General features: G+C 37.4%; 3 protein-coding genes across 3 annotated transcripts; all 3 read left to right on the top strand.

The window, feature by feature from the left end:
• Nucleotides 1-21647: 21647 nt before the first annotated feature.
• LOC308689556 (podocan-like protein 1) lies at nt 21648-24868 on the top strand (the record flags this gene model as incomplete). Its single annotated transcript, XM_081363341.1, has 3 exons — nt 21648-21714; nt 22066-23059; nt 23161-24868. The coding sequence occupies 3 exons, from the start codon at nt 21648-21650 to the stop codon at nt 24260-24262; spliced, it is 2163 nt and encodes a 720-aa protein (XP_081219467.1). The 3' UTR covers nt 24263-24868.
• A 17179-nt stretch (nt 24869-42047) lies between these two features.
• On the top strand, nt 42048-58196 carry dcn (decorin). The gene is made up of 8 exons (XM_081363955.1): nt 42048-42483; nt 49624-49876; nt 53608-53720; nt 54806-55019; nt 55299-55412; nt 55505-55598; nt 56686-56824; nt 57044-58196. Exons 2-8 carry the CDS (start codon nt 49639-49641, stop codon nt 57242-57244), a joined length of 1113 nt encoding a protein of 370 aa, XP_081220081.1. The 5' UTR covers nt 42048-42483; nt 49624-49638; the 3' UTR covers nt 57245-58196.
• An 8273-nt stretch (nt 58197-66469) lies between these two features.
• lum (lumican) lies at nt 66470-69501 on the top strand. Its single transcript, XM_081363715.1, has 3 exons — nt 66470-66614; nt 67539-68444; nt 68517-69501. The coding sequence occupies exons 2-3, from the start codon at nt 67565-67567 to the stop codon at nt 68669-68671; spliced, it is 1035 nt and encodes a 344-aa protein (XP_081219841.1). The 5' UTR covers nt 66470-66614; nt 67539-67564; the 3' UTR covers nt 68672-69501.
• The last annotated feature ends 2588 nt before the right edge of the window (nt 69502-72089 follow it).

Genomic DNA, 72089 nt, shown 5'->3' with positions numbered 1-72089 from the left:
TTCAGTGACAGTCACATTGTGTTTTCTTTGTTTGTACAGTACATACTTCTCTTTAAGCTTGGGTGGAGCAGCTGATTAGTATACTTGGAAGAGCCTTTATTAACGAGAAGAATCTATAGACAAAAATAACAATGTTTGTACATAGTATGTGCACATGGATGAGTTGGGTACATTTGTCTGCTTGCCTTGTGTATGTATGTGTGTATGTTTTGTGCCTATTTGTGATTAAAGTGATAGTGTGTGTTAATAATTCAAAACTCCATTACTTTCTCCCCAGTGGACGAGCACTCAATGTGAAAACCACCTTTGTTATCTTGAAAATGCTAATGCTAATGCTAATCTGATGTTCTTGATCTTTACTGAGAGGACTAAGTAATTAAGGTTTCAATATGGTTACATGATTGGTCGAAAGTGTTGAAAAGGCCAGGGTGAGAGAAATGGAGTGAGAAAATTATTGTTTTACTTAAACAGCAATGCGATTAAAGGGAAAGCAAATACTTCAATTTTGTTGTCAATGAGCATGATTTGATAATTTCTGCTAGCTTATGTCAGGTATTGTGGGTGGGGCATTTGATTTGCAGAAAGCATTTAACTGTACAACAATCTGTAGTTCAGGATGTGTCATCAATTGTACTGTTGCATTGGAGTGTAGATTTTAAATGCGAATTTAATTTTGTCAGCTTGTAGGAGTATGCTAATATAGACTTTAAAGCTAAATAGAAATGGACTTAAAGTCACAAAACTCCTATTTATATTTTGTAGGGTCTTTAAAATGTCAATTTGGTGAACAGTAGCTGTCAGGTAGACGCAGTCTTTGGAAAGTACACATACCAGAAAACACTCTTTTGGCCTTTAAGGCGTTCTTTTTCAAACATTCTTTTTCAAATGGAAAAATAGCTGCGCTTGATTCGCAGTCGGTGTATGGTTAGTTTAACAGCAAGAATGTGGGGAATGGAGTATTAGTAGGTGAAGATCTGTAGAGATCATAGAAACTGTACGAAGATTATTCTAAGTAGCAGGAACTGGTTTATAAATGGAACTGGTTTATATTTATATATAAACCAGTTCCTGCTACTTAGAATAATCTCCGTACAGTTTCTATGATCTCTACAGATCTTCATCTACTAATACTCCATATATATATAGTTTATATAATAATTAAATCAATACATTCATCTTTTTCAATTAAAACAATTGAAAACCTATACAATTCACAAATTTTAGTTTTTTTGACATTTAAAAAAGATTTTAACATCTAGTCCTATTTGCTTTAAAAATTTTAATTGAAATCTAAATAGCTGAAAATCCTATGCTATTTAATGACAGGTTCCCATGATTGTGAAAACATTCCCCATATAGTGACATTTGGATAAAAGCATTTGTAAAATGCATAAATGACATCATGCCCCATTCAATTTTTTTTAATGAAGTGTATTTTTTAGGTGTATTTTGTTTTTTCATAGCAAAGACTTTAAGTTTTGTGCCTATGCAGAAACCTACTCTAGGAAATATTTTCTGGTCTAAAAAGTGTGACAACTAGCCCCAGTAGTAAATCCATGGTGTAGAGCATAAAGTATTTCACTATATCCTCATACTATTTCATGGTGTGTGTTTCTCTGGAAATGTCTGACAGCAATCTTTTGTGACTGTGTCTTATACAAAACAAGCTAAGGTGGAGTAGAAATCTGTAGTCACAAAGGGCCCAAGGGGAAATCAGTGTAATTTGAGATCAGAACTATTGAGCAATAAGTCACGTTTTTTTTTTTCTTTCTTTTTTTTTCTTCAGAGCTGTAGTTCCTTATTTGGAACAGGAAGGAGAGAGATGCTTATATTACAAGATGATATCTTTGTTTTGCAATCCTAACTATAGTGCAATCTGTACTGGGGAGGAATTAGTGTCCACGGATTAGATGAAGTTTTCTGACAGCTGTAAATAATCATTTCACACCACCCCACCATCCACTTTTTAACACACACACACATAAAGGGGATTTACAAGCCAAAAATGCCTTAAGAGCAGATAATCTTATCTAAAGATCTAGGGCAAGGTAGATGCACTTTCTCAAACATGTTGCAGGGTCACATCATTGTGCCAAACAGGTTTGACCTGAAGGAAAAATAGCCGAAGCTATTCCCTTTATCCATTTGCACTGTTCTGCTTGTCAAAAACAATGTATCACATGCCCATGGTTAAGATTAGATTTTATCCTGATTGACAATTCATAGTTAAGGAAGTTTTGAGATGATGATGGTGTCCATTTATTAATCTGTCCGTTAAATGGAAAACATTATATCAGTTGACCTCTTTTTACAGGACCTGGATTGGCTGGGAGTAGCAACACCTGTACCAAGGTCAGAACATGGTGAGTTATTTTAGACAGGGAAGCGTTAGTGATATGGGCTCAAGCTGACCTCGTCTTATCTCACAAGGCTGTAGGACCCTCCTTATTTCACAAGACTCTGAGGATCTGTTTTAGAATGTAGAATGTAGATTTTGGATGGTTCTTAAAAAAAAAAAAAATATATATATATACTGTATATATATATATATATATATATATATATATAATTATTATTATTATTATTTTTACTGCAAATACTGTTCCAAAACAGTAGGCAACAGTGTTATTTTAATATTATTTAAATTAAGAAAATTGAATTAGCCTTTATTTTTATATCATCAGTTTTGAATTTTTTAAAGTTTTATTAATTTTATGTGATTTTGTTATTTTTATATATTTTTTAAAGTTTTATTCAAGTAGTTATTCAACATTTATAATTTTAGTAATACGTTTTAATATATATATATATATATATATATATATATATATATATATATATATATATATATATATATATATATATATATATATACTTTTATTTCAGCTTGATTTAAATACAATTTAAGGATGCATTGCAACACGTTCAGTGACAAACCAAATTTAAGATAGTTGTCAAAGTGAGAGAACTGTTCATTATAAATACTTATTTCATATCTATCAGTACTGAAAATTATCTGTTTATAGTTCCATATAGTTAAATATGGACTATTTTACCCAATCACTGCTGAAAAAAACGTACTCGTTGCTGTTGTTTAGTTCTTTGCTGGTCTAAGTTGATCTCAGTTGGTTTAAAGTGGTCTCCCAGCCTGACCAAAATGGTGTTTATCTGGTTTATCTGGAAAACAGTTGTTCTCCCAGCTTGACAAGCTGAAAATTGCCCAAAAAACACTCAGCCTAAAAGACCATTCAGGTTAGGAGACCAGCAAACCAGCATGCATGCATTATTTATTTTCAGCAAGAATATTTGTGTGCTGTGTATTTTTTTATGCATATTGTGTTGGGTTATACTTTATTTTGATGGTCCACTTTAGACATTCTACTAAGTAACTTTGCATCTGCATGTCAACTACAAGTCATTAGAGTATTAGTAGACTGTTAGGTTAGGGTTTGGGTTAGTAGAACAAGTTGACATGTACTTGCAAAGTTACTTGTAGTCAGTGGAATGTCTGTTGCGGGAGCATCAAAATAAAGTGTTCGCAGATATTAAGCAGACAGTCTATTAATACACTAATGAGAGTTAATTGACATGTTGCAAAGTTACTTATAGTTAGTAGAATGTCTAATGTGGACTATAAAAATAAAGTGTTACCGTGTGTAAAACATGCTAACGTCATCCTTCAATGGAATCAATTGTAAGGGAAATACAGAGTTGCTGGCATGTAAAGCGATTAAAATCAGTCACTTATGAAGTTCCATGATGATCAGGTATAGACAGTTAGGCAGTGAAGCAGATCAATAGGGTTTGGAACAGTCGCCTTGTTTATTCCAGTTAAAACTGGTTTAAAGTGTTGAACTAATTACAATATTTTGGCACATTTAATCTAGAATAGGATTCAGATTGAGAAACTGTTGTGGGTTATGTAAGGATTAATCGGAATAGAAATGACGTAATACTTTTTCCTTTGTTAACCACAGGACAAAATATAAATAAATAATAGCCAGAATTGTGTAAAAACAAGGGAAAGTAGATGTGGTGTTCTTTTGCTCTCTCTAAGAAACAGTCCTTTTCTGATTTTGACCTTAATAGCCCTGGTTCTAGTCATGAGGAACTGATCACAGAAATCCTTCTTAGCTGGATGCTTGGCCTTTGGTTACACAATAGTCCAAAGTGACTATTCAACAAAGGAGAATTAAACATCTAAAGCCACATTAGCCCTGTTGTCCATCAAGTAAGTAGCGGTTAAATAATCAGGTTTAATACTAATGCACAATCATATTGACCTTGGTCATAATATTGAAATTCTCTGACTTTAATGTCTTGACCTGAAAAAAACCTGTGTTGATTATAGGACCGAACTGAATCAGCGTTTATTATATTCACACAGCAGTTTTTATTATTATTCCCTATAGTAGTTTACACATTTCCCTTAAAGTCTGTTTAAAATCAAGCTTTTATTGTTGTTTATGTCTAGTCAACACCATTGCTGAGTATTTTCTCCTTAAAACTGCAGTGAACCAAAAAAACTGAGCTGGTGTGTGTGAGTGGAGGCGGGGCTAATTTGCATATTCATAGAACTACATATACTAAATGAGGCAAGGGTGTAGAGTTACATTCAAGGATTTTTTTCAAGGAAAAAACTTTTAAATATGTAATTTTGGTGATCAAAGATGAGTTTTTGATGAGGGATACAATTATTGACTACAGGGGCACTTTAAGGGTTCCTTGTTGCACAGTAATTAAATATTATGTTTGAATATTAAAATTAATAATGAAATTAAGATTAAATAATATTTTTTATTTTAACAATATTAAGATTGAATGTTAAAATTGTTACTCCGTATTTATATTAATGTATTTTAAAACATATTATTTTAAATAGTATTATATATTTGTATATTATTATATTATTATTTATTTATTTTACATGTATTGTTTCCATGTTGCACAGTAATTCGTATTTATTTTCAGTGTGAGTCCAATTTTTCCCAGATATTAAAAGGTAATGCGGTTTCATAGGTTGAGAGGTCAGTTACACAGAGTCCAAATATATCTGTGATAGCGAAACTGTCGTTAGCTGAAATTTTCTCTGGAAAATATAGATAACACAATACACTCCATTGTGAAACACATGGCACAGATAGAATCAGTAGGGCTCAAGCACGGAAGTGCACACACACACACACAAACACACACGCTTGATTATCACATTCATGAACCTCTAATGTAGACAATTCTGATGTAAAACTCAGTATTTATGACAAATTACACTATACTCATAAACATTCCCTTATCTAGCTTAAACCATCCCTTTCCCCAAGAACGTTGTTGTGTAATCGTGCGACTGAAAAAAAGGCCTTCAGTGACCCAACGATGCGTTAAACATGGATGGCAGTCCGGCTGCCTTGGCAACCGGTTCAATACGGTTATGCAAGTGACGGGATGTAGGATGGCAGAGATCGTGTTATGAATTTCCTGCTGTGTAGACAAATCAAAAGGCTTTTCTGTACCCATTCTGAAGTTACATCACCATTACAGAAATCCCAGATAAAAAAAAGAAAGAAAACAGGCCAGTTGGTTTTTAAAAACACGATCTTGCATTTTATACAAACACACATACATACATACATACGGTCTAATCAGTTATTTCTAGGCCAGTGTGCGCAGCTGTGGGTGGTTTTCCTGTGGGAGAGGTTCATATGGACAGATTCAGATGCTTTGGTGTAGATAGTGACAGCATCTATACTACAGCCGAGCGTTATGTCACCTGCTTACATCGCAGTTTAACTCGACCCATTTAAGAGCGCGAGGCATTCTGAAATAGTCATTATGTCTTTTTTTCTGCGCAGCCATAACGCCTTAAAGGCCAAAGTAAAGTTTGGCTGATGGTGTGTGCTCTGCGTATGTCATACTAACCTCATACACCACAAAATGTGTGTGTGTGTAATTACCTCTCCGCATAAGCATCCTCAGTGTGAGTTGTGTTACAATCCTGGCACAGGCTGCCCTTTACTGACATGACAGGAAAATATATATGCGTATGTGGGTGGAGAAGGGAATTCATCTGCATCTATAATAAAGAAACCTTTCTGTATGATTAAGCCAATTACATAATCATAGTTTTTGGTACACCTTACGTAATATTGGCGGAAAATACTTTTTTCCCAGTTTTTGTATTGTTCCACAGGCTTATCTGATGTTGCAGTGCACAGCCGCGTCTTAATGATGTAACAACGGCACAAACGCTGACATCAAACGCGGCTAAAGCAGGACCGCATCAATATTCTAGTAAGTGGGAGGCAGACAAATAGAGGACAGACGGGCAGCTGTTCATACCAGCGGCAGGGTCGAATGCGTTTATTAAATACCATGCAGGAAGGCTACGCGGGCGTTGAAAGACATCTGGGTAGAGCGAAAGAATTGATAGATTGATTGAATGGAGAGAGAGAAAATATATGTGTACTGGATGTTGCATTTTTCATCGTAACCCTTCGCAGATCTTCAGTACTTAAAGAGATTCATCCTAAAGTCAAAATGTTGTCATTTATTTACTCCTCCTCATGTTGTTCCAAACTTGTATGACTATATTTCTTCGGTTTTTGTCTGAAAGAACCCTGGACACCATTGACTTTCATTGTACACTCTTATACATAAAGGATTATGGTTCCATGAAGGACATCCATGGCACCTTTCCATTTCACAAAAGGCTTTTTAAAGTGGAAAAAGGTTTTTAAAATGTTCTTCTTAATAAGAAACTGTACACTGAAAGGTTGTTTTGGTAGCCAAAAATGGTTCTTCTATGGCATTGGTGCAAAAACCAAGACATGAGGGTGAGTAAATGATGACAGAATTTACATTTTTGATGCTACAGTACACAATAGACGCCCCAGGGACAGGGTCGTTTCTAGTCCTCCTTATTTTTGATGCATTCAGCACACCGTAATCTGTTTGTGTTTTTCCTTGAACTGAATAATTCAGATAAACGCAGTGACCTCAGTTCTTAGGGACAGGATGTTCTGAACATATCCATGTTAATTCTGCATTAATGAAGGACTGTGGAGGCCAAACACACACATGGTGACACGTACAAGGACACACTCGCAAACTCAAACATGCTGAAATTCATATGCGCAGACACATGCGTTTACACTTATTCAAATATACTTGCATATGCAAAATATGCGGGAAAAAAAAACATGGGTTAACTTTTACTCACTGGCTAAAAATTGACTTGAGGGTCTTAGGAAATCATGAGCAGTTTCCCAGACTTTAGATGAAAAATAAAGCCTAAGGAGAACACTTCCGCTACAGTCACTGCACAACAGAACTGGAACTTAACTTAACTTAAAGGCTTTTTGTGTGTGTGTGTGTGTGTGTGTGTGTGTGTGTGTGTGTGTGTGTGTGTGTGTGTGTGTGTGTTTGTGTGTGTGTGTTTGTGGTTACACCTTCTCTTTTATGTTCCAGGGAGTGTTTGACATGTATACAATCAGGTGTGGATCTCTGTTCTTAAGGTTTGTTCATGTACAGGCATGCAACACATGCACTTTGGAAGAACATTCGTCACTTTTTTTTTCCATTTGAAGAGAAGTAAATCAAGGTGTGTATATGTACTTGGGGTTTTTGACAAAATAATATTAGTAAATGACAACAAAAAGGAGCAGTATGTCACTCTCCTTACAATTTCATGTAATCCTTGAAAAGTACATATTTCACTCACTGGTCATCATAAAGTACATATCCTTTTATTCCAAACATATTTTCATCCGATAATATGGAAGCTTGTTTCTGTTAAGTTAATTGCGACTTTTCCTCTCACAATTCTGACTTTTTTTCTCTCGCAATTGTGTTTAAATCTCAAAATTCTGACTTTTTTTTATGTTTTACCTGAAACATTTCAAAATTGCGAGATATAAACGTGCAATCGTGAGAAAAAGAGTCAGAATTACGAGTAACAAACTCAAAATTGAATTGTGTCAGAATTGTGTAATAAAAAAGTCACAATGACCTTTTTATTTTTTAATCCATGGCGGAAACAAGCTTCCATACAAGCGGGTAAAATTGTGAATAAAATGTCGGTGTAGGTTGGTTCATCACGCAAAATTGTCGTATTGCTTCAGAAGATTTATGAGCTTTTAATGCCGACATGTTTGACATTCCTCATTTTGTGTCCCATGGATGAAAAAAAGTCATACGCGTTTGTGACGACATGAGGGTGAGTAATGATGACAGATTTGTATTTTTAAATAAACATTTTGAATAATTTAAATGTTACACCAATATGGACTGGCAAACACAGTTTTCAGCCCACTATCTGTTCATTACTCATGCAGTGATCAGATGCAGATCTGTACATTTGTGTGATTAGTATTTAGGTCAGTTGATATTGTTCAGTCCAGCTAGTGTTGAGATGCTGGTTGGTTGTATTATGACTGTCTTTCACAAACTCACACATGCACAACCAGAGATACAGAAAACATGTCCCCCCCCCAAATCCTCTAAAAGTTGCCCGACACACAGCAGATTACTGTGATTTGACAGTGGCTGATAACACCATCTGTGTTTTAATTGAATTTGTCTCATTACAGAATACAGTAGCTGTCCACTGCTAAACACTAAACCAGTATTTGCACATGTAACCTTTGAGAATAATCACTTAAAAGCCTGCAAACAGGAGCTAATGGATAATGGAAGGCAGATAATGCAGATAATGGTTAATGGCGAATGCAAATAAACTAGTGTTATTCCATTGACTCCTGCATATGTTAGTTGCCTAACAGCAGATTTTTGTGGCTCTCGGTTGGGTTTTATTTAAGCATCAACTCTGCTTCAGATGTTTCCCCTAACATTCTTTGGGTTCATTAAAAATGGACTTTAATGAGTCCATGTTGACATGTAAAGGCCCATTCACACCAATAATGATAACTATAAAGATAACTATATTAGTGTTCACACCATGTGGACTGTTTATTCTAAGCATGCTCTGCAGTTTTGTTGTCTGCTGCTTATAGGGGCCATATGTAAAAATGTACATACAGTACACTCTCAGAAAAAAGGTACAAAAGCTGTCACTGGGACAGTACAAAAGGGTTCTAATATGTACCATTTACACTGTAAAAAGTGAACAGTTGGATCAACTTAAAAAAATTACTTCAATTGGTAACACCTAAAGAAATTAAGTTTTCTCAACTTAAATTATCACGTAAAATGTAAAACGTGATAATTTAAGTTGAGAAAACTTCTTTAGGTGTTACCAATTGAAGTAATTTTTTTAAGTTGATCCAACTGTTCACGTTTTACAGTGTAGGTACTAATATGTACACGTTTGGTACCAATATGTACATGTTTGGTACCAATATGTACCTTTGAGGGACTTAAATGCACTCTGTACAAAGGTGTACCTTTTGAAAAGGTACTGCCACAGTGACAGCTTTTGTACCTTTTTTTCTGAGAGTATGTACGTATTAATCGTTTTTTTTATTGCCAATGTTTGAAAAGCTTGCAAAGACAATTAAAAAAGGGTTTCATAGGTTGTCTATGATTTTTATGTGAAGCACCCGGGTTGTTTTTGGGAAAATCCAAAGGATGTGACTTTTATGTGTGCTCTCGAAAGCTTCTATTCTGTTCCATTCCAATCAGATGCGTTCTGTTCTACTGTTTCTCACTGCTGTCATTTTTGTTGTGTGTTTATTTTGTTATTGAGAGGGAAAAGCGCAGCGCATATTTACATATTCATCTAAACGTCGCTCTCAGCAGCACGGACGGCGTTTGGATGTTCGTTACAGTATAACGCTGAAAATTAAGGTATTTCCAACTTCTTTTTACCCCAAAGCAAAGAACAATAAAGAAATTTGGTGTCAGTATATCAGACAATTGAATCACATGATTTCAGCTGGAAATAAATCATTCTGAAAGTGATTCCAACAATATTGTTTTTCTGTGCCGTGTAGACTCTGTTATTCTTTTATATTTAGAATTACATCTTCATTATTAGAATCATAGTTATAGTCCTTGGTGTGAACGGGCCTTTAGAGTGTAGAGAGAGAGAAAAAAAGTGGATAGCTCAGCACTTTCATTTTTGTTCTCTTTTGCAAAAACTCAAGTGAGATTGAATGAGTATATGTGAGATTCAGCAGAACTCTCCATTTGCTCTCCATGTAATATCATATCTGCCCAGGAGAAACAATTAAAATATTGAAGAGTCATATCATAATTTATCCTTTTTCTTTCTTCCACACACCTTCACGACGCAGTATGTACAGTATACTATATGCACAGGTGATCTACTGCCAATGACCTTTCTTTCTTCTTGGACATCTAGTCAAATAACAATACATTTTTAATGCACAATTAGAAAAATATATATATTTTTAATTATCTGACAGTATATTTTTTGCAATGATAATACATAAAAAAAAAGTAGGTAGTATACAGTGTTAACTGTGCAGTAGTATTCCGTTCAGAACATAAACCATAAACACACATACAGTAATACTCCCTCACTTACATAATACACATTGCTCATTGAACTAAACAGGTATTTCCTAATTACAGACGACTGCATTGGTCTGTAATGAGTGTTTCTAGTTAGTGGCTATACGATAATCAGTAAGCAGGAAAATAACTGCTTGTGAAGTCTTCCAGGAAGTGTTAGTCACTGTGGGTGAGAGAGAGAGAGAGAGAGAGAGAGAGAGAGAGAGAGAGAGAGAGAGAGAGAGAGAGAGAGAGAGAGAGAGAGAGAGAGAGAGAGAGAGAGAGAGAGAGAGAGAGAGAGAGAGAGAGAGAGAGAGAGAGAGAGAGAGAGAGAGAGAGAGAGAGAGAGAGAGAGAGAGAGAGAGATATGGCTAACTAAGTACATGAAAACTTTCTGGCAAGATGATCAATAATAGTTGTGTTTGACTGTTTCTTTTTGTTTTGATTCTTTCCTTATGTTAGAAGTATTTCTCCACACATGTTCGTGTGTAGCTGGGACTTTATTTAAGTTGCTGGATGATAAAAGAGCTAATGAAGGATGTGGGAGGCCAGAGCCACATAAAGGAAGCAGAATATTTCAAGCAGATGCAAATAAGACACACACACACACACACACACACACACACACACACACACACACACACACACACACACACACACACACACACACACACACACACACTAATCTAAAGAGCTACATACATTTCTTTATAATGTGCAGTAGGGAGAGTAATGGGTTGGAGAAGCTTGTTTGTGTAGTTTTGTTCTTTTTCCGTTGAGCGATCTAGCATCTGGTTGAAAGTGTGTGTTATGATGTGTTGTGTATAAACTTTGGAAGATGCCTACACACTAAAACATGTTCATGTACCCACAGGAAGACTGTGTGTGGGTCTGGTCTTAATGCCTAAATTGAAGGGACCAAATGTTTCCAAAGTAAAACCTGATGTTACCTGCTTTGTGGGGACCACACAAGGAAAATGGTTTAATAAATGACCTAATAAAAATCTAACTATGGAAAAGTGTTGTGTAAGAGAAAATACCATAAGCTGTGTTTATGTATTCAGTTATAGTATAGAGACAACTTTATTTGCGGCCATTTTGTGGCATTCAAAATTGTTTGAATTAAAAAGCAAATATATTTTTTTGTGAGATGTAAACTATATGTATGTAATTATATGTAAAAAGAAAATATATATGTATATATATATGATATTGTGTATTGTTTTCTGTTTTCAAATTTTTTTTATGATTAACTCTAACCATAATACTATATACATAAAGAGAGAGTTTGTAGAACTTCATATCATTAACATAAATCATAAAACAAGTGTATGCAAGTGCTTAAACTATTGTTTTTTAAATAAAAACGATCAAATCTTTGATATTTCCCTATTTAGATAGCTAAGCAAATGTTTAAGTCAGTGTTTGTGTGTATACCAGCGTGCAGAAGGAAGAAGGTTTCCAGACAATCCAATTTAATCCACTCAAAAGACTGGATTACTACTGTGTCTGTACATAAACAGACACACATATACAGCATTATAAAATTACACCGGCTTTATATTTCCCCCCAAACTGGCACAGCTCACAGGAGATTTGAGGGTCTGGTCTTCACTTTACCACACCATGATGAGAAGGGACAGCCTGCGCTCTCTTCATTTTAAGTGGATTGTCTGGGGTTCCTGGAGCAGAACAGACTGGCCCCTCAGTTTCTGTCAAGACTGTGTGTAAACAAACTGCCGCATGTGGAAGCAGTCTTATGTTATTATAGCATAATTGTTTTAGTGAATCGGTTTGTTCGCATGGTTTGTGTAAATGAATCAGATCAAAATGAAATGATTCACTTGTTTGAATCTCTGTGCACAAGTTCAGAACAGCAACAGCAACTTAACATCCTAATCTGGCCATATCTTTTTTGAGGGGGGAGTAGAAAAATTGGCACATTTTCCATCGGTGCAAGCAAACAAGCCAAGGCTCTACAACATTAATCATCAACATGTCAGCCGGTGGTTCGATCTGAGACAGGTTGACATGGAAACACAGTGACTTATCTAGATTGAGACTGAGAGACACTCTTCTAATTTAAACACCCTTCAGGATGGGAAGAAAACAGCCTTTCTTAAGGGACAAACCAATTTGACAGTGTTATTATTGAAATTCTCTCAACAGGGTGGATTTGACAGTTATTTATAGTTTGTATCCAGGGTAAAAGACAGTAGATTGGTTGTGGTGATGAGTTTTGTTCAGGAAGGTGTCAGTACAAGCTTTAATATGTGTACATTTCAAGCTGAATGGGCCCTTTGTCTGCTTGCTGAATACTGTGCTGTACTGACCTCATCACCTAACATAACATTTAAATAATAAATAATAAATGTCATGTGGTTTAACCATCAAATAAAAAGTAATAAGTTATTATTTTTTAGTTTTATAAATATGTATATTTTTTAACAAATGTTATGAATAATTAATTCAGAAATATATATATTTTTATCCAGGAGTCACACCACATGACATTTACAACCCGACCTAACCTTTGCTTTGCCATAAAAAGGTCAAATTAACTGAAATTTAAAGTTGTTTGGACCAGATGACTTTTGGATGCAACACATGAATGTGTTTTATTCTTTAAAATATTAATAAGCAGTGAAAGAGTTTTATAAAAAAAAAAAAAAAAAATCTAGGAAACTTTTCATTCTTTTAATGAGCCTCCTTTTTACAGTTTGATATATGGGCAGTTGATACCAACTTCAGCTGATGCCAGTTCACCCTGACATTTTGTTTGCAAATCTCATGAATTAATAGCTAAAAATGTGTACATATAGTTTACACATGAACACAAGAGTTTTCTGGACACTGAAAGGGTTAACACTGATCTTTCCTAACCCTCTGAAATCAGTTTTATATGCTCTTGCACAGTGTCTGTTCAGCCTGACCTAAAAACATATCATCATCCGAGCGAGAGAGACACAAGCTTATGAAATGAACATCTGTCTACGGCAGACATGCTCCTGTAAGCCGTACCCAGACGTATTGTTTTCAAAGTTTGCAAGGAAAGCTTCTAAAATGAACCCTTGGGAAGGGAAATCTAAAGAGTGGAAGAAGCGTGAAGGTGGTTTGCTTTTGAAAATGTGCGTTTCAAGCTCTATTAACTTGCAAATATGATCTCTGAACTTTTGCGTATCTCCTTTTGTGAAACGCATCACAGCACCTTGAGAAAGATGAATCGTCTTTTGGGAAACTCAACTCGACAACTCAAAAACCCCTCTCTCTCTGTGCGTCTCTCCTAATTTCGAGAGAGTGCACTTTCACACAATGCTAAGCATCTGTTTTTTTCCCCTACTCAAGGGACTGCATGATTGGTTAAAAGAGCCACTATGCAGCCAATGAGAGGTCTGTTGTCATGCAGTCTTGGTCGTCTTTGCCGTCACCTATCATGCCCCCCACAGCCAACCTCTTGCCTCCCCCAAATCACACACAAACACAAGTTTGCCAATGAGAGCTGTCATGACATAATAATACGTCTCGCCAACCTGACCCCCCTGCAGATACACACAGTTTAAGCCTAGATCTCACCACCAGACAAATCAGCAGTGTCTCTAGAAGTCTGCCACATGTCTTTCCTCTAATGCGCTCATGGGTGGCCCTTTACCCTTGTTCTCTTAAAAGCACTCTGCAATATTTGGGATATATATTTATATGTATATTTTACAAGTTATTGTATAATTTCTGTAGTTATGTCATGAGTTTTCAATTTTTTTATGCCACTAGCTATGTTTCCATCTACATAATTGTATGCACATTTTGGGATATTTCATAAAAAAGCACTGGATGGAAACGCCAAGAGGCGAATCAATTCTAAAAATGTGCATTAAAAATGCATGGGCTCCTTTGAGGTGGATACATTTTTTATCAGTTAAGAAGAACCACGATGGAAACACATTCACCGAATAATCCCTCGATGCGCAACCTAAAACTCACGTGACTTTGTGGACTAAATAGTGGATGTGAAATGCCTGAGCCAAAGTCTAGCATCAGAATGATTTGGTAATGACTTTACAAAAGAGTCTCACACGATTTCTTTCCCAAACACCAGCATCCAAATGCAAGATTTCATCTGCGCGCTCTGAGACGCAAGTCATTTATGATAAAGAAAAAACGTAGATATTTTGCGCCAATTTCCCAGGAAGTGACGATTTTGTTCTTTTGAACACATGAGATGGACATGCTGCCTTATGTATTAAGCAATATTCCAATTTTGCGCAAATGCGTAACTTTGAATGAAACATAGCTTCTGACACTTTCTGGTAATATGATGCTAAAATGTATAAAGCTTCAAGCTGTAGCTAAAATATGAAGGAATCTATTTATTTTCATGTATAAAGACGGATTTATATTAAAAATTGAAAAATAAAAATATTATAAATAGACACAACACTTGTTTCTACCATACTATTAGATAGATACATTTAAAAATAAACATAAAACTATGACTATCTGTAGAATATCCAATCCTTAGAAAGTAGAATTAAATTGTAATGCTGTCAAATTTGGCAAATGTTTATGGTATTATACTTTGTGTGATTTACATGTAAAATCTTATAGTTTTATTAGATCTTCCCCTCTGCTATAGCTCTTAAAGGAGAACTCCGGTCAATTTTAACATTGAGCTCATTTTTTTGTAAATTTGGAGTGCTGTCAATACAGAGAACAATGACAAAAATCGGTGTTGCCTACACCGTGTTATCCTCTTTTTAAAATTTGCACCCTGTTGACTTCAATGGGGCAAGTTTTAAACCAGCTTTTAGCCTCTTAACATCCTTAATGTGTCATTACAAGTGCACAGCCAATGTGAGTGATTCCTTCAGAGTGATCACGGGTGAATCTGACTGCAGTAGATGTGAAAGATATTAATAAAAATGATGTTATTTCAGCCAGCGCTCATACCTATTTCTTCCTGTTTTCGGTCAAAGTCCATAGTAATCGATTGTCAAGTTCACACGCATAGGTTTAGTTACCCATGATCACGCGCGTGAACTCAACAATCGATTACTGTGGACTTCGACCGAAAACAGGAAGAAAATACAGGTATGTGCGCTGGCTGAAATAACATCATTTTTATTAATATCTTTCACATCTACTGCAGTCAGATTCACCCGTGATCACTCTGCAGGAATCACTCACAATGGCTGTGCACTTGTAATGACACATGAAGGATGTTAAGAGGCTAAAAGCAGGTTTAAAACTTGCCCCATTGAAGTCAACAGGGTGCAAATTTTAAAAAGAGGATAACATGGTGTAGGCAACACCGATTTTTGTCGTTGTTCTCTGTACTGACAGCACTCCAAATTTACAAAAAAATTAGCTCAATGTTAAAATTGACCGGAGTTCTCCTTTAAATCAAAGATGGTGCAATTAGACGCATTGTGAATTAGAATTGCATCTGTTTTTAGTGCATATTTTAATTGTTGTTATTGCACTCTGGGATTGTGTGTGCGTGTGTTTGATTGATCGGGAAATGCAGCATTGATACATGCGTCATGAAGCATATGGTGTGCTTTAAAGTACACCCACACGCACACACACACACACGCACAATCTGTACATATGGTCCTCTGAATAATCATGCAGTAGACTACAGCCAATTTTAAAATCACAGTCTAACTTGGCAGGCTTTTAAACAGCACTCTAGAAATCTGTCTCCCTCTCTCTATCTTTGTATTTTGCATTATCATCAGAATATCACCAGCTGCGTCTTAGTCTCTAGCGTCCTACATATGTGCACAAATCAATACAATGCCTATATGTGTCTGTCTGTGTGCATGTGTTTAATAAATCCACACAGATAGAAAGCTCCATTATATAGATTGTTCTGTCTTTTACATCAGTCTCATTCTTACATGTTAAAGCGGAGTCAGGAATGCAACGTCCCGTCATAGACACAAACTTAATCAACTCTGACCTTAATGGTTGTCAGATTTGATTTTGGGTAATTTAGATCATATATATTTCTTGTTTTAAGCATAAATTTCCCTAAATGTGGTTATATTCTTAACAAGTTGCTATTCCCAAGAGGTAAATAGATACCTGTATATAGTATTTTGAAAATATAATGTTCTCTGACCCTAATGTTAGGGGGTGAGTCATAAATTTCCCATTCGTCAACAACATGACACATGTATCTCATTTTTTCTTTCAACACGTCTCCTCGCATTTTTATTGCTCTCAGTGCTTTCCAAAGAAGTCGAGCTCCTCTCTACACATTGACCGACCCACATGTCCAATGAAAACATGAAGAGGGCAGTAATATGCTGGGATATTCTAGGCAGGGTTAAGACAACAGAGCAGGGGCCTGCTGGGGCCCCACTTCAGACCTCAGATCTCATGAAAGAAGGATGAATCCGTAAAAATATGTGTGACTGGCAGCGCGCGGTCAGTTTCCGGTCATCCAGGACTAAAGTGAAGTGCATCTCGAGATCGTTTGCTCAACTTCTGCTTTAGAAACCTTCTGGTGATCGGCTCTAGGTTGTGAGACCGAGCCAGAGTTAGCGGTGAGCTGTGATTAAACATGTACACAGGCTTTTGTGTCAGAGACATGGGCGGCAGACAGATTGTCCTGTAGTTAGTGACATCAGAGAGACAGACGGTTGATAAGGTTTTATATGCGTATAAAGATAAGGCAAGCATAGAGTTCATTTGCTCTGTACTGTATGATACAAATTGATCACTCTCTGCGACCTATGACCTTTTAAACCCCTTACCCCCAGCAGACAGATAAAATGGCAGATGTCTTTGGTTGAGGGGAGGGGATATCCTATTCTCAGTCAATGTCATTGTGTTCTCACTCTGGCTCTTCTTCCTCTGTTTTCCCTTCTGTTTTCAATAGAAGCATCACTAGTTTCAGCAGAAACTTGACCATTTCTATTGAAAATAATACCACATTCCAGTCAGGTTGTACACAAAACCAGAAAGAACTTTCTTGGTTGGTAAATTACTCTGTGAGAGACCCAGAACCGGTGGGCAATTCTAGTTTAAATAAGTATGTTTTTATCGGTCATAACTTCTGTACAGAAATAGCAGACACCAGACAAAGATGAAACTTTCTTGTGCGCATGTGTTTGCAACAAAACTGAAGTATATTTTGGGTTTAGGCGTTTTGCTGTATGCATACGCTAAACGTTTGCATCAAAACTGAAGTATATTTTGGGTTTAGGCGTTTTTCGCTGCATGTATACGCTAAACGTTTGCGTCAAAACTGATTTTTTTTGGGTTTAGGCGTTTAGCTGTATGTATATGCTAAACGTTTGCCTCAAAACTGAAGTATATTTTGGGTTTAGGCGTTTTGCTGTATGTATACGCTAAACGTTTGCGTCAAAACTGAAGTATATTTTGGGTTTAGGCGTTTTGCTGCATGTATACGCTAAACGTTTGCGTCAAAACTGAAGTATATTTTGGGTTTAGGCGTTTTGCTGCATGTATACGCTAAACGTTTGCGTCAAAACTGATTATTTTTTGGGTTCAGGCGTTTAGCTGTATGTATATGCTAAAAGTTTACGTCAAAACTGAAGTATATTTTGGGTTTAGGCGTTTTGCTGCATGTATACGCTAAACGTTTGCGTCAAAACTGAAGTATATTTTGGGTTTAGGCGTTTTGCTGCATGTATACGCTAAACGTTTGCGTCAAAACTGATTATTTTTTGGGTTTAGGTGTTTAGCTGTATGTATATGCTAAACGTTTGCCTCAAAACTGAAGTATATTTTGGGTTTAGGCATTTGCTGTATGTATACGCTAAACGTTTGCGTCAAAACTGAAGTATATTTTGGGTTTAGGCGTTTTGCTGCATGTATACGCTAAACGTTTGCGTCAAAACCGAAGTATATTTTGGGTTTAGGCGTTTTGCTGCATGTATACGCTAAACGTTTGCGTCAAAACTGAAGTATATTTTGGGTTTAGGCGTTTTGCTGTATGTATACGCTAAAGTTTGCGTCAAAACTGAAGTATATTTTGGGTTTAGGCGTTTTGCTGCATGTATACGCTAAACGTTTGCGTCAAAACTGATTATTTTTTGGGTTTAGGCGTTTAGCTGTATGTATATGCTAAACGTTTGCGTCAAAACTGAAGTATATTTTGGGTTTAGGCGTTTTGCTGCATGTATACGCTAAACGTTTGCGTCAAAACCGAAGTATATTTTGGGTTTAGGCGTTTTGCTGCATGTATACGCTAAACGTTTGCGTCAAAACTGAAGTATATTTTGGGTTTAGGCGTTTTGCTGTATGTATACGCTAAAGTTTGCGTCAAAACTGAAGTATATTTTGGGTTTAGGCGTTTTGCTGTATGTATACGCTAAAGTTTACGTCAAAACTGAAGTATATTTTGGGTTTAGGCGTTTTGCTGTGTATACGCTAAACGTTTGCATCAAACACTTTAGGCTTTAATGAATTCACATGAGCCTAAATAATCTTTTTAACCTTTAGCGTACACATAATAATGTGCGTAATATGCGTAATAGCGAGTTGTTGTGGAAACTTCATTGCAGCGGTGGATTGGTTATTGAGTGGATTGATGAATAAGTGTTTATGTAGCCTGCACACACTCACACACGCACTCAAAGGGCCGTCAATTAGTCCTTTTGAAAGCTAAAACATTTGCTTTTGTTTCAGATCTAAACTGTCGATTTGGACAATCAACCATGAGGTTTCTATTAGCTGTCTTTGACTTCATCACTGTTCGGGTAAAATACAGACTGTCAACTTTAATTTTAGGATATTTGCATTCATAAACAACAAGCCGTGTTGAATTTACAGTCCTTTAAACAAATGTAATTGGACAGCTGTCTGTTCAGCTGTCTCCTGACCAGGTGTGCGTCATTACAGCGTTAGCACGTGCACACAGGAGAGTTAACAAAAGCTTTAGTGTTGAGTCTAGGTGTGTCATGGCTGTCTTTCAACACGTGAAGTGTTTACCACTGACACCATCTTAAATGAGTAGCAATACTGGTATAAGGCCTGCAAATACAGCGTTCAGATATATTATATCATATTCAGCCCAAATATAAGCTCTTCTTGAGAGTGCATGTGAGATGACACCCTTCCCTGTTGCCATTTTCCAAACAGTTGATTGTCACTTTTCCCATACAGGTGGTTTGTCCTGAACAAACTGCCCCAGGTTCTTTCCTCATCCCAGGAGATAGCGAGACTAACACTGTCCTGTCTCTTCCCGAGTCTTTGTCGTTCCCTCATTCTGTCCATCTAGAGCTCAGGGCCCCTGCGTCAGTATGATAGTATTGAAACATTTCTCAGTGTCCTACTGTTTTCTATTTTTATGTGTGCTGATGCCAGTAGCACTTCATAAACAGGTAGCTGGAAAAGTTTGTTGGATAAACAATCCGCTTCTATATACAATTCTGACCTGAATTCTTATGTAACACAACAGAGCGGTCAGTCTTGGTGAGCGTTTGAAAAGTTAAACGGTCCTCTACCATCCCCTTGTGGTTTATTGTAAGAACTAAATCCGTTTTTTTTAAATACCTATTTTTGTAAATGTTTCCTATTTTTTATGTATATACAATTATTATTCATAATTTTATAACATCTTTTTTACTTGTATTTTAATATATATAATTATACTTCACCCTCTGCTGTATTTTAGGTGGTGTGTGTGTATATAATGAAGTATTTTAGATGTGATTATCAGGTGTGGTAGCTTAAACATCCTTAAAAAAATTTAGTGCAGACCCGCTGTGTCAGCCTTTGTGGGGCTACACTGTTGTCCACTTATTAAGTTACATAGAAATACTTGTCTTAATGGTTTATACTTGTCTTAACGCTTTCAAACTATAGTCAAGGGGGCCTCAAGGGGGTGCTAGGGGGCCTATGGAAAATGTCAGAGAAAAAAAAACATTATTGAGAAATTAGTCAATATTCGTTGTGAAACGTGTTATACAGATACATTTGATTAATAATTATTTGAATTAATAATATTGTTCAGATAATATTTTATTCATATATGTTGTCTCTGTATTTGCCTGCAAGCTCACACGCTCCTCTCCTGCTGCTTGGTGGTGGCAGCAAACATCTTTTTTTAATCGTATTTTTATTTTCTCACACTCTGGATAAATCTGCGTCTGATAAAGCTCCACTGGGACAAACAGTGGGAGTCAGAGTTAGGCAGTGGTTTGCAAAAATGATCCCAGAAAAGTGGAGGAATTTCTGACAAAAGGTTTTGCACCATTTGTTTGCACTTAGTCTCTTTGTTTGATATTTTAAATCTATTACAATTTTAAAATAGTGGTTAAACAAAATGGTTTTTACAAGGACAGATTCTTAAACTTTTACATTTGAATTCTCAGTCTTAAATATTTGGTTATGCCCTTTAGAAAAACAGATTAACTTTCTTCTTCCAAAAGTTTTGTCTCACCTCACACAGTTAAATATGAACCTAGTGAAAGGTCAAATGTCACAGACCTTTTAGGGAAACACTTGTCATTGTGGTGCCAGTGGGTCGGCACTGGTGTCTGTGAAAGTAAGGCAAATAGTGTGAATCTTAAAATGAATCCTGACCTTTGACCTCTCTAAAGTAAGTCTATCTCCGTTCCCCTGAAATGATCCGTTAGATTTTTCTGGATTTAGTGTGTGAGTGAGAAAATTCCCGTAATGATAAGTGTCTTTGAAGAGAGCTTTTACTCAAGAGTGTTTCATTTTCCTGAGTGTGTATGTGGAATTGCATTAGGGAGAAGGAGAGTCTTTAAATGCGTCCATTAGTCTGCATCCGCATCTATTTGTTTGTGTATGTGTGTACTGAGTCAGTCTCGGTGGTGTAAAGACAGTCTGTGCAACACCGGAAGCCAGCATGTCTTCCATATCTGCTGAAAACAAGGACTTATACATCTGAAGGACGCCACATACTCACCTTGAACACACTCCAGGTAAGCTGTGCCTGCCAGGCAGATCTCATTAAAAAAATCTTCAAGATCTGGATTTATTGCTCACGATTAAATGGAAGCCGTTCAGATGCTTCCTGGCACCTTTATTTTGGTTGTCAGCCATTTCATGTGGGTAGCATTTTTATTTCAGTCTCCAAGTGCTTGGTTTATCACGGCAGACAAATAAATTTAACGATCAATTTTTCACATGGTAATTAGAGAATTGTTTTCTTCTCCTTAGCCATTTTTAGCCAAAAAATGAAGCCTCCAATGCTGCTGTTTTGGATTTTTGCTGTGCCTGTACACACTTTTGTGCTTCAGCCGAGTAAGTGTTCCTCAAATTTAACTCATTACTTTTACTTAATATTTTGTTAGGTCTGTGTTTTAAGGTTAAGTACAGAATTCTGACATGCACTTGGACTAATAAACATGCATTATGTTCAATTCATATATGTACATTTATTTGTATTATGATTTTTTTATTTTTTTTGTAGTTTGTCAGTAATATCCCTAAATAATGACTAGTGCAATTATTTAATCATGTAACGTAGATTGCCCAAATTATCTTTCTATTTTAAATGTTTTATAGTTGGACATGTCCTAAAAGCAACTGAATCATTTATTTGTGAGGGGTAAAGTGTTTGTAAAGTTCTCAAAGGTGTATTAACTCTTATAGGTGTAAATGTGACAGTCCTGCGGAATGTATCTGTAGAAGGTGATCTTTGGGCCGAGCACAGACTTGATCAGTTGATGGAGGCTCTCAACACTGGAAATGAGAAAAGAAGTGAAGAAAAAGCCACAGTCCAAGGGGTGGATGAAGAAACAGACAAGGTTCACAGTAAGAGAACTGAAGAGCATGATATAAAGAAAACAGAAAGCGAGAAACAAACAAGAGGGCACACAGAAAGTGATGTAATAAAGAAGGAAGTCAAAGAAAAAGAGGATCAGCAAGGACAAAATCTGTCGGATGCATTCTCAACCAGACCTGTCCTCACTGCATGGAATACCACCTATTTACAAGAAGTGGAGGGTGAGGAACATTTACCTCCAACAGTCAATCAATACACCACTCCTCCTGCCATGGCCACTGCCTTCCAACCTGTCCTGCACTTGCTTAAAGAATCAGTTACTCTACTTCCATCATCCCCCTCCACATCACAAAGACAAGCAACTGCTGAGACCTTGGCTATCATAACCAATAATGCACTTTCATCCAAAACTACAGTTGAAACCACAATACTTCACACTGTAAATTCAACTGTTGAGGCAATGGGAACCACCTTACTAGTAAATGAAAGCAGCACAATTGATGACCTCAGAGTGGAACTCCACGTCACGAATGGCTCTAAACTTCACCCACTGGAGGAAGTGACTGTTGATGTCACAGCAATGGCAGCAAGGGCAGGACCCACTGCAAAGACCCCTCTGAGTACTTTCATGGCAAAACTCCCAAAAAAAGCAGCAGGAGCCAAACTTAAAGACAATACAACACTAAAAGCGAAGAAAAAAAAGGTGATCAAAGGAAAGGTGAAGAAGACAACCAAAGTTTTGAAAAAAGCAAAGAAAGTGAAAAAGTTCAAACGAGAGCGGAAATTGAAGCCAACAACACCTTCGTATTTTCCCTATTTTGAAGATCACTACTGTCCCTCAGAATGTTCCTGCTATGGGAGGTATGTTTCGGCTAGGTCTTAAAACAACATGCTTAAGAATTTCCCTTATGCTACTGAGTATTGCTTCAATTTGACATGTAATACGATCTCTTGTTTTCCAGGGTTGTGCAGTGTTCTGACAAAGATTTGGGAAAAGTACCTTATGGAATTCCATACAACTCCCGTTACATCCTCTTAATGAACAACCACATCGATAGCATTCAGTTGAACTTGCTCTCCGAGTACGACTCCATGGAGTTCCTGGTGTTAAGCAACAACCGTTTAACAGATGCGTCGATCGAGGGTGCCTTTGAAGGGATCCAGAGCCTAAAGAGACTATACGTGGAGCGGAACCTTCTCCAAAGCATTCCCACCGACCTGCCAGTTACTCTCGAGGAACTACGGTTGGATGGGAACCAGATAAGTGTGATGTCTGACGCAGCCTTCAGACGCTGCCCAGGCCTTCTGATCCTCAGCCTGAGCAACAACAGCCTGGGGAACAAATCGTCTACTATCCCTCCTGGAGTTCTTCTTCCTTTGGGCAAACTTCGAACACTTACACTTTCCTACAACCAGCTTTCCTCTGTTCCGCTGCAGCTGCCCCTCAGTCTTCAAGAACTCTATCTCAGAGGCAACCGCATTCAAAGTCTTCAAGGCGACATGTTCTGGGGTGTGGCAGAGCTGCAGGTGCTGGATCTAAGTGCAAATAGATTGACCAATAAAGGACTTGGGAAAGAAGCACTACTGAATGCCAGTAACCTTGAGAGTTTAAATCTAGAGGGCAATTCTTTGAAGCAGGTTCCTCCCAATCTACCCTGGACCATAAAGACCCTCAACTTGGAAGGAAACTTCATATCTAGCATAACTAAGGATGCTTTTATTTCAATGCCTCAGTTGGAGCACCTAGGACTAGCTAGAAACAAGATCACCAAGGTGGCCCTTGGGGCCTTCCGAGTTCTTCCACTTCTGCATCAACTAGACATGAGTCACAACGCCTTACAACAGGTTCCACGGCAGCTCCCATTGTGGCTGCACTCTGCAACATTTGCGAACAACAAGATCCATGCAATTCCACGTGATGCTTTCTGTTGGGGTCAAGGCAACGAGTCTCCCCTTAGCCGCCTGGTCAAGGTGGACCTGGAATATAACATGATAGATTTGGGCCACCTGGACACGTTGGCATTCCGATGCCTCCGAGGCTTTCAGGTGGTTCACTTTTACTAGACTAAACTGATTGGGAAGCCCTGGAAATGGTCATCAAGTGAAATTGACTAGTTTTAGCTTGTCTGGACTGAAGACCTTTAACAGAGCCAAGCGGCATCTGGTAGGTACCGTGATGGAGAATTATTTTTTTTTTGACAAGGATGAAGAGTCTGAAATTTGCAGTTAGTGATATAGATTGTAAACGTCATATAGGGCACGAATTATATCCAGGCACTGACCTTACAAAATAGGATTGTGTAGTGTGTTGCTTTCGACACATAAAGAGCGGTTGTGCTCATGGGGACACGGTTTTAAGTCCAACCTGGGTCACCATCCATTCCTGATGTCCATTTCCTGAGACCTTCCTGTTGCTGTGTCACTGATTTTATCAAATAAAATCCCAAAAATAACTGAATTTTAATGTCTGTGTCTTGGGGGACTTGACTTCCATAAGATGCATTGATGTTTGCAACTGTTACTGTTACAAATGTGACTTATTGAACACCAGAGAGAACAAGGCTGTTTTTGCTAGGACAAATCTCAAGACAGTTCTTTTAAAATGATATTGATGTTTCATAAGTGTATTTCATAAAGTGTATTACCTATTAAAATAAAACACCCATTTTCTAACTTGGCAGTCTGCTTTATCTATCTCTCTCTTGTCAATGTTATATCAGCACTGATTTGCCAAAGTGGTTCTTCATGACCTTTCATAGCTCAAGGGCACGCTGCAAAGATAAACTCTTCTAAAATTCATCATGACAAGTAGATATAATATTCTCAGCATGTTTTGCATTATCCCTAGTAAAAAAAATTCTCTGAAAATTGCTTGTTTTATTTTTCTTGGTAAATGCTTGGCAGGGTTTGCTGCTTGGCTGTGGTGATTCTTGCCAGATTTGAAGAAAAGCACATTATTCAGAATTTGGCCGGGGTTAACTTGGCTGTTTCTTTCTTTCTCTCACTTGGGACTTACACAGTCCATCCACGCCAATGCATCCAATATGCATGTGTGTGTTTAGGAAAGAAATCCACTGCAAAACAAACATGTTTGGTTGAAAGTTTTTTGAGTGTCCTCTTGCTCCAGTTTATGCACACAGGATGAGTCCAGAATTAAGGACAATACTACATTGTGAGAGACACTTGTACTTGGTTGTATTCACCAATAGATGGCAGAAGAGTACATAAAAAAAAAAAAAATGCTGCACGATACAAAACTTTGAATCATTCTTTTTTTTCTCTTCTCCTGGTTATTCTAAAATGAATTGCAGTTCTATTCATATATTCTATTAAAATATTTGAAATCTGTTTGCAGATTGTATACGGCTCTGCTCCCCCCAATAATCATATCAGCTGTAGATCATTGTTAATGACTGTTCTTTCAAATTTTTACATTTGCCCCCAAAATCTTGAATATTTGTGGACATTAATTTAACCTGACCTGTTAAAACAGATATTATGTGCCTGATCAAAGATATGACTAGGCTTTTTTGACACGGCGCTGCCAAAGTCTTGAGGTCTTTACTTTCAATTATGTGAGACTTTTTAAGCAAACCATATGAGTGTGTGTAAGTGGAGAATGAGTCAGGGAATACAAAGAAAGAGAGGTGAAGAGGGGGAAGGGGGTGACAAAGTGAGAGAGAAATGAGATGGAAAGAAAGCAAATAGCAGCTTCATGTGTAGGGTTGGTGAATTCCATCTGTCTAATAATGCAGGAAAGCTACGTGGCACTGGGAGACAGCTGGAGAAAGAGAGAGAGAGAGGGAGAGAGGGAAAGAAGGGAGGAAGACAGAAAAAAAGAAGGATTTTAGGAAGGTGAAGGACTCTTCCAGAACCTCCCTACAGTCCAGCAGGACCCTGACCCCTATAATTTATCTTTTTGATACATTTTTAAATTTTACTGTTTTTCTTTTTACTTGTTCAGTTGATCTTACTATAACCAGCCCAATGTTACTACTTACAAATAGGAGGGTGGGTAAGCTGTGACACATTTTACTTAAGTTTTCCTCTAAGCAAGGAAAAATGAGAAAGCAGACTCTCCTAATTATTTGTCAGGATGTCTTCTATTAACTAAAATGATAAAAAATCAGCTATAAGTAAAGGCTATAGAAATATGACTTCTATAGTGACACAATTTACCAAAGTGATAAGCTGAATTATTATGTAATATCTACAATATATGTAAAATACATTTATCAAAAAAAACAAAAAAAAAACATTGAGTAATGCATCCAATTTTAAAATCCCATTGGAAATAAAGCAACAATAATCCATTTTACCCATTTTTTTTATAAATATATACTTTTATACATTTCACATGTGTATCTGTCAATCACAGACACTGATGATAATTTATGCGCTATTTATGCTCCATTTAGTAAATCAAGGTGGCACAATTTACCGATGTGAATGAATTACAGTGTGTGACTGTGGCAGTCCTTGCATAAATGTGAGCTAAGATAGGGCATGTTTAGGAACAAACATTATTAGAATCTGGCCTCAGATTGCAGACATCTTCAAATCTTGTGAACCCAATGACTGTTGCATTGCCTGAAAATTCAGTTGCTTGAAGTAGGCAGTTCAGCACAGTAAATTTAAAAGTAAAGGAAATTCTGAAAATAATGAGGATCACTATAACTACAAAAGCCTGCCTGCTCTTTTAATGCTAATGCTAACATCTGTGATTCCAGTAGGTTTTAGTCTAGCCTGTGGCGTTTAATGAACAGAGGGCCTGAACTTAGTTACCAAAGAAGAATGTCTGCAAACACAAAGCCAGGAAATGAAACCCCACCCTGGAAAAGGAAAAGGAATAAATGGATAGAGACAAAGCGTCTGTCCAGGTCAATAAACAGAAAATCAGGTCAACACTGGTCAGGAGAACCTGTTAGATGTTGGATGACATAGAACTAGGGAGTCTTGTATGTATGAATAATAATAAAAAAAAACTGTTTGACCAATCTTTCTGTTCTCTTTGGTGCTTCCAACATTATTTGGAGTACTGCTAATATTGTTGACTCTTGTATGATACATGTATATGTATGATACATATCTAGGGTTTGTCCTCATTATTTAAGTCTCTTAAGATAAAACGTCTGCTAAATGACTAAATGTTACAATCAGATCAATGTTTTGATTGAAGTAACAAGTAAAACATCACAAGTGTGCATTTATACTTTAACCGCTGGATAAAACTCGACTGTAAATTGTATTCATCACTTTGTTTATTAAAGTAATCTAATCACTTGAAGAGCAAAAGAAAACTGTAACATGATATAAAATGGCTCACCACACATAATCTGCTCACTTAATTTATATAAAAGTATGACTTTACTAATTTGTTGTGTGGCCCTTCAGATTAAAGGGACCCTGATCAAGTGGCCACTATACAATCTAAAGCTGAGTGACTCTGCTATTACTGCAGCCGAAGTGAGGTGGCGCTTGAGTCAGTGGAGAGGAAAAGGAGAGAGAGAGACAGAACAGAGGGAGGAGAGAGAGAAAGGGGGAGGTGGCAACTGAGCAAGAGAGTAAGAATCGAAGACAGGACCATGGGAGCCAGACGGACCTCTATACACCCACACCCACACTTGTACATATGGACACATGTATGTATTTGAACTTACAGCCCCCTGATCTCTCTCACCATCACTTTTTCTCTTTTTCCCTCTATTTTATTTAACCCTCATTGAGACAAACACTTTGGACACAACGTGTCTGCGAACCTGCAAAGTCTCTCATTTAAACACATACAGGCTCCACCGCGGTTCACATGCGGTTTCACATAGAATATATACAAATGCATGCAACTATATATGCATTTAAATGAAGCAGTTTTCTCTGTCCTGGAAAGCTCCATGCAGGAGTATGTGGTCAAGCCACACCTCTCTTCTGCACAGTGTCTATGTGTGTATGATACAGGATTGGTTCATCTCAGGTTATTTATAATTTTTAACTGATTCTTGCAGAAAAAACATTAAAAGACCTTTTGTTTTTAGCTTGATCATTATTATACGTTAAACTGGAAATATGTAATTGTATACCTAAAGTTCTATTATCCATTGCACAGATGGAGCAAATTGATTCACTGAGTGACGTAAACAAGGTTAAGAGCCATTAACAGTGGTATTAAGGTCATTTGACTGCCAGTCTTAAAGCTGAAAGGTCAAAGGTCAGTATGCTTTTTTTTTACACCCTGCCTGGTTTTATCAGTAAATGTTCCCTGTGAGGTCGGATTACAAGACCCCTGAGCATTCAGGTGTCCTCTTTAGGGTCTTTATGAGAATTCCACGTTCCTACACTTTATTTCCAAAGCTTTTTTTCTATAAGGATGCCATTGTGAAGAAGAAAAATAAAGAAAACCAAGAAAAGGTACTTTTCAATATAAAACCGATCAGGATAGGGTTTTGTCTCACCATATTTGTCTTGTTTTCTTTGTCTCTTGTCTTTTTTTTAGATATTCTCCCCTGCTGTCACCTTTCAATCATACAGAGACCTTTTAACATGCAACACATGGTGCTCGCTAGGTAAGAATCACTATTACAGTTACTTTTTTACTATTCAAACAGATTCTTAATCTTAAGTATTAAACTTTGAAACATGATGTGAAATGAAATTGAAATTGTACAGCTTGTTGGGGAAAGGTGTGTTTTTACTTTTTAAGTGATCGACTTACAGTTTTTCCTCAAATTTGGACTTGGGCCAGTAAACAATGACCTAGCAAATACCCAAAACATCCAAGCAACAGCTTAGCGATGTGCTAACAACCACAGTTAGCAGCTACAGTAGCAACATTTTGGTAATAAAACAAAGAGTTATAAAATAGTCTTGTGCAATTCTTGTTTTCCCATCCCTCTCTCTCCCTTTTTTTGTTGTTGTTGTTGCCGTGACTGGACAAAAAAAATGTGTTGTAGAACAATATGTTTCCTCTTTGAGCAGACATTACCTAAGCACTCCAAAGCTGATGCTTGTCCTCCCATTTTTCTGTAATTTCTTCCTTTTAATGCTGTCTTGCGTACGTCAGTGGGAATTAGGACGGTGGCTTCATTAGCTGAGGGCGAAATGCTTGTGAAAACGCTCAGATGGTTTACCGTTTTCCACTAGGAAGTTGATGCGTTCATGACGCAGCTTTTTCTAGGCCTGTAGACGTTCAGTAATGTGATCTCCAGCTGTGGCAGACCAGTTTGTAAACTTCACTGTGCTGTTTGCTTGCGAGGAGGTTTACCGCACTGCACATCTAGTGATTCATATCACTCCTCACAACTTTCAGCTTTTAAAACTGTAAAGTTATAAAGACGAAGCCAAGAAATCAGAGACTTCGTAAACACGGACTCATCAGCGACGATCACTTTTTAATGGTGCATCCAAAAGTGTATTAGAAGTCACAAGACGTGTCTGTTTGGGCAAGTATGAGGCCTTCAGAAGAAAGCAGGATGTGTTCTTGGAGATAATAATTGTTTTAATGTGTTTCCTGCATCTCACTGAGGCAGCCTGGAGGGATCTTCAATAATTGTGTGTGTGTGTGTGTGTGTGTGTGTGTGTGTGAATAAGTCATGTTATTCACACAGGCTTTGATATACCATCTGGCATTTAAAGGTGATTTTAGCAGACTCAACATTTTTCATTTAGCTTTCAGACCTCTCAGCATGATCCATCTTGAATTTTTGACTCTCCTGTTTTTAAGTGCACCCCCCTTTTGTTTGTTCAATAATTCAGTAATAGAGACTTTACCATTCAAAAGTTTGGGGTTGGTAAGATTTTTTAAAATGTTTTTGAAAGAAATCTCTTATGCTCTCTTTTTTAAATATTATTACAATTTAATTAATTTCCTATATTTTAAAATGTAATTTATTCCTGTGATGTCTAACCTGAATTTTCAGCATCATTACTTCAGTCTTCGGTGTCACATGATCTTTCAGAAATCATTATAAAATGCTGATTTGGTGCTCAAGAAACATTTCTTATTATTATCAGTGTTGAAAGCAGTTGTGCTGCTTAATATTTTTGTGGAAACCATGCATTTTTATCAGGATCTTTGAATGAACAACGTTCATTTGAATTATTATAAATGTCTTCACTATCACTTTTGATCAATTTAAAGGGGTGGTTGATTATGATTTCACTTTTCTAACTTTAGTTAGTGTGTAATGTTGCTGTTTGAGCATAAACAACATCTGCAAAGTAACAACGCTCAAAGTTCAAAGCAAAGGGAGAAATGTTCTTTTAAAGAAATTGCTTTTTAAGGACTACAACAAACGGTTGGTAGGGACTACATGACATTCCTCCCGTGTTAATGACATCACTAACCCTAAAATGTACATAAACCCCACCCCCAGGAACACGATTTATAGATTATCATGACAGAATATGCTAATCAATGACTAGAAGATAACTACATAAACTACATAAATTCATCAACAAACCATTCAGAAATGTCCTGTTGCTTCTACATGTTGTCACTTCTTCTTGAGTCTCTCCATTGACTCCAGTTTGAACATAAAAGGCTAAAAGTTTTTAAAATTTCCAGTGCATGTCTGTGTGAGGTAAAAGGACTCAAGCGGTTGAAGCTCCGCCCTCTGTGCTGGGAGCAGCAGCTCATTTGCATTTAAAGGGACAGACACAAAAACGGTGCGTTTTTTGCTCACCCTCAAAAAGTGACAATTTTAACATGCTATATAAAAAATATCTGTGGGGTATTTTGAGCTAACACTTCACATACACACTCTGTGGACATCAAAGACTTATTTTACATCTTTTGGAAACGGCATTATACCACCCCTTTAATGCATCTGTGCTGAATCGAAGTATTAATTTCTTTAAAAAAAATGTATGGATAGTATATAGCAAACCAAGGCCTGCTATTGCAGTTGCACTGCTGTGCTGCTTAAGTGCTGCATATGCATGCAGTTCGAAACAGACCTTATGCTTGAGCTCCTCCATTGCGGACAGGAAGCCACATCTGTTTACCGTTATCACTCATTAGGATCATATAAACATGTGATCTAATGAAGCTGATCAGTTCATGGATCAAGTGTCTGTATTAAAACATGTTGAGCTGAACCTTTCTTTGTGCTGCTTTGAAAACTCTAACACATGTTTGAATACTAAACGCATGTTAATTTAATCCCTATTTTGGCTGCAGCCTTAATAAGAAATTGTATTAATCAATATTTTTGTATTAACAAGATTTACACGCAATCACATAAAATATTAAGACTTTTCAAACAAGACTCAATTTTGATTACAATATGATTTTTCTTTTTGCAGCACAGAACAGTTGCTCAGATGGAGAATTGAACAGAAGCAGATGTGTTGTATGTCGATATGAGATCAGCCTCAGGAAACAGAGCCAAGCGGAGATGAGATGAGATGAGATGAGAGGCAGAAGCGCTCTTAGGTAAGCAGGCACTCAGACACGCCGCTGGATTCGTAGTGGGTAAGCAGGACAGAGTTCACACACTGATCAGTTGAGATGCGAGTAATACAAAATGAATGAGCTGGAACACACACATGCAAGAACACGGTCTCACATATGCAGATTGAAACTGATTCATGGTGATGTCAGAAACAGCAAATCTATGATCCATCAGTCAGCAACTTGAATTTGCAACTCAAAGTGTCAAAAATACATACACACTAAAATAAAATTGGGGTACAAACAATTTTCAACAATTTTCACATATTGTGCTAGTAAATTTCACACATAATTAGAAACAGTAACGCATTTAATTTAACATGACATTTTGAAGTAGACAGGGTAAAAGGGTACTCACATTGGATTTTGCGAACGCCAAAAAAGTGATTCATTTTGCAGAAATGTTACTCAGACATAATTTATAGACCTTATTCAGAGCAGCGCCATGACAAGTATGAAAGCGAGGCTGTAAAGGATAGACTTACTGTGTTTTCAATGTAAAAAAAGCTGTATAAAGCTCCTAGATCACTTATTATTTTCCTCAGCTCATGTTTTCTGGAGTTTTTTGTCTACTCAAATTTTTTTTAAAGATATTTCTGCAGTGTTTAGTCTTCAGAATAATCCAAAAACACATTAAATAACAGTACAACCACTGAAGAGATGTACGTCTATCCCTCACAGCCTCGCTATCATTGGCTGTGTCCGAAATCGCATACTCTCTTGAGTAGGTTCTTATTAAAAAAAGTATGTTCTATATAGTATGAGTGTGGGTAGTATTAATGTAATCTGGACATACTACATTCGCCATGTTGTCATCATGTATCAGTTACGTCGCTTCACTGCCATTCATAAATCCTCTCCCAAGGCCTCATGGGATAGTAAAGTGTCCATCGTATGCACACTTCAGAATCTCAGCCGGTGTAGGTGGTCATCTGGGTACTTTTTGCCTACTCTTTTATGAGTGCTGTAAATTCGGACATACTTCTTTTGTCACATACTGTTTTTTGGCTACTACTGTATATAGTAGGGAAGTATGCGATTTTGGATGCAGCCTCTCTCGTTAAAAATCAAAGATGGCGCTGCTGTAAGTAAGGTCTATTAGCAATTCACTAACACCGTGTCAAAATAAAAATAAACAAAATAAAATACAACCCATTATAATCAGTGATGCTGTCTACACTGGATGCGGCGCGACACAACACAACAGATTCCTGACAGTAAATTGATGCCCTGTTCTATTTCTGACATACTTCAAACGCTCTCTCTACTTCTGATTCGAAGAACAAATTGATTTGCAATAGACGCTTTGTCGCATCCAGTGTAGACATCCTCAAGCTGTTGCGACACGACAGGACAACTGTCAAATCCGGAGTAGGCACGGTGTAAGGCTGCTTTTGATAATTCTTTGGTTTAGGGATTCAAACCGACCCCTAGAACACCACTCACAAAACTCTTAAATTGTTGTGGCGAGTTTTACTTGGTGAAAACCTTAATTTTTGAAAATCTAGTTTTATTAAAGTTAGGATTCATCTCTGCTTCTCAGGCTCTCTCTCACTCTTTTTTTGTCACACTCAGTGTGAGTATGGATAACTCATTCTCTCCAAAACTCTTTAGTGGCAGCAGAAAGCAAGCCACAGGCACTTGATCTCAGTTATGAAAATGTGAAGCATTCAGCCCAGAATATATGCAAACTGTAGTGCAAACACACGTACGTCCAAGAGAAACAGACTGGGCTGCTTTTATATTCACTGGAGGATGATGGGAAATCAGCACCACTGAGCATGTGGAAGGATTCACAGTGACATCAGGATTTCATTCATCCCAGATAGACTTTGTTCCCCAAAGGCAAATTTATGGGTGACAGCAATGTAGGAGTGTGCGACACTGACAAAAAATTATATCCCGCTGTTTTCTGGGAATTTGTTGATAACGATAATTAGACAATATTTTGTTTTGTTTCGTTATCTTGACTGGTTTAGGCCTGTCAATGACAGCAGATTCGCAAAGCCTTTCATATTCTGACAGAAATGAACTGTTACATAACCATTTCATACTTAAAATGTTTTCAGAGGCATTTTTTTTTTCATCTTTTATGTACAAATTCTTACATTTAATCAATACATTAATTTAAAATAATAGGAAATGATTGGCTATTAATGCTAATGAAACAACAAAAATCCATTCAACAAGATCTTTGACATTGCAATAGAGGCACATCTAAAACAACATTTATATGTATTTACGCTGCATTTACAAATGCATAAATAATGCTTTGGGATTTATGTTGTTTGCAATTGATTTCAATTGAGCATGTTGCTAAGCTAACAAGCAAACTCTAATAAGCATTAAAAAAACTTTACCCAACACACAAATGTTGGAAATCATGGCGCGGAATTGAGTTGAGTTAAATTTGTCAATAGCATTTTGCTAAGCTAACAAGGAAAAACAACAACAACAACCACCAAAACTTTTGGAACGGATTTTGATGCCTAAAAATGCTCCCTCTTTTTTAGGCATCAAAATCCGTTCCAAAAGTTTTGGTTGTTGTTGTTGTTTTTCCTTGTTAGCTTAGCAAAATGGTAGCTCACTAGATTTTGGAGCAAAACATTAGTCAAATGTATTTTGGACGGAAACTGGCACCCATAATAGAGAAAAAATAAGAAACTGTCTCTTTATGTTCTCTCTCTCTCTCAAATGCACACAACGAGGTAAAAACAGGCATAGTGATGGCCAGGCGCCGATGCCTGACATATACAAAGGAAGTGTTTCGTCTGGCAGTCAGTGTTACTAGGCATTCTGGGCGACGGTTATAGAGAAAGGCTGAAAGCTCCACATTGCTCCATTCAGAACAGAGTTGAAGAAAGATGGCTGACCTTCTATTCAGCCAAACTCCCCGTCAGTCATTCGGCTGGCTTACGATGCACTAGCCGTGACGGTGGGTGGGTGGGTGGAGAAATACTCCCATAATCTTGTTGAAATGTTTTTTCTGTACAAGTTAGATATTGGTGCTATCTTTTGCCTTTCATTGTAACATATTTTTGCTTTGCGAAACTGCTAGTTTAGATTTATCTGAACTTCAAAGAGGTGTTGGTGTGTGATAAGGCCAGCATATTAGAAAGACCAGGGAAGGATAAAAAAAAGAAAAAAAGAATAATGGTTCAAGATGTCTGGGGCAGAGCAGGGGGGTTTGACCGTTTATTCAAACTTTAGACAAGAGAGCTGAGCCAAGGCCTCGATAAAATCAACAGGATTGCAGAGGTCTGGGAACAATAAGCTGATGGGAACGTTCTTTCGCAGCAGACTCAAAAAGCAACAACATGACAAGCAATCACTTTAAAACACAGTATCTGGAGAAAGACAGTTACATGAAGGAAATATTTACTTGTGTTTTCTAATGGCATGATTAATTTTGCATCAAGCCAGGAGGAGCATCATGCTTTCTTCTGTTTTTCGGTGTGTGGACTCTAGGCTGAATCTTTTTTCCCCTCATCCCGCCCTTTCCTGACCAGCCAGACTCCAAATCTCCCCTGAATTTGTGCATTCCTCCGGTATTGCCTAATACATTTTCTTGTCAGGGTGTGTGTGCATAGTATTGTGGACTAGAGTATGTGTGTATTGGATGTTGTTTGGGGTGTGGGTGTGTTTTTGTGTCATTTGTGTGCGTTCGGGGTGGAAGCATCTGTTTATGTTGTTATCACTGACATTTTTTCGGTGATGCACTGCAGACGTTTGGCTCTCTTGGGTTTCTTTAAAACTTCCATCTTTCAGCTGCAGAGGAGAAAAGGCTTGCTTGTTTTTACTGTATTTTACTGATCCAAAATATGAATGTGTTAGCTGGTGCTGATCAGTTAAAACAGTGAAAAAATTGTCACTGTGTTGTTACCACATTTTTTCAAATAGGTATTTAGTCTTGCCTTTGTCCTAAATACAAGATCAATTTAATTGAGAAGCAACACTGTGCAAGATATTAACTTGTTTTCAGATAATATATACACTCACCTAAAGGATTATTAGGAACACCATACTAATACTGTGTTTGACCCCCTTTCACCTTCAGAACTTCCTTAATTCTACGTGGCATTGATTCAACAAGGTGCTGAAAGCATTCTTTAGAAATGTTGGCCCATATTGATAGGATAGCATCTTGCAGTTGATGGAGATTTGTGGGATGCACATCCAGGGCACGAAGCTCCCGTTCCACCACATCCCAAAGATGCTCTATTGGGTTGAGATCTGGTGACTGTGGGGGCCATTTTAGTACAGTGAACTCATTGTCATGTTCAAGAAACCAATTTGAAATGATTCGAGCTTTGTGACATTATCCTGCTGGAAGTAGCCATCAGAGGATGGGTACATGGTGGTCATAAAGGGATGGACATGGTCAGAAACAATGCTCAGGTAGGCCGTGGCATTTAAACGATGCCCAATTGGCACTAAGGGGCCTAAAGTGTGCCAAGAAAACATCCCCCACACCATTACACCACCACCACCAGCCTGCACAGTGGTAACAAGGCATGATGGATCCATGTTCTCATTCTGTTTACGCCAAATTCTGACTCTACCATCTGAATGTCTCAACAGAAATCGAGACTCATCAGACCGTGCAACATTTTTCCAGTCTTCAACTGTCCAATTTTGGTGAGCTCATGCAAATTGTAGCCTCTTTTTCCTATTTGTAGTGGAGATGAGTGGTACCCGGTGGGGTCTTCTGCTGTTGTAGCCCGTCCGCCTCAAGGTTGTGTGTGTTGTGGCTTCACAAATGCTTTGCTGCATACCTCGGTTGTAACGAGTGGTTATTTCAGTCAAAGTTGCTCTTCTATCAGCTTGAATCAGTCGGCTCATTCTCCTCTGACCTCTTGCATCAACAAGGCATTTTCGCCCACAGGACTGCCGCATACTGGATGTTTTTCCCTTTTCACACCATTCTTTGTAAACCCTAGAAATGGTTGTGCGTGAAAATCCCAGTAACTGAGCAGATTGTGAAATACTCAGACCGGCCCGTCTGGCACCAACAACCATGCCACACTCAAAATTGCTTAAATCACCTTTCTTTCCCATTCTGACATTCAGTTTGGAGTTCAGGAGATTGTCTTGACCAGGACCACACCCCTAAATGCATTGAAGCAACTGCCATGTGATTGGTTGATTAGATAATTGCATTAATGAGAAATTGAACAGGTGTTCCTAATAATCCTTTAGGTGAGTGTATATGTTTTCAGATATATGCTGGGTTTCCATGTTTTATGGGGACTTTCCATTGACATAATGGTTTTTATACAGTATAAATGGTATATTCTATACCCTTACACTAACCTTACCCCTAAACCTACCCATCACAGAAAACTTGATGCATTTTTACATTTTCAAAAATGTCAATTAGTGTGATTTATAAGCTGTTTCCTCATGGGGCCCAAAATATGTCCCCAAGGGACAAGGATTTCTGGTATTGACATCCTTGTGGGGACATTTTGACCCCATAACGTACGGTTTACCAGGACCACAGACACACACAAACTGCAGACATTCCATACTACGCTTGCAAGCTTGACGAGACTGGTAAAGACATCACATTTTACTGTCTATCAGGATTTTTCCATAGAAATGTTTCTCACAAAATACACTCAAATACAAACTCACACTAATGATTTTATTTTTCTCAGAAAACATATTTGAGCCTATTAGTTTGGTTCATTTGATATTCTCACACACTTAAAACATTTAGACGACAATCACCCCATGCAGGAAAATTGGAGCCTTAGAATCCAGCCAACCTGACACATCACATCTTTTGTATTTGAACACAAAATTACCAGATAAAATCAATTCAAGCATTTTTAAAAACAAACAAAGATAAAAAAAAGTAGATGAAAGTGACATTAGACTGTGAATAATTCAGGCTGTCAGGCTGTTTGAATCTGTCCTCAAATCCAACAAAAGACAATATTTCACATAATTCATTCATTTATTCATGAAAAAAGACTATAGTAAAACCATATGTACATTCAAAAAATTTTCCTGGGGGGAAAAATCCTCTAACCAGTAACACTCCAGTTTAAAAGAAAAAAGACATTGTGGTGAACTGCAACAAAAGCAAAGTCTCACATCATTATAATTGTTTTATTTTTTTATTTGTTATTGCTTTGTAAAGGTTTATTATGTGTTTTGTTTTCTTGTATGTTCTCGTGTACAAGGATTTCTTCGGGTCTCTGGGTTCTTTTAGTTAGGGACTGTTGGATTTATAAGCAGGTTTGTGTGGGGTTCTGCTGGGTTTTGCCTGGTTTGACATGGATTTTATGGCTCTTTTTGGGCTCTTATGACTGAGTTGGCAGCAGTAAAAACTGTTTGGTGTCTGATGGAAGCTATAAATCAAAACCAGACTGAACCAGAGAAACTGACACTGGATCAGCCCACTTGAAGAAAAGCAGTCTGACTCTCACTCGACCACCAACATACCAGATTTTAAGTAATTAATTGCATGAAATTGTAGTTTAATAACTGAGGATAAAGTTTAGTGGTTTGTTAAATTGGTAATTGAGTTACGTAAATAGCAATGCGGTCTGTCATCTGTCACATCTTGGCCCTCTTGAATTTCAGTACAACAAATATACATTTACAAAGATGCCAAGGAGATTACACACATCCTGCACACAATTTGGTTGTAAAATCCAATTGTACTGAGTTTGGCAAGTCTTGCTAATAAATGTAAAGCTTTGAATGCTTGCTAAGTATGCTACACATACAGGCGGGGATATAATCATACAAATAATAACAACACAAATCTAAAAGAAAGTGTGTAGACAGGAGGTAAGAGGACATTCCATACCGCCCATACTTCCACAGCTGTGTTTTGTCTTAAGGCCTTGACTTCAGATGTGGGGTCTGTGTGCTTCTCTTTAGTGATTGTGGTCGGTGATACAGGGATTAGATTAGAGGAGCTTTTAATGACAGCCTTCATCCGTTTCACAAAACTGATAAAAAAAAAAAAAAAAAATCACATACACTGTAAAAAATGTCTAACCCTCCCAAATCAAAAATTTCAAGTGACCGATAACATCTAAATTTTTCAATTGGCCCAAGTGAAATTCTGTAAATTTCAATTGGCCCAAGTGAAAATCAGTAAATTTAATTTTATAATTAACAGAATTTCACTTGGGCCAATTGAAAAATTTAGATGTTATCGGTCACTTTTTTTTCAATTTTTGATTTGGGAGGGTTAGACATTTTTTACAGTGTATAAATCAGTGAACAAAACATAGCCTTAAACTCACAAATATTTCAGCAGTGGCGTGTAACGCAGTCACTCCTATTAGCCACTTTGGCGGATTGAATTTCACATATAATATCTACATTTTTCAATTGTAGTCTTTTTTAAAAAAAAAGGCATCTGAAATAATAAACTAAGTGTAATGTGGTGTTAAAAAATAATGATCTTTCTATACATATCGTTACCGAAATTTCTGAAACGCTTCTAATACAAATTTTTCGCAGAATAGATACACAATACCAACTGCGTATTTGTTATGCTTTTTTTTTGGTCAATACATAATTCACATACTTTTTTATAGTTTTGATTTGATTGAATATCTCTTACGAAGTTGGTTGTGTTCATATAGAACACTCTTACAATGTTTTGGGTTGCAATACGTTCTTGTTGCAGTAGTGACATTTTAAAAAAAAATTCATTCAGTCGAATGAAGATGCATATTTCTGACAATATAACATACATGATGAGGAGAGACAAGAGGAATTTTAACATTCATAAATGAGTAAAAGCAAAACAAAATGAGTAATTAATGTGTTTCTCATCCGTGTTACTGGACCCTAAAGCAAGACTTTACATTGAGTGCTCTTAACTAATGACATTGTATTGTTTATTGTACTGTAGTGGTTTATTAAATTATTGGATTATGTTCGGTGTGTCAGTGACATTGATTGAATGTTGATATCTTTTGTCTTTTTGTTATGTTTTTCTTTTTTCTCTCGCTCCTCATCTTGTTCCAGCTGTTCAGCGGTTCCAGAAGCAGAAAAGGCTCAGATTTCTCTTCGCTTCTCCGTCGTGGTTTGGTCAGGTCTCTGCCTGCAGGTTCTGATGATTTTAACAGACTCTGACCTCCCTTTTCAGATGCATTCATCACGTCTCTCGTCTGGTCTGCAGATCGGTATAAATGCCAAGCATAAGGCAGACAGAGCTGCTTCAATCTTGCCACTCTTTACTTGAACCAGTTCTGAGATTGAATCCAGATTGCTTGCAAAAAGTTGAGTCATAGGTCCCGATTACACTTTGCATTGTGTAACTAACCTCTGAATGACGTGGGATCTCACACAACTTACTTTTATAACAATGATTCAAAGCCTTTGTCAGGTCAGGATGTCTACAGGAAATTTGAATGTGAGTACATGGTTTTCACTGGAGCAATTTATGGGTGGCTGACGTGAAATATTCTTTGGAAAGATTGCATGTCCTGCAGTGTGACATGCTAAATGGCATGTAAAACTATTTTAGATGCTTAATTTAACACTTTATATCATGCAAATATATATATATATATATATATATATATATATGTGTGTGTGTGTGTGTGTGTGTGTGTGTGTGTGCCTTTTCCCCTTTGGTCTTAAAGCCCAGCATAGCCAATAACTTCCACTCTTCCTTTTGACTAATAGTGTAATAGTTTCCACATTAGGGTTTATAGCTTGTGTGTGTATGTAGACATGCAGCCAAACATCCATTGAGACCAGCAGGGACCCTTGTGTCAACTATCCTTTAGAGAGTACTGGTGGTGTTAAAGATAAACTCATGCAACAGCTGTAACCTGCTTTGATCCCATTGGTTCATTATGAAATAGACTGCACAGAAAGAGAAATCAGATTTGCAGAGGGTCAAAAAAATCACAGTCATTCATTCATTTGCCAGCAAAAACGTCCCATCAGTTAATATATTTAGCATCATTAAGTGCAGCGGTTCTCAAGTGAGAAGCCGTGACCCAAAAAGTTTGTAGAAAGAAAGAAAATCATATTTTTTGTTGTCAACGTCAAAGACTTCAAACTTTCGGCGCAAATTCATGTGTCACTTGGTAGAAGCTCTACAAATTAAGCAAATGCAATATGATCAGGTTGCGTGACATGTCCTCATTCTCAAAAACCAAGAACAAAACTACTCAAGGTAAAAGAAAAGAAAATCCAGACTATATTAAATACAGATTCATGTGCGGTGAGCAAGGGAGAGGAAAAGAGCGAGAAGGACAGAATGTGAAGCGGGTAAATAGGAGGGTGTGGGTCACACAAAAGTGTCTGAGTTTTATGTGGACATTTGGCCTCAGGTTTACTGGCCAGATCCTCTGACTCTGAGCTCAACCCAAGGCAGATGGCCGGAGGAGATGATGAACAGGTCATCATCTGCATCCTCCACTGATCTGACGCCACATCACACTCTCCAGCTTTCCGATAAATGATCACACAGTGTCTACCTATTATAGCTGACAAATAGCTCAGGGGTCAGTCAGAAGAATTTTTTAAAACCATAGTACTTTTTCAGCACAGATAAAGTGAGAAACAGTCTGGTCCAAACTCATTGGTGATTTTAGACCTTATTTAGGGGTCTTGATGAGCATTTAACGATATCCGACTAACAATTGTTTACATATTGAATGAAAAAATATATATAATTACATGAGCAATAACAACTATTGGCAATTGACATTGATAATTGTCATATTAATGGATAATTAATTAATTCCCATCCAAAATGTAAATTTTTACCAGCAGAAAAACCTGATTCTTTGTCACGTTATTTTTTACTTGAATTATATCTAATTTGTGATCAGATCTTCATACGCTTTTCAAATGGCCAGTAATGCAGGGCATCCAGTGCTGTGATAAAATCGCTGTCAGTGTGAATGAGGCTTGAGACTGAAATCCTAATCACCCCTTTCTAAAACGTACAGCTTATCTTTCCTGTCTCCTGAAAATGTGCCAGAAAAGCTCAAAAGCTGATTTAGGGGAATTGACTCATATCAATTCAGCAGTCGTTCAATTTCGACAGGAAAAAGAGAGAAAGTCAGGCAAGTGTAGAATAACCGAAATAAAGAAAGACACAGAGAGAAGAAAAACTGGGTCTTGATTTCAGTAACTAGCTGAACTCAAGCCAACTCCTCCTTCTCCATTCTGGGTTCCTCCATTTGCACATTCAATGCTCTTCCATGCCTGTTACTCAGTACAAATAAACAAGCTTAATAAGGATTTGGAAATGCTGTACGTGTGTATGTGTGGTTGAGGTTACGGGTCACTGAAAAAGTTTCTTGTTTCAAAAGAAACAAAAGTATGGTGGGTGGAAAGGAGGGGAATGTTTCCACCACGCAAAAAAGCAGCGTGAAGTCCGCCGAAAGGGTACGCGAGAGGGAGGGAGACGCTTTTGTTGTATCCAGAACTCCCTATCTTTACCAGATGACACAGTATGGGAGCCCGCCAATGCCTGTATAGTCCCAGCCTCTCGTCTCCAAACTTTTTTCCCCCTCGTTCCAATTGCTTTTGGATCGCTCCAGACCGGGGGAAGTTCTTCTCCAATTGTCTCATTTGAAAGGGACGAAGAAATCAACCCCTCCCTCTCTCCTGTTCTTCCCTCCCTCCCTCCCTCCCTCCTTCCCTCCCTTCACTCGTCCTCTCTCTCTCCCTCTCTGTCCTTCTCTCCATCCCCTCCCCCCTGACAGAGCACACCTGCCTGATCTTGGCTGCAGGCGTCCACACAACGATCAGCCCTCGGCCTGCCGCGCTGCACATCGGCTCCAGCCCTCTCTGGATTTGCGGATCTTCGTCTACGTCTACGCTCCTGTACGTACAGGTAAGATCAGCTCACCGCAAGCTTTCCTGTTAACTCCTCTGAGTGCTGAAAAGTAGGGATTGTGATTAAGATAACAGATTGACCATCTCATAGAGAGGTTGACGGTTTGCACTGATGAAATGTGGGTATAACCCCTCGGGAAACTGCGGTTTGGTGGTTTCTGCAGATCATTAAAGGTTGGTGCAGAAATGAGGACTCTGCATTGGTTTGGCTGTTTGCTTGAAGCTTTTAAGTGAAGTTTTCAATTCATTCTGGGACATTCTAGATTTTATATTTCAGATATAGTGCAATTGAGGGAATACAGAAGTGTGTTTATGATTTCAAAAATACCTTTCTTTTGAAGCTCCCTGTATATTTGTACATTGTTAATAGCTATGGATGGTTTGCATGTGGATTAAGGTCATGTTTGCATTCTGATGAGAAAACCGGAAAAGTGTATGTTCATGCAAATTGATTTGATTTGTTGTTCAGTTTGAGAGGACAGGACATTTTCTGTCTTTTCCAAATTGCGACAAGTTTCCCTGCTCTGTGAAATCCCTCACACACACTCACTGTTGTGAAAAAGCCATCTTTTCGTGTGCTCTAACTCTCACTGCTTCGTCCTGACTTTTCCATCCCAGTTTTTCTTCCTTTTGTGCACCACTTGGCATTTAGAGAGAGTTCATGTAAGGCCTGAAAACATTAGAGGATTTCTAACAGCGCTCTCCTCGGATAGACCTGTCTGGAGAGATGTTTTGTCCTCTGGCCTCGCTCTGCGTCTGCTTGCCTCCACTCGCTCAAAGTCGCATCCTAAACTCTTTATTCATGGCGTGGAAGCCAAAGTGCCTTGAGCCATATCGGCTGAAGGATGAAAGCGTTCTGAAGGAGAAAAGAGAGAGATGGAGAGAGTGAGAGCGTGGGACTGGTGTCTCATTAATCCTTTAATGGTATAGCTTCCTTCCAATCGTAGGCAAGTTTGACAAGGCACTTCCTGGTAATCCCACCACAAAATTCCCAGCTAACTCAAAACATTCGAAGGGGGGAGAGGTAACCGAAGGTTTAGACGCATTCAGTGTGCGTAAATTGGGACACTTTGTGATCTTGAGATGACACTTTGTCTAAACTATCTATTCGTGGGTGCCATAATAATTAAAAACTTCATTTGTCTTTTGTTGGGTTTAGGGATTGGGACTAGGGTTAGAAAAAATGTTACTTCTTTTTTTTGGCTTACAACTTTTCATTAATTGTGAACAGAACCCACACAGTTTGTACCATGACAGGAAACCCTCTCTTCCTCCCTTCAAAGACAGCATCCTCAGGCCATGCAATAAGTATTCTTTGGAAGCCAAAGGTCTCCATTGGATTCAAACTATGTGATGTTAGAAAGACAGAGTCAATAAATGGTAGCCATGCTGGTCATTGTCTGCTTTTCCCCTCTTTTATTTAATTTGAACCCTTTGAGGAAAGGAAATGGGAGCTTTGGACCAAACTTAAAGCAGTTGCTTTGGAGGAAGTGCGAGGATAAGTGAAAGAATGCTTGTATGTAAATGTGAATGAGTCAGAGAGTGGGATTGATTAAATTGTGTTGTCTTAGACAATACAATTTGTTGTATTTTTTTATTTTTTTCATTCATTTTCTTATTAGCATTTTCTTATTCGATATCTGACTTTTTTTGGCTTTCGAGGTAGGTTCTTTTGAAGAAGAAACTTTTTTGATGGGTTTAACCATGGTTTTGATCTGTGAGAAAGTCTAATTGTGTGGCAGTGGCTTTGGAGTTTGGTTTAGTGGTCTGGAACCAGTTTGACCGCAGAGAGCAGAGTGGTAAAAACCCTTGTATGCTGGTGTAGTCCAGGAGTGCATTTTGTTGAGCTGAATAATAAGTCCTCATATTTCGTTTTTTGCCCTTTTTTGTGCTTTTGTTTTGATATATGACTCATTGGAATGAGCAGATAATTACATTTCTGAAACATTATCTCGGTGTTTGGGGAATTCTGGGTATTTTAGAGCTTTTAGTGGGCGAATGCTTTCATAAATAAGAGGCAATTTTCAGGGTGTTTGATAAGATTGGACCGTCTATGTTTTTATGTTTTAAAATGGAGGGAGCAAGGGAGCACATATGTTTTAAATGTCCTGTAGCCTGTAAATGCCTTTCTGTGAGTTATTGCTGAAAGGAGCAGCAGGTCAGTGTGTGTGTGTGTGTGTGTGTGTGTGTGTGTGTGTGTGTGTGTGTGTGTGTGTGTGTGTGTGTGTGTGTGTGTGTGTGTGTGAGTGAGTGAGTGAGTGTGAGTGTGAACAAGGAAAGTAAGATAAGTAGAGCTGTATTCCATTTTCAATATGCAACTAGTATTTAATGATTTTTACTAGCAAATTAATGCACTTTTTTCTTGTTTTAGGCAACAAATCTCCCTTAATATTTATATATTTTTTTCAGAAAACAATACTTTGGAGATTTATCTTGATTTAGAATGGAATGTTTAGACATTTTGCTGAAAAACAAGACAACTACTTAGTAAGAGTTGTTATATGGCAATGCAGTTAATTGCAACAGGTAATTATAATGTGTACAAGTTACATGTTCTACTACTACTACTACTACTACTACTACTATTACTACTACAATTTACAGTAGTAAACAGTTAACATGAATATTGTAATCTGAGTTTGCTCACATGACCTCATCTCCACCACGCTATCCCATAAATCACTTGTTCTGTTTGGATAAGCCAACCTTTCTAAGACACAATGCAGTCTGAATGATACAGTACAGAACTATAATTACTGAACAAACTAATGACCCAATTCTGTAACATAAACCACCTGTAGTGGAGCAGTCTTGAGATTAAACTCAAATGTAGTGTATGTATTTATACAGTATATAAGCTATTTATATTAGCTGTGGTGTCAGTCTACACTGCCAGATTATGTATTATTATACGCACATACGTTCTATCCAAACAGGTCCCCATGTCTTTGGCTCTCAAATTTATCTTATTTAAGTATGTTTGCATACATCAAGACAAAATTGGTTGATTGAGGGAGAAAAAGCGAAAACTAGACGTTTCAACCCTCCCTTTAAATCAGACCTGCTGTGACACAACCCAGGCCTGAAAACAGAGTGAAAACAAGGACAGAAATCCATGGAGAAAGAGAGAATTTGAGAGTTAACGTGGAAATTTTCCTTTCTCCTCTTGATTATTAAAAACCCACATTTATAAGACCAGAAACAGGCCAGTGCTGATTCTGGATTCTGTAAAGCACTTCAGCTGGATCAGACTGTTGCCTGACCCGCAAACGGAGAGAAATCAAATCCGAGGGCCTATAACAGCCTGGCAGAAGCTGATAGTTAGGCACAGAACTGTGTCTGTGAAAAAGCACTTCTCAACTCAGTCCTGTTAATTGTTGACACATTGAGCCTTTCCATTGGTTCCTGCTGAGAAGATACAGACATAGCATCCTTCCTGTTGAGTTGGATTTCGGCTACTTTCTCTTTCATGGGATCTGCGGATCCAAGTAGAGAGTGAATTGAGCCAATTAAACCAGCCATACATTTTTCTTACCAGCTATGAATCTATTTTGCATTATTTGTAAAAAAAATGTTTTATTTTAAAATCTAAAAATATATAGATTTTTTAAAAATATTTATATAAAATTAAATATTAGCAATCACACAGAATGACACCATTATACTGATGTTGATGACATTAAACATATTTAATTAATCACATTTGGTTAAATACAATGAATCAGAAAAATGATTTCATATTCGTAGGTTTCTGAAGTTGTTTATACACAAAAATGCTTACATAAATGCAATATTAATAATTAATGTTTGTGTGCTTCAACCCCGATTTACCTACGAATACCTCCTACAGTATTTTTTATGAGATCATGTTCACACATTGTGATGTTCCTAATATATTTGTTTTGGTGGTTGGCACACGAAGTTTTATGTTGAAGTTCCTTATAAAGTTACCAATTTGTTAGTCTTGCGTAGCCAGACTTTCAGACTAATGGCAATAGGTCTCCATCGAATCTTCCATTGGCCAAAAACCGCCCAAGAGGACGTCTGACCGACATATAAAGTTACCAATCACAGTTTGTTTTGTTTCCATGTCATGTTTAGGAGCGTGAAAATAAAAAGTTGATGTCCCTACAATAACAGACCGGCGTGCAACAACTAAATTATTCATTTCATAACAATGGCGCCGCAAAACTTCACATACTTTTGAAAATCCAGCGTTTAGTTGATCCTTATAAGCGCTCATTGTCACAGTTGTAAACGTGATGACCTTCTTTTTCCATGAGGGGGTTTGGCATCACAACAGCTTTGTTTTACGTTAAAGCTACACTGTGTAATTTTTTAAGTTGATTCTTAGCAAAAAACACTTTCAAAAATGTTCTTTCAAAATGATATGTGCTCATTAATGTGTAATTAGTTCTACCAACTAATCAAGTATTCTCGTAAGCGTAGAATCTGCTATTTAGAATACATACGAGCAAGTCGCTCAAATGGCGGCCGCCATGTTGCGCCTCCATCTTGAAAATACATTAGCCAATACATTTTAATGTATTTAAAATACATTAACAAAGAGAGACATACCTGGAAATTCAAGCTTCGCCTTTCGCGTTTTGACACTCAGTGGCACCGTGACGAATGCGAGGGGGAGATTACTCGCGACTGCCGGCAGATTTGAAATAATACGGCCACCGTAGGAGTTAAAAAGCTCTCGGAATGGGAGGGGCTAGAAAGTAATATTCAGTTGGTAGTCATAAACAATTTCACTGCTAGATGAGAGAAAATCCTACACAGTGTAGCTTTAAAGAATGCGACACACACGTCTCCTGGAAATCCTGTATTATTCAACCAATCAGATGACGACTTCTAAACTCCTGAAGTGTTTCCCATTTCGTGCGCCTTATGCATGAGCCTTTCAGCCAACGGTCCATGGGCGTGACGACTGAGACTACCAATTTATTTGTTCGCTAAAAGACAAGTTTTGTGATTGCCGCATGTGAACTTTGGACCCTGCCTGCACTTTCCCAACAACGGCATGACACCATCAATCTGTCTTGTCTGTTTGCCTGGCTCTCATAGCAGCCTGTGGTTTGTTGACAGGACGCAACTCAAATGCAGCAACAGCTTCCCATGATCCCCCTTCAAACAGAATCGCTCGTGGTGACAGCCTGTAATGCTCAAAGGGCTTTTCATTCTGCTGACCAGGACCTGAGGCTCTAAACTCTTACTATGGCATCATTCCTGCTGGGAATGCATATTGAAGAAGGGGTTCACGCGGCTCAACTGGTAGAGAATGGCACAAAGCATGGGTTCAATTCCCAGGGACGCACGTACATAAAACAACCTTAAATGTAAATCTACCAAAAGCTTAAATGTTAAAGGGCAAAGAGATTCTGCTATGTGTTTGCTCAAAGCGTCTCATTGCCTACTGGGTCAAAGGTAATTAAAGGTGTCTAAGGGGATGGATATTGTATCCAGGCCTGAAAACGTAACATTACATTAAATAGCATGTCTAAATGAAGGTCAGTAAGTTGTTGTTTTGAAATGGTGTTGAATAAAACTACAATTTCTCATTGTTTCTCTAGAAACATGAATACTGGTTGTGGTTGAGCTGAAGGAACCTCAGAAAATGGTTTCACATTGCTCTCATGTGATGCAAATCAACAGTAACAAGGAATCTAAGGCTGAAGGTCACTTGCCATGCATTGCAGGAGTAACCTTTTTCCATTTTTTACTGAATAGGACTTGTAGACTTGATTAATTTTCTTAGGTTTATGAAGTTTGTCTTTTGAGACAAATGTTTGGATCTACACTCAATTTGCTAGTAGATATTGGCTATCTATAGTGACAGTGAAATAGTGATTATCCATGTTTCCAACAAAAGTCTTTCACAATGGAATGTGTCACCAAATTCATCTTCTATAGGTCTGCACTAAGATTAAATGTATGTATAACTATCTCCTACTGCTTGAGGAATTAGGAAAAGGAAGTCGTCTTTTCCCAAAGGTTGTCAAGGTCAGTTTCTGGGGTTCCAGAGTTTAACAACAGAGGCACAGTGGTTATTCACTGTGCAAGTGACGTGGCCGCCTGGAGGATTTGAACTACTGTAATTATGCTGTATGTTGATTACATGGACCTGATATGACCCTGAAAAGACAAACTGGGCTCTGGGAGTTACTGTATACCTACTTTACAATTTCCCCATCATTCAACGAAGTTCAGCTTCTCCTCAGACATATGTTTATGTGTGGGCTCGTGGACAACTTTGTGCACTTTCTCTGAGATGGTTTTATTTTTCCTAACTGGAGGCATGAATGATTTTGGCCAACCCAGGTCAACTTTCAACAGTTTTCACAAATATAGAGTGCAGGGTTGTCCTTTTAACAGTTTATGGCAGGGGTTTTCAAACTGGGATCCAGGGACCCACAGGGGGCTTCATGGAATATTTAAATCACTAAATTTCTCATTATTTATTATAATATTTTTCTGTGAACTGCAATACATTTTTTTTGGATTCTTTGCTGAATAGACCATTCTAAAGAACTAAATTTATTGGACAAAATCTGTCACTTTTGCTCAATTTAATGCATTCTTGCTGAATAAATGTACTAATTTCTTTCAAAAATGCCCCAAACTTCAGAACAATACTGTATTTTATGCCAATGTGAGGGGAGTCCCTCGCAAGGAGATCATATTTCAAGTCCTAGGCAAAAAGTTTGGAAACTCCTGTTTTATCGCATTTGATTTAATGGTTTGATTCTCTTCATTACAAATGCCAGTAGTGATTAAAAATGTATTTTTAGGAATAATTAAGGAGAATTTGAAATACTTTATTTCAACCCATGAGGTTCTGTTCTTAATATAATTAATCTTTTTATTTTATTAAATGTATAGTAATGCATTTAGTCATATACAGTCAACCATCAGTCTAACACCATGAAAAGTTGCAGCAATAGCCAGCAGAGACCTCTACTCTAATATGCCTACATTTGACCCCTGACCCCTCTGCCTAGTTATAACCCACATTGCTCAGTCACATTCATGCACTCTACATCTGTCATTTGACTTTTGACCTCTCACCATCACAGATCCAGCATATCACCCCTCACCTTTAACCCCTTCTCTTCTCCATTTTACCTTCTAGGCCTTCATCAGCAACATGAAATCGGCCTGTCTCTCCCTGCTTTTGGTGTCCGTATGCTGGGCTCTGCCCTTCCGTCAGTCCGGCTTCATGGACTTCATGATGGAGGACGAACCGGGCTCAGGAGATGAAAGATTGCCTGCGACTCGTAAACCACCCATGCAGACACCACCTTTTTTACCCGATGGACCTGATGGACCTTTCTGCCCCTTCCGATGCCAGTGTCATCTGCGAGTGGCCCAGTGTTCTGATCTAGGTAAACACTTTGTGACACTAGACTAGACTGCTTGATGAAAGCTGCATATGTTCTATGTGATTTTCTTTTAACCATTATCACTATGTTTCTGACTGGATTTGGGCAACAATGTGAAATGATCAATGGCATCAACAAACTTGTTGAATTATGAATAAACCCACACACCGGCCACAGTCCGTTTGTTATCCGTCTGATAGCCTACATAATGTTATAAAACTTGAAAGTCCTTTCTCGATCTAGCAAGCTGTAATTTAATACCCTAGCAACCACCCGGAACACCCAAGCATCTGTCTTGCAACACCCTAGCAACCGTGCAGAACACCTGATGCCAGTTTTTTCATGGCATAAACTGTCAAAGGCCTAGCAGCCATGAACAAAACCTCTCTCTTTGTTTGATCTGCCCATTGTTGAGTCACCATTGAATTACTTATGTCACTTTTTCAAAACTACTTTAAATGTTTTCATATGCTGTTAACTGCACTCACTTCCATAGACGACTAGGCATTAACCTCCAGACGGCTGCCTCATTTTCCTAATTGAATCCCCAGGCATGTGTGTAATGCTTGAGAAAGGCTGTTCTTTTATCAGGCTCCTTCCAACAATTTCCACTTCTCTTCCTGTAAAGCTGCCCTGTCCACCGAGTCACTGTGATTTACGCAGAAAAGAGCAATAGAAACAAAAGAGTGATATAGTTACACTGATCCTTCTGAATTGTTCTCTGATTGTTTTAACTAAGTTTTATTGTCTTTGTCATAAGATCTCTTTTTATTTCTCTACCCTTCTATCCCGTAATTCAATGTAATTGAGTTGCTGAAGCATGTTGTCTCTGTTAGGACAGCTTTTTCTTACAGGAAATTACTCAGAGGACTGTTTGATAGGCAGAGCGTCTGTTTGGAAAGAAATACTGTTGACCATGCAAAACGAGAACAGCAATTCTCAGAAAGGGCCAATTCCATTCTTTCGTAACATTAACACTCAACTCCAGTTGAAATGGACAGAGAAAGAACGAGAACGAAAATGGGATTGAGAACAAGGACAAATATAAAAAGAAGACCAAAGAGAAGGCCTCCAGCTCTCATCTGCTCCGCAGGTCTTTTGGCTTGAAACAGACCTGGAAAAGAAGAGAGGGAGGGAGGGAGGGAGTGGGATAGGTGTGCCGACAGGCCTGTTCTCCATCTAACTTCACCTCTTTCCAGTGAAATATGTGACCCAGTTTAACAGCTCTGCAGCTGCAGGGAAAACCGTCTAGAAATAATGCCAGAACCCAAGAACAACCAATGGCAAAATTGAGTTTGTTTGTCTAGGAAAGTTTGATTAAGAGCCTGCTTGTGTTTTTGCTTGCTAACCAATTTTTGGGACCAGTTGATATCAGTTTAGTACATGTATTTCTCATTCGAAAGTGGGTTAAGTGTACAATATTCATTAGGGGCTTTTGCACAAGGTAGTTATAGAAACTAAATGTTCCCCTAGGGCCAATTTCCCGGTTGCATTCACACCACCAGTAGGAAGCGACCGACAACAACGTCATTTAAACGCGGCATTCAACAGCATCGACAACTGTGTTAGCCTTTTGTTGTGTCGTGGGATTCATGATAATTGAAATTGAATGTAGACGTATAAGTAATGCGATGGAAAGGGCAAAAAGGAGGGCTAAGAGGCGAAATCTACTATCACAACTTGCTAAATATCATAGAGACTGAGAAAACGGCGGCTTTAAAAATGGCGGCTGCTGTTTCACATGGCATGTGTTCGACCAATCAACGTACACTTAAGTCACTGGTAGTTCCTATTGTGCTTGGTTAGTCCCTACTCTGAAGTAGGAGCTAGTTTAGTTTTCCCAAAAGGCGTTCCTTGTAAATTCGTTCCCAATTCCTCCGATGTGAACACACCAAAAAGTGCGTATGAATAACTAACTATGAAAAGGTTCCTCTGGTGCAAAAGCCGCTATTTTTTGAATGTTCACGTTTTTTAGAAACATGGAAGTGTGACTTATTTTGTGGATTAAACAGCATCTCATCTCATCTCGTTTTTATTCTTCTCACCAATATAAGGAATGAGTTTAGCATCCGTGGGCCTGTTAACGATGGCTTTGTGTTCTTCTCTGCCTTTGATTTTGATTCAGTTGCTGATTTCAGTGGTTAAATAATATTTTTAACTACAGAGGACTGTTTTCTTTTAAATAGTTTCATATGTCTGTCCCATAAGGGTTGCCAATTAGCTGCACGTTCTGAATATCTTATTGCCATTTGGGTTTAATTTTAAAACGGTTAACTCCGATTTTGATTTTCCCCCAAAGATTTTATGATGTTATTTTTATTGCTTTTTGGATTACATACTGATAATACACTCCATAATAAAACTCTCTTTGACCTACATTGATTGCTGTGATTTTAGCTGAGATGTGTAGCCACTAGAAAATGAGACTAAACAGAGGAGAACGAAAAGAACATGTGTGAGACATCTCGACAGCATTGATATGTCCAGCTGTGATCTCTGGGTCCTCTGTCCTGTGGTTATATAATTAACAGGGACATATTCTTAAAATGTTTATACACATGCACTGATGAGGAAACTCACCGCAAAACAAGACCAAACAATGTTTGTGTGAGGTTCTGCCTAAAGAGCTTTTAGAGTTGGTAAAGCAGATATATTTATGTTTATGTATGTGGATATGTGTTTACCTTATTTTTCCTATGTTTGAAACTAAAAAGCTTTTGGACTGTAAATGTATGAATTTAATTTGTTAATGATGCCAAGTTTATGAGAATTTTTTTTATTTTTTTGGAAATGTTTTGATTCAAACAAAGTGTGCTATTTTCGATATTTTTGTTATATAATGCAAAGACATTCATAAATATTAAAGTGTGATTTAAGTGTCTAAATACTTTTTGTTGGTTCCATGTAGCCTGGTCTGCTGCACATTAAATGAAAGCCGAGTCATGTTGTCCAATGTTGGCAAAATCAAATCCCCCTTTTGTGGAAATGTTATGTCAGCTTTTGCAATTGACAGCATCATACAGCATGTATAATCCTTCCAAGAAAAACTGTGAGATATCTGGCATAACAGCTGTCTATGATTAACTCAATGAACCTTCAGAACTGTTTCGAAACACTAAAACGTATGTGAACCATCATCATAACTCACTGATGTGCTGCACTTTTTTTTTTTTTTACTGTGTTACTTATGCTCTTGCCCTTAAAATTGATTGGTCCAAAGTCCAACTGCACATTCATCATTCAGACTTTTTAGAAGTCTATAGAGCCCTCTTTTTCATTATTTATTTTGGTTCAATGTTTAAAGTGCTTTAGTACTCACTAGACCTGTCTGCTCTGGAAATTATTTTATTTTTTAACTTTTTTGAGAATAGAAATGTGGACATAATATTGTTTATAATTCTTGGTCCAGACATTTCTTAGAAACGCTTCTCTTATTACACATGTAGAATGGTAGCTCATAAAAGTTTCTCTAAAAATTTCTATAAACAGTTTAATCTATACAATGATGGCTGAAGCTCATCGAAAACCAAGACCAGTCCAGTCCAGCGTTCACATTCTTTCTGCCATTTAGTACCAGAATTTACTCTTGAAGAATGTGTTGGTGTTGGACCAGGATTCATATGTCCACAGCTGATTTGATTTCAAAGTAGATTCTAGCCATAAAAACCCAGATTAGCTCTTATCCCATTTCATCAGTGTCGTTTTTCTTACTACTTGCGTTTTGTGTTTCTCAGGTCTGAAGAACGTTCCAGAAAAAATTCCACTTGATACCACTCTCCTGGATTTGCAGAACAACAAGATCTCAGAGATCAGAGAAAACGACTTCAAAGGCCTGAAGAGTCTCCAAGTGAGATATTCAATTACTCACTCTCTCCCTTGTTCTCTTTTTTGAACCACATTTTCTTTAATTCCCTAAATTGGATCGTAGAAGCAATGACATTTCTCAATCCCCCTTAAAGTCCTCACCGGACAAATCCTATTTAACTTTGATACGGTTTAAGACCAATTGGCTACTCTCCTCCTGATAACTTGAAATGACAGCGTGATGTTTTTTCCACAACCTTGAAACCAGCTATTTAACACAAGGAACATATGTCCAAATTTTCAAATCAAAGCCATTTGTGAACCTTGTTTCACATAAAAGAAATTCTACACTTAAAGCAATTCTTTTCCCAAAAAACAAATGCTTGAGCAGCGCTGAAAAACACTCCAGAGAAAACACTTGAACACTGTTTATCTGCCAAAATGTGGAACTGGGTGCTAAAACTATGCGTTGCAACCACAGCGATCTTTGAAGGCAAATATCTGCGCCTATTTTTCGAAAACACTGCAAAAATTCTCTGGAGAACTTCAGAGACACTTTACGAAATGCCGCTTGGGGGGAAACTTATGATCCGGAATGTGAAATCCTCTGTGTTTCCAATCCATCCTCTCCAGAAAACAGCTCTCAGTGTGAAATGTGTCATTCCCAGGTGCACAAGTGTAATGATTCACATTTGGAGCGGATCCATTGTTCAGCCTCCTGAACTTCAATAAATATACAGCCTCCCGTCGAGGGCCCTTTGCTATTTCTCGCTTTCCAAGCTCAACATTCACATGGCGCCTGGATCTGTTAGGCGCCAATGAGCGATGAATGCAAACAGAACAGAGAGTGAGAAAATGTTGCCAAAATGCTATGTGAGCCGTCGCCATTTAATTATCACAGTGAAAATAAATGAAGATTTTTATGTGCTGGAATGTACTATAGATTATAGCAAGCAGCTAGTGACCTTTTTATGACTGAATATCAGGGGTGAATAGTATTTGTCACACAAACACTAAAACAACTTTAGGTTGATCAACTGAAATTGTGTGCATTTAAACACTAATAACTATAAATTATAATATTTGCAGTCATACAAATGCCATAAAGTTCCTTTTTTTTCCCTTCAGACACTCATCATGGTCAACAATAAGATCACCATTATTCATGCAAAGGCCTTATCTTCTCTGATCAATCTGGAGAGACTCTACCTGTCCAAGAACCTTCTGAAGGACGTTCCTGCAAACATACCGAAAAGCCTCCAGGAGCTGCGCATTCACGAGAACCAGATTAACAAGATAAAGAAGACCTCCTTCTCCGGCATGGCCAATGTCATCGTCATGGGTAGGAATTTTTGTCTGTGCTGCCTAGAAAACCATCAGTGGAGTGGCCTTTTTGTTATATAAATTAAAACATCAATCATCAGTTTTATAAATATTATGTATGCAGTCTCAGTTTTATTTTATTTTATTTATTATTATTTTTTTATTATTATCCTGCACTTAAAGGAAATAGCATGTAACGTATAAAAGCATCAGTCACCATCAAATCAGCAGTGTAAAAATTTTACATGTCTATATGTAACTGTGAACTAATGCACATTTTGACTCTGTCCCATTCCAGAGCTGGGCTCTAACCCTCTGAGTAGCTCTGGAGTTGATAATGGTGCTTTTGCTGATCTGAAGAGGGTCTCTTACATACGAATTGCTGACACCAACATCACTACCATTCCCAAAGGTACAGAATCATCCCTATTGTGAATGATGATGGCTATCCCTTTCACTTCAGTGAATCGATTCAACACATTAATCTGTGTCAAAAATGTCCAGGTCTGCCCAGCTCTCTTTTTGAACTTCACTTGGATGGAAACAAGATCACTAAAGTGACCGCAGACAGTCTGAAGGGCCTGAAGAACCTGTCCAAGTAAATACACCTTTCTCCTTAATACATTTCTCATTTGTTGTGCAAACAACCAGTTTAATTTCTTGCATGGCAGACTTGAAGAGGCTGGAGAGAAACAGCTAAAAATGGCTCTGTATAGCTGAAAACCTGACTCAGGAGGAAAAGCGTGTGATACAGGGGAAATAATAATTCAGATTTCATTTGGTGTGTTTAGAATTTGCATGAGAACAGCTTAGTTGGAGGTGATGGTTGGCTCACACACCTTGTGAGACTCAAACACCATGACATCATTGCATGGATCAGTTTGCTTTGGAACACACAGAAATAAGAACATTCATTACACAGATTTTCCACTGTTCATGCCGAGACTGAATCACAGCTGAGTTGTTGTAGAGTATTGACTCTAATACTAACCGCTGAATAAGAGGACTGGAAGATTGTTTTGCAGCTTAATTGAGGGAAATCAATAATATAGGTAGAATTGTTTCTTTAGCAAAACAGCACTGAGAATGTATCTGTGTTTTCTAGTATGAAAGATATTAATACTTTTATTCAGCAAGGATGCAATAAACTGATCAAAAGTGAAATTAAAGACATTTATAATGTTACAAAAGATTTCTATCTTAGACAAATGCTGTTCTTTCATTAAAAAATGTATCATGATTTCCACAAATATTAAGCAGCACAACCGTTTTTGACATTGATGATAATAATAGGAAATGTCTCATGAGCATCAAATCATTAGAATGATTTCTGAAGGATCATGTGACACTGAAGACTGAAGTAATGATGCTGTAAAATTCAGCTTTGTCATCACAGGAATAAATTACATTTAAAAAAAGATTCAAATAGAAAACAGTTATTTCAAATTGTAATAATATTTCACGATATTACTGCGTTTTCAGACTTCTTCCAAAGAGACTTCTTTCAAAAAAACATAAAAAATGCTCAACATTTTTGAATAATAATGTATGCTACTATGTATCAAAAACTATTTATTTGAGACCATTTTTATTTTAGTTGGTTTTAGCTTTTTTTTCCCTCCAGTTAATGAAAATTTGTTTTAGCTTTCATTTTCATTAATAATAATATCACTGTGTGTTTTCAGGCTTGGTCTAAGCCATAATGAGATCAGTGTGGTGGAGAACGGCTCTCTGGCCAACGTGCCTCACCTGAGGGAACTTCACCTGGACAATAACGTGCTCACTACGATCCCGTCCGGCCTGCCAGAACACAAATACATTCAGGTGAGAGATCCCACTCAAGTTAACACCATTTCCACATATCTTTAAAGTCAGTAGAAACAGAAGTCCGCGATAGTCTTTTCTTCCCTCGTAAGATCGTATATCTGAGTGAAATGGCGGGACTGATTTTGTCCATAGGGAATTGATTGGATGGTTGTGGTTTGCTATTGCTGTATTTGATTTCATGGTGACTTTAAGTCATGCTCTCATTCCGAATTCCAGGTGATCTACCTTCACGCCAACAAGATTGCTACTGTGGGAACCGAGGACTTCTGCCCACCCGGCTATAATACAAAGAAGGCCATGTACTCGGGCATTAGCCTGTTCAGTAATCCAGTGCCCTATTGGGAGGTCCAGCCAATCACCTTCCGCTGTGTCTTCGACCGCTCGGCCATTCAACTGGGCAACTACAGGAAGAAATAGAGCGTCCAATCAGACGGCTCAGTCACTGTTTTTATCCCGCCCCTTCCTGTCTGGCCTAATCCTTTCAAGCACATAACTTAGTCTGAATGTCATATCTCAGTTAACTCGAAATAAACTACAATTCCATTTTCAACATGCACTTTACTGGACAGATATCACATGATACTTTCAAATAGCCAAATGCATATCAGTATTGTACTGAACATACATAATGTGTTGAAATTGTACGAAAAAAAGAAAATGAAATAAAGTAAAGCCATGACCACTTAGAATATCCAATAGCGCAAATCGCCCAGACGAAATGATCTTTTTCGAAGGTCCGTCTCGGATCTTCAGGACCTAAGCCATGTTCTTCTATGTTTTCCGCTGGCCTGCGGAGCGGGCAGCAAGGGGTTAACAATTAACAAAAGCTTGTATGCTAGAATGTACTCAGTTATTACTTTCCGTGTAGCGCTACTTCAGATTGTGCTGTTAAAAATCATTTGGTTCCCTCGTAATCAATTGAAATGGGAGAAAACAGGGAGCTGGGCTGTACGAGTTTCTCTTCGTCTCAATGTTTCGGTGACATTTGTGCTCATTAGTTTCCTTGGATCCCGTCTGCTCTGCCCAGGTCAACATAGCGCTTCGAGATGTAGAATACACTATTGTCATTTCCACGAAAACGATTCCCCGACGTATACGCATGCTTTTTCTACTCTGTGGTGTTATGTGCGAGTGTGTGTGTTTCTTTCTTTTTTGTGTGTTTGTTGATCGTCTGTGTTTCAGTCTGGAAGGATCGGGAGGGAGACGGCGGACATGGACACCTCCTGCTTTCATGAGAGTCATGAATGTCTCTTGTATAGACGCTGTATATAAATGCTGTATAAAAGAATCCTATCAATGCTTTGAAGCACAAGCACTTACAGTAGTTTGGACTTTAATATATCGGCAATAAAGGTAATCCCTTTCTCTCTCTCTTTCTCTCTCTCTGTCCAATGAGGGCTCCGACACAGGTGTCTTTTGAACCAAATAAACAGTCAAATCTCTCACCATGCTTTCTGGGAACTTTCACTGGGTGGTTTAATGGGCTTTTTTCATGCACAGGGTTGGTTTTCAGGTGAATGAATTTGAATGATGCCTCAAAATAACACAAGGCAAACTTTCTTGGATGGATGCTACAGTCGCAGAAGACCTTGAAAAGCTACGGTAAAAATGTCACGTTTGGGTGCTAGTTCTGGTTTCTTTCTCTACCAAAACTGTTTAAACTGATGTGTTTGTGTCATTCAATTATACAGCCTTTGCTCAAGTTCAAACACTAAGCACAAAATTATATATATATTTCAATATCATAGCACTTTTAGGGATCCATTCCAAAGTCAATCCAAGGAACAAAGGTTTCCAGAGCCTTTCATGTGGCTGTTTTACTGTCCAAAGACTTAAAACACAAGTTTTATATGGGGGGGAATTTTTTAGTATGAAAATATTTGTTCATTTTAAATCCTTTTAATTGCGTGGTTTAATTTCCTTTAATTCATCTCAACGTTCTATTTTGAACTGAAATATATTTTTGTTTTCTCTGAATGGCAGCTTTTTAAAATATCAGTTCTTATTGTGTGTCCTCTCAAATACACCACTGCAGGGTTGACCATAAACAGACTTTATGAGAAAAATAGTCACGAGTCTCTCTAAACACAGGGATTAGCTGTTAGGATGTTTGTTAAGAGTAGCCTTTGTGAAGATGAAAAAGATATTAGGCCCATATAATTTCCTGATTGGATAATGACAGCCTCTGGCCAATATATGCTTATGAAATCAGACACTTCAAAGGATGGAATGGAAATGCTGAAAATATCATAAGTGAAGATCATATTTGGCTTAGGTGCATTTTTGATCAACTATGAAGAGCACTATGTAATGGCAAGACACTGAACATTAACAACAGCAAAAAAAAATACAAACATTCAAGTAAGTAAGCCTACTTTAATACTGTTATGCATAGTTTTCAAAACTATATGTTGAGATGCAGCATACAGCAGAGGAACAAAACACACAGGAGTCTGTTTCATTCATCAATTTCATAACAAAGCCACCAGATTCTCTCTCGTTTCTCTCTGGTGCCGCCTTGTGGACTATTTTGTGCTGCACTATTTGAACTCATATGAGCTTTAATAATTAAGCCCCTCCACCACAACTCAATGTTAAAGTGCAATGTGTGTGTGAGAGAGATGGAGAGGACACAGTGTGGGATTGTGTGTGTGTGTGTGTGTGTGTGTGCGTGTGTGTGTGTGTGTGTGTGTGTGTGTGTGTGTGTGTGTGTGTGTGTGTGTGAGAGAGAGAGAGAGAGAGAGAGCTAAGTGTGTGAAAGGTGGTATATTTATTTAACTGTGGCAGTAAAGAGCTAAAATCATCTGACGGCACTGAAGAAGAGTTTTAAAACTAATGCTTTCAGAGAAGATGAGAGCAGAGGAAGCTCACAGAGGAGAATATCATCAGTATCTGTAAATAGCTATTGTAAAAAATAGCTATAATTGTCAGTTGAATATAATATTTATAATACATTTTAAAGTGGCTATCATTTTTATAAATAAAATCCAAATGACACATTTAGTCTTTGTATTGAAGGATTTAATTCACTGAATCCCGACCAGTATATAACCCAGGAGTCATATAACTCTCATCTACACAAACTGACGATATACATTCAGTATACACGGTTTTCTGTTTTATTTATAAACTAATACTTAAACTAAACCTAAATTGAAAACTGAAAATGTATAAAAAAATCTAATTCAAAATATTAATAAATACTTTAATAGTATATATATATATATATATATATATATATATATATATAATAACCCTGATAAAAAGTTGTGAAATATGAAGCTGAAATTGTTTCATAAAAAAAAAAAAAAAAGTATGATCTTAATCAGGCTTAGACTAGTTATTTTCATCAAACTGACAGCACTAAAAAATATGTCATAAGTTATGTTTATAGGGTTGGGAGTCACTCCTGTCACATTTAGAGCTGATGAATCGTGCGTCACATAATGACAGAAGTGACGTCATTCTCAGAATGGGAAACGCTTATACCGTAGTACAGGCCACTGGTGAAGCCTTGTGTCTGTGAGAGCTTTGATGAGCTCTCTGTCTCACATGCCTCCACAACATGCAAGTGTGTGAGCTGTGACATCTTAACTAGCTTGCTGGTATTATATTAAGTGGATATACTGAAGTCTGAACTTACCCTTGCAGCCACCCAGTGGCACATGCACTACCATGTGTGTGAGTGTGAGTGTGTGTGTTTGCCAATGTGAGGCTCAGCGCTGAGTCTGTTTGTGGCAGTACTGAGGTGTCTGAGGTGCATTTGTTCACCCAACACTCGACTATTTGTGTCTAAACTGCGTCTGCCTAAAAAGCCTCTTGCTAATTAAGAGGAGAGAGGTGATAGGAGGGATTTCACAAGGTTAACGTATTGATCTAAAACAGCACCAGCTAAGACATTTGCCCCAAACACCCACCCAGTATGACATAGAGCTAAATTGTATAACTTTAAATTTTAAAAATGAAAAATAATGCGTGCATAGTGTTATATATGAAGAGTTCAGATGCAAAAGCCTCTAAGTGCCATCTGAAATTTTCTTCTAAAATGATCATTTCTATCAAGCTCGTATATTTAAGTTAAGTAATTTCACTTAAATGACAATTAATAGGTAATTTTCATTGCCATTTAAGTGACATTACTGAATTTAAATATACAAGCTTGATAAAAATGATAATTTTAGAAGAAAATTTCAGATGGCACTTAGAGGCTTTTGCATCTGAACTCCTCATATATTCCTAAACCTAACCCTATTAGCATATAACAAACACACACACTTACAATTTTTTTTACAAATGTTACATTATTTAAGTTTTATAACTTAGCTCTACTTCACACTGGGTTCATAATGTTGGCTATGAATTATATATTAATATTTATTAATACATATTTTAATATATTATCTATTTATTCAGACCTTTTCAGCATTTGACAATATTATATTGCATTATTTTTAATGTATTTCAAAGCAAATATACTTACAGCCAAGTTGATTCAAATGTGTTAAAAGTAAAATCAGCAGTATAATTGCCTACATATATTTTTACTAAAACATTGTAATATATTTTTGATTCATGCCTCAAATCAATCAGATTTGAGAGAAACTCACAGCTCGGAATTGATTTGTTTGAAATTGATAGTTTTAACTTCTTAATGGAAATGGATTGAACTTACCACAGTAAATAATGCAGGGTTACTTTGTTTTCCCATTTATTGACTGACAGCTCTCCTGTCCTCATGTTGAGAGAAATCTGAAGTGCGGAGGCGTTGTGTGCGGCTGTGTGAATAGGATGGATATTATAGTTCAAGACTACACTGTAAAAAGATATTGTTGGTTTAACGTAAAAAGTTAGTTACCTGGTTACCTTAAAATTTTGAGTTCGTTGAAATTTGAAAATTTGAGTTAATACAATTAAGGAGATTGGTTTCATTAACATACACTCAAAATATGATGTTATCTGAACCACATTTATTATCTAAGTTGATTTGGCAAAAGATAAAAAGTTGTGATAACAAATCATAAAAATATATTTTTTTTACAGTGTAAATGTGAGCATGCATTTACTCACTTGGACAAAAACAGATTTAATATTCCTCAAAATAAATAAAAATAGTAAAATGCAAACTTAGAATATTACGCAAACTTGCATTAATTGAATGTTAAATTAACAAATATGTATTTAATTTCATTTTATTAACCAATGCAATTACTAATAAGCAAAATGACTTTAGATAAACATCACATTTATGCTAAATTTTTTGTTGTTATTGATGAAGACTTTCTTCCCCCACACTGTAAAAGAGAACAGTTGGATCAACTTAAAAAAATTACTTCAGTTGGTAACACCTAAAGAAATTAAGTTTTCTCAACTTAAATTATCACATTTTATCGTGAAAAATGTGATAATTTAAGTTGAGAAAACTTAATTTCTTTAGGTGTTACCAATTGAAGTATTTTTTTTTTAAGTTGATCCAACTGTTCACTTTTTACAGTGCACGTCTTATTCTTCTGCAATCCAGAATGGCAGCACAACTGGTTTGTTTGAGCTGTGCCCATTACTGATCAGGCGTGAATTTGCATTTCCTTCAGCCTGAGACTTATTCATTTCACTTTTGGTGTGACAGGGCCTTTTACATTTGTCAAAAATAGAACTTTTTTGTTTTGGTTATTAAAACACAAACAAGCAAGCCCAGCCCAGCTGAGAAAAAGTAATGCAAAAGTAACGTAACACATTACTGTCCATAAAAAGTATACATTTAGTTACGCAATTAGTTAATGTAATGCATTACTTTTAGAAGTAATGTTAGCATGATTTCTAAATTTAGCATAATCTCAAAGGGCTTTACTGTTAATAAAACTGGTAAAAATGAAGCTGACTGACTATCACAGTCTTTTACAGGTTGACCAAGGTTTGTGAACTCACTGTTTTGCTACTGTGTTTCAATGTAAACATAAGCCACCCTGCAAAGTTTTACAGTGTTTTCTTTTGTTTTCTTTAGTCAGCTCTCCCTGCGTTTTTGAAACCAATTGAATTGTGTGGCTAAACACAGACATGCATTGAAATGGGAACCATATGAGGTACTCCATTTATTATAATTAAATGAGTATCACGACTTAGTATGACTGGAGCAACCCGATAGCATTAGGATTTTGCCAGTAAAAGTCATTTGTAAATGTCAGATCAGGTAGAAACGACGCCCTTAAACCAGGAAGAGGAGACCCTGTAAAGCTGTTGACAACATCTGAAGAATCAACATTAATTTTGTTAGGTTCGTAATATGTGGTTTAATTTAGTCAGTCTACAACAAGTTTTGTCTGTCTCCAAAGCGTCCGGGCCAGGAAAATCCTGGAAATTAGGAAACTTGACTGGAAGTGTCTGGCGCTGTTAGAAACCAAGCTGAGGTTGTAGACTTTCCTGTGCGTAAACAGAGGGAATATATCCATTAACGTCACTGTAAACTCATGTAGGTGAGATGAAAAGAGGAAATGATACTCAACAGAAATCTTCAAGGAGACAAATCTCTCAGTAAACACTTCAAAGTGGGTCAATGCTGGAGCTGCTCATGGAACTGGAGTCGAGAATCTTTCCAGTGATCTTCAGGATGCTGAGGTTCTCATTTTCCATGTGTCCAGACAGGAAAGACAGAGAGAACACAGCTGGACAACAGAATACTTACTGTATTATACAAAATACTTAACGTCACTGCTCAAGTCGGGCTGGAAATAGTCAGGCTTGGACACTGGCTTTGTGGTCAAATAAATAAATTTGTACCATAAAACTGCCAGCTGTATTTGTCAGAATTTTTCTCCAAAAAAGAAAAATTGTGATAATGTTATTGGTAACTGTATATTTGACAGTTCAATTAATGTCATAAACAACATATAATGTTATAAAAAATACACATACATTTACAAAAGTAACTTTTAAAATTAAAATAAAACCCAAACAAATATGATGGTTCTGGGAATGACCTTGTCCCTACAAATTATGTGGCAATGTTCATACTTCTTTTACTTTCCAAAACACTCCAATTTTTTTGGAGTATTTTACAATAAAACTACATCTGTTGTTGTTTAAATACATTGCATTTCAGGGTTATTATAGTTAACTAAAACGAAAACTTAAAAACAAACAATTAAGATCCAATTCTAACTGAAATAAAATAAAAAAAATAATAAAAAAAAACGTAAAAAAAGTATATAAAATTATAAAAAAATGAGAAAAATCTTCTTTCCAAGGCAACATTTCTAATTTTTGATTTAGTTTAACCTGATGTACATAAATAACTAAAAAACAAAAATAAAAATTTATAAAAACTATAGATATTTTTTTAAACGCATAAAAACAACAAAAACATGCAACAAAATAACTAAAACTTTAAAATGAAAATATAAAAATAAAAACAATTTGAAAGTATGAATATATATATATATATATATATATATATATATATATATATATATATATATATATATTGTATCTCAGCGATATTAAAATAACACTTAAAAGATAATTACCACCAGTTAACTGAGCATTAAATAAATTACCTGCCAAATAACTATGATTATAGGTGTGTGTTTGAAATGGCATTTCAGAATGCGGTAAGCAATATGCTAAGATCGTTAAAAAAGTGCTTCTGTAGCTTTTTTTTTTTTTCATTTTATTAGTAACCCTGCAGATATAGCATTTTTACATGGTTTGAGAGCAATTGCAAGTCTTGCATACCTGCATCAGGTACAGCTGCACAGGTTTGCCTTGACCTGCCCCTACATAACTTCATACACGATGTCCAAACATGAGCTCTTGCCCTGGAGGCCTGACAGATGAGTGGAGCGATGACCTCTAGGGGACATGACAGATGAGGAACGGGTGATAAGGTCACAGCACTGTTGACAGGCATGGGCACTGCAGAGCAATTCAAGACCATTCAACTGCATCTGATCCGTGGCCTAACAGTTAGTGCACATGCTATAACATGCCATTGTGTTAAAGGATGTAACAAGTGTTTCTATTTGACTCTCAATCTCTTGTTTCTATTCTCCCATCATTTTTTATTTGTAGAAAAATTATGACCATTATTATAATTTTATATAATAAATAATAATCTTTTAATTTGTATTTATTTAGTTATTTTAAACGATGGCCATGGGCCATACACGATTAATGTTTTAATTGAATTGAATTGAATTGAATTGAATTTAATTTAATTTAATGTAATTTAATTTAATTATTTAATTTTATTTTATAATTTAATTTAATTTATTTTAATTTATTTTAATTTATTTTATTTTATTTTATTTTATTTTATTTTGAATCAACACACTGAACCCATAATTTATTTTTCTTTTCTTTTTCTTTTAGTAATGATGACCATGGACGCTTACAAAATTATTGCAATTGTGATTTATTCTTTTAACATGTAAATTTATTTGACCTCATTAATTTATATTTTATTTTTGGAATACAAATTCATTGTTACTCATGGCTTTTTTGAATTTCATATTTTTTTAAGTAAAATGATGACCCCCCCCCACACACACACACACACACGCACACACATTTTATTTATTTATTTATTTATTTATTTCCTTTTTTGGGGGGTAATAAAATGGTGACCATGTTGAGATTCTTGTCCTGTATGATTTATTAATTTAATTTTTATAATTATAATATAAAGAATTACAATTCTTTCATTTTATTACATTTTATTTTATTATTTTATTTGACATTTGGAGTGCTGATTTTATCTTGATAAATCTTTTTTGACTTTGCAGTAATCTAAGACAGTACATAATCTCATCTCCTCTGATAAACACAAGGTTTACAGAACCGACCTCTCATCTGGTTTTCTGGATTTACTGCATTCCTAAAAGCCAACGTGTGCTATTAAAGCCAAACTGACCTGCAATCAGCTCCGTCTCTCCTGGATCCCTCATGAGTTCCAGTCCACCGCTGTGTGCGAGCTGCCCATCACAGAGGTCTATGACTACAGCCAGACAGAAGCCGTCTGGCTTTTATGAGGCTTAAGATTAAAAGATGGCACACTGTTTGATGATATATAGTCTACCGGCTGTTAAGAATTGGATACACTCTCCGTTCAGATGCTGAAGATAGACAACACAGTTATGTAAGACTGGTTTGGCCCACTACCTTCTTATTTGGTCAGTTTTTCCAAGTCTTATTTACAGCCTAGTAGTCTAATAGCAGACAGCTGTCATTTCAAGTAGCCAATTTTTTTCTAGGCGATTTTCCAAATAGTTTCGTTAACCTTTGTTTTATTTAAGAATATTTATTTTTTATGAGAAATTCTTAGCATTGGCTATGACGAAACCGGTGGTCGAGGTGTTTGTTGGCTTGTTTGCGACTCACACAATAGTCGAGTTGTTTTTGGGGATTGTTTGGAAAGGATGGGTTGGAAAAGTGTGTGTGTGTGTGTGTGTGTCAGCTATACAGGTATAAATATTTTGCAAACCCTCCCCAGTGAGTCGTTGCTCCCTTCTTTGTCCCATGAAGGACTACATGTCCCAAGCTGCTTTGCTACACCTGGACATTGTTAGAATCCATATGTGCCACGATGAACAACTGCTGACATCTACACACTAGAACCGCCTGACTTCTGTTTTCTATCAATCTTGGGCGACTAAAGTCTGGCTTGAGTGTCTCTCTCTCTTTCTCTCTCTCTCTCTCTCTTGCTGTCTGCTCTCTCCCTCCCTTACTCTTTCTCTCCAGAGTCCTCGGCCCGCACACAACTCTACCTGAAGTCGTGCAAAGAGAGAGAAGCAGGAAGGTAAGGATATCTAGCATCTGAATGCTCATGCTCGCTTTTGATCTGTCTGGATGAGATTATCAGAAATCTGCTTGGCAGATTTTCTGGGGTGGACCGAAACAGTATGAACATATTGCGGATACTCGGCTTGGTAATGTTTGAGATGCTTCCAGTTCTATCAAGTACATTTAGTTAAATCATTATATTAAGTTGTTCTAAATAATTCAATTGGATTATTTAGGAATGCATGAGCTAGTAGAAGAGAATTATTAAGCATGCATGAATTGTTATGTTGTGCTTAAACAGAGAGAGGTTTTGCAGTGCTGGATTTAATTTGGCATTTTCCTGCTACGAATTGTTTTGACACAAATACCGTGTTGCAAAATTCCGTGCGTGACACCTGCTGCAATTTATTCTTCTTTTAACCTTCATCAAATATTCTTTTATTAGCCAATATTATAAAAGTACTCTTGCATTGTTCATTTACAATTCAATTTTAATTCAGCATTGCATGCAAAGACAGAGGAGACATAAGGTGACGTTAATGTAACTTGAGATGAACTTGGATCTGCACATAAGAAATGTGCGTCTAATTTGTGTGGGGAGGAACGGCTGTCTGGGCCTTTTTGCACTCTTGAGGATGAAGTCATCAATTTCCATTAGAAGAATGTCTCTGGTTTTAGTTTATGTCTGAGGTTCACAGTAGAAAGGTCTGTTGCTCTTACATTTTTTTTTTTTTTTACGTAATATTATATAACCAAAGAAACCTTCTCTTCTCTTCTCTTCTCTTCTCTTCTCTTCTCTTCTCTTCTCTTCTCTTCTCTTCTCTTCTCTTCTCTTCTCTCTCTTCTCTTCTCTTCTCTTCTCTTCTCTTCTCTTCTCTTCTCTTCTCTTCTCTTCTCTTCTCTTCTCTTCTCTTCTCTTCTCTTCTCTTCTCTTCTCCAGGTTCGATTCATCTAAGTTGTGCAACCATGTTTGCTCTGGGCTTCTTCTTATTGGCAGGACTGGTATGTCAGAGTCTGGGTCAGTATGAGTACGAAGACGAATACTACATGCCCTACGCACCACTGGAGGGAGCATCAACTGCCAATTGTGCCCAGGAGTGCGAATGTCCCCCCAACTTCCCCACAGCTATGTACTGCAACGAGCGCAACTTGAAGTTCATTCCCATTGTGCCAACTGGAATCAAATACCTCTATCTACAGAACAACTTTATTGAGGAGATCAAGGCTGGCGTGTTCGATAACGTCACCGACCTTCGCTGGCTCGTCCTCGACAACAACAACATCACCAGCGAAAAGATCCAGGCCGGTACCATTGATAAACTGGGCAGCTTGGAGAAGCTCCTCTTCAGTCATAACAAGCTGACCAAACCCCCTAGCCTTCTTACGAAGTCTCTGGATGAGTTGAAGCTGGTTGCCAACCAGCTAAGCTCGTTCCCTGCTACCACCTTGTCTGGGATGGAAAACCTGACCACTCTTCACCTGTCCAAGAACAAGCTGACTACTGAGAGCATCACAGGTGCCTTCAAAAGCCTCAAGTCCCTCGTTCTGCTGGACGTGAGCGAGAACAAGCTCAAGAAACTTCCCTCGGGAGTTCCAGCTTCGCTTTTGATGCTCTACGCCGACAACAACGACATCGACAGCATCCCTGGTGGCTACCTGGCCAAGCTGCCGCTCCTGCAGTATCTGCGCGTCTCCCACAACAAGCTGGTGGACTCTGGAATCCCTGCAGGTGTGTTCAACGTGTCCTCTCTCCTTGAGCTCGACCTGGCTTTCAACAAGCTGAAGACCATTCCAGAGATCAACGAATCGCTCGAGCATCTGTACCTGCAAGCCAACCAGATAAGCAGTAAGTCTTTCTCTGTGTCCGTCTGATCAAGCAACAGATTTTGCATGGTTTTTACTCCATTTCTTTTTTCAGAGTTTGACCTGACGAATATCTGCAAGTTCAGCTCCCCGGTCAACTACTCAAGACTGAGGACCCTGCGCTTGGATGGAAACAACATCACGCACAGCAGTATGCCAGATGACACGGCTAACTGCCTACGCCAGGCCTCAGAGATCATCTTTGAATAGGGTCACATCCCGCCAGTAGTTCATCAAACAAATTAAGGCTATTGCTCTTATTAGACACGCTGACTGACATCTGCACGTCTTTATTCATGATCCTGGCAACCACATCTGGTAACTTGCACGCTGACGACAATATTTACTCTCTAAAATGTTGATGAACACGTTTTTATGAAAAATGGGCAGCAATAGTCTGGAATCTTGAAAATCTTGCACATAAAAAATCAGTCTTGTATGATATTGTACGAAGAGTAGTAGTTGAATTTGACAAGATATTCACATCTAAAGAGAGACATATTTGTGCAAATTGTGAATATCCCAGTGTGCGCTCTATAAGAAGTTGCACTATATGTCATCTAACTGCATCTTAATATTTCCGCATGTTAAACACCTTAATCGCTCAAAATTGTAATCATATTATTAATAAGCCTGCCGGTAAGGAAATTAGATTGTTTAGAGTAAAAGTTATGAAAAATATCTACTTGTATATAAAATGGCTAAATGTGCAGCGATGTTGAAGGCTATCTAGAATTCAACTGAAACACTCAAATGAAATGAAATATTGCTGGACATTGTGTGAATTTGCTGAGGTTTAGCTAACTGTTAACTAAATCGTATGTTTGTTTTTTTATTTAACTGAGGAATTACAGTGCCAAAATGTTGTATTAATAGCAAACTAATAGCAGCTTGAATTTCTGAACACTGCCAACATTTCATATTCTACTGTATCTGCATGCAGTTCATCTTAATTTTGTAACTGTAATTGCTTTTACTTTTATGGTAAACAGCATTGATTCTTTTTGTTGTTGATGTATTCAATACAACATTTCACATCACCACAATGTTAGTCAAATCATTGAACCACAAGATTACAGTAACTTTGACAGACTATTGTAAAAGTTTTATTTGTCCCTCATTTGTTGTTCTATTTTGTTTTTTAAAAAAAATTATAAAGCAGTTTGTTGAATAAACCAGATTTCTTACATATGTGGGGGGATACTGATGGTATCAATCATTATAATGAAGTCACATGTAATAAATATATTAATATTATACACAATATTCAAATAATGTGATACATTTAGCCAAAATATTCTATTGTCAATACTAATAATTGCCACTTCATTTTATCATGGCGAATTCTCTAAAGGAAATCTTCAGTAAATATTATAAATCTTCGTAAAATCATTAATCTTATGATTCATAAACATAAGGGCATCCATCTTGATTTGTCTAACTAAAATTAGGCTTGATTCTAGCCTCTACACAAAATAGCTTCCTTTATGCATAGGCAAGCTACTCGATATTTTATTATTTTTAACTTGATTGCTGATCTTCTAGCTTGACTCTTCTGGTATGGAAAGAAACTTCCAACGCTATCTCACGACCAATTCGTACGAATTCGTACGAATGATAAAAAGTTGGCTAATTCGTACGACCTCACTCGTACGAATTTGTACGATTTGTCTAAACCCACGTGATGGGTAGGTTTAGGGGCGGGGTCAGGGGTAGGTCATTCGTATGAATTCATACGAATTGGCCAATTCGTAAAATATGTACGATTTTGCAAAAAACGTACTAATTCGTACGAGTCAGGTCGTATGAATTCGTACGAATAAGCCACCTTGTAGAATTTGTACGTTTTCCCGTGAGATCGGGCTCAAACTTCTGGTATGAATCTGTCCTCCATCCTCATCCCACTTAGCCAGACTCATGAATGGACAAAGTTCTACTACAAAGTTCAATATCGTCATGATAACAGAGCTATTTCCTGTAGGAAACATGTTCTCTAGATGTCTCTAGCTGAAGTATAGGCTGTGAATATAAATATAGTGATTGTAAGATGAAAAGGCTCTGGTAGAAGCTTGAATAGGGTGTTATTTTTGTGGCATATCCGCTGAAAGTAAACATTTAAGTTAATACTGCTTTCGAAATCATTCTATTAAGGGCTTTAGTAAGGATTATTGAAGTAGTTTTAAGATATATGTAATATTTGTGTCCATAAATCCCAGACTATTATCAAATTACCAAAAATGTCAGAGTATGTATACTGAATTTGATGGCAAACTTGATGAATTATGCTGGTGTGTAACATAAATACTACATGGCCAACTACATCTGCTAATGCCATGTTGACATTATCCTTTGATTCACTGACCTGTGATGAAGGCCTACTAGCAAAAACCACAAAAACAATTTACTTGGGCGTAAAACAAGTACAATTTAGCCCTGCGGAAAAAAATTCTTGGTACTTATAACACTTTTATTTGAAAAGAGCAGCTCAGTTTGCTGTTCTACACCAGTTCAACATTAGGCCATGTGTAGTTGGGATGTTCGCATATTCAGATAGAGGGCCAGTATTTGAGTTAGTTGTAAACATTCATTCCCTTCCTCAGCTCAGGACATACCTTGGATGAATCATAAAATAGCCCAACATTTGGTCCATTCTTTCCCTTTACCTCTTCCAACCATCTGCTGATTCTGCTCCCATCTGTCTATCAATCCTGAAACACACGTTCATGACAGGCACTTCAAAAGTTACAACATATATTTAAGTCTGAGCTAGCACTAAAAATGAGTGTTTTGCTTTAAAAACAGTAGAATTGCAGGCAGACAACCCAGCATTCCAGAGGAATGGAGGGTCTGGGGTGACCATCTGATTGTTATACAGAGAGTCATTGTGGGAGTTCTTTTGTCCATGTGTTAGAAACAGATGATGGATAGGCAGTTCTGGCTTTTCATTTGAAATATCTTTGCCACTTTATAGCAGCCTGAGCATTTAAGTTCACCACAAGCTGATTTTGCAGGACCAACCACAAAAAACCTTTTGATTGCTTTGGTTTTTCCAGATTTTGATGATGAAATGCAGTTTTGGAGTATCCTCACCCTCAGTCTTGCGAAAACCCAAATGATTTTTCCCGTGGAACATAAAAAGAGTTCATTTGCACGAATGAATCGTTCACAATAGGATAAATGACATGCATTTAGAAAATTATGGTGATTTTACATGCTGATTGAAATGTCTTGTTTTATGTTAAATTCCATAACCTAACAGTGCATTGCTAGCATATGTTGCTGTGTCATATGTTTTGTGCGAGTGTTCTTGTCAGCTCAGCAATTGATGTCTTGCTAAAACCACCGCCTGTTATTCAGATTCTACTAAACACTGGAGAGACTTTGTGGGGGGAAGAGACCATTGTGATGTTTCTTAGCTTGTCCTCCTACAGCTGATTTCTTGAGAGAGAGGACACAAGAGTTTCTTGTTGTTTAGAGTATGATTGTTGACTGAATGACTGTCATGCTGTGTGAGAACACAAACACAAAAAAGCTTACAAAGTAAACACAGGTTCCCTGAAGGGATGAAATCGGTTTATTTGCTACATGTGATATAATTGTCAGAGAGTTATAAACTTGTTTTATGTTG

The sequence above is a fragment of the Scardinius erythrophthalmus genome (genome assembly GCF_964197995.2).
Source record: "Scardinius erythrophthalmus genome assembly, chromosome: 4".
In the NCBI taxonomy this organism is placed as follows: Eukaryota; Metazoa; Chordata; class Actinopteri; order Cypriniformes; family Leuciscidae; genus Scardinius; species Scardinius erythrophthalmus.
The sequence above is the reverse complement of the archived record's forward strand: the minus strand, read 5'-3'. Positions and strand labels throughout refer to the sequence as shown.

Bases quoted from the DNA above. Each gene is read 5' to 3' on its own strand.
- dcn (XM_081363955.1), top strand. From the start codon at position 49,639: ATGAAATCGGCCTGTCTCTCCCTGCTTTTGGTGTCCGTATGCTGGGCT. The intron at 49,877-53,607 runs GTAAACACTTTG...TGTGTTTCTCAG, and splicing joins GGCCCAGTGTTCTGATCTAG to GTCTGAAGAACGTTCCAGAA. The intron at 55,020-55,298 runs GTAGGAATTTTT...GTCCCATTCCAG, and splicing joins GGCCAATGTCATCGTCATGG to AGCTGGGCTCTAACCCTCTG.
- lum (XM_081363715.1), top strand. From the start codon at position 67,565: ATGTTTGCTCTGGGCTTCTTCTTATTGGCAGGACTGGTATGTCAGAGT. The intron at 68,445-68,516 runs GTAAGTCTTTCT...TTCTTTTTTCAG, and splicing joins GCAAGCCAACCAGATAAGCA to AGTTTGACCTGACGAATATC.